The 63,032-nt window shown below is 55.4% G+C and overlaps 7 protein-coding genes across 11 annotated transcripts; 2 read left to right on the top strand and 5 right to left on the bottom strand.

The window, feature by feature from the left end:
- Positions 1-13,533: 13,533 nt before the first annotated feature.
- PSCA (prostate stem cell antigen) lies at positions 13,534-15,255 on the top strand. The gene is made up of 3 exons (XM_003803270.2): positions 13,534-13,648; positions 14,573-14,680; positions 15,008-15,255. Exons 1-3 carry the CDS (start codon positions 13,597-13,599, stop codon positions 15,220-15,222), a joined length of 375 nt encoding a protein of 124 aa, XP_003803318.1. The 5' UTR covers positions 13,534-13,596; the 3' UTR covers positions 15,223-15,255.
- A 6,292-nt stretch (positions 15,256-21,547) lies between these two features.
- Positions 21,548-25,480, top strand: THEM6 (thioesterase superfamily member 6). Its single transcript, XM_003803269.3, has 2 exons — positions 21,548-22,127; positions 24,098-25,480. Exons 1-2 carry the CDS (start codon positions 21,612-21,614, stop codon positions 24,209-24,211), a joined length of 630 nt encoding a protein of 209 aa, XP_003803317.1. The 5' UTR covers positions 21,548-21,611; the 3' UTR covers positions 24,212-25,480.
- A 2,160-nt stretch (positions 25,481-27,640) lies between these two features.
- On the bottom strand, positions 27,641-28,739 carry SLURP1 (secreted LY6/PLAUR domain containing 1). The gene is made up of 3 exons (XM_003803268.1): positions 28,682-28,739; positions 28,250-28,369; positions 27,641-27,768 (listed from the first exon to the last, which is right to left on the bottom strand). Exons 1-3 carry the CDS (start codon positions 28,737-28,739, stop codon positions 27,641-27,643), a joined length of 306 nt encoding a protein of 101 aa, XP_003803316.1.
- A 6,388-nt stretch (positions 28,740-35,127) lies between these two features.
- Positions 35,128-36,817, bottom strand: LYPD2 (LY6/PLAUR domain containing 2). Its single transcript, XM_003803277.2, has 3 exons — positions 36,748-36,817; positions 35,719-35,838; positions 35,128-35,333 (listed from the first exon to the last, which is right to left on the bottom strand). Exons 1-3 carry the CDS (start codon positions 36,803-36,805, stop codon positions 35,128-35,130), a joined length of 384 nt encoding a protein of 127 aa, XP_003803325.1. The 5' UTR covers positions 36,806-36,817.
- An 8,386-nt stretch (positions 36,818-45,203) lies between these two features.
- On the bottom strand, positions 45,204-49,258 carry LOC100950282 (secreted Ly-6/uPAR domain-containing protein 2). The gene is made up of 3 exons (XM_012813700.2): positions 49,207-49,258; positions 45,791-45,895; positions 45,204-45,529 (listed from the first exon to the last, which is right to left on the bottom strand). The coding sequence occupies exons 1-3, from the start codon at positions 49,256-49,258 to the stop codon at positions 45,393-45,395; spliced, it is 294 nt and encodes a 97-aa protein (XP_012669154.1). The 3' UTR covers positions 45,204-45,392.
- A 4,294-nt stretch (positions 49,259-53,552) lies between these two features.
- On the bottom strand, positions 53,553-55,513 carry LYNX1 (Ly6/neurotoxin 1). Of its 5 annotated transcripts, none has more exons than XM_023508920.1 (5): positions 55,411-55,500; positions 54,910-55,080; positions 54,309-54,485; positions 53,991-54,092; positions 53,553-53,797 (listed from the first exon to the last, which is right to left on the bottom strand). In XM_023508920.1, exons 3-5 carry the CDS (start codon positions 54,358-54,360, stop codon positions 53,601-53,603), a joined length of 351 nt encoding a protein of 116 aa, XP_023364688.1. In that variant the 5' UTR covers positions 54,361-54,485; positions 54,910-55,080; positions 55,411-55,500; the 3' UTR covers positions 53,553-53,600. The 5 variants fall into 5 exon arrangements, with proteins under 5 accessions (XP_023364688.1, XP_023364689.1, XP_023364690.1 ...); XM_023508921.1 differs by having other exon boundaries at positions 55,363-55,427; XM_023508922.1 differs by lacking the exon at positions 55,411-55,500 and adding an exon at positions 55,231-55,244.
- A 5,653-nt stretch (positions 55,514-61,166) lies between these two features.
- Positions 61,167-62,617, bottom strand: LY6D (lymphocyte antigen 6 family member D). Its single transcript, XM_003803275.1, has 3 exons — positions 62,566-62,617; positions 61,589-61,687; positions 61,167-61,399 (listed from the first exon to the last, which is right to left on the bottom strand). Exons 1-3 carry the CDS (start codon positions 62,615-62,617, stop codon positions 61,167-61,169), a joined length of 384 nt encoding a protein of 127 aa, XP_003803323.1.
- Positions 62,618-63,032: the final 415 nt, after the last annotated feature.

The following is a 63,032-nucleotide window of genomic DNA, read 5'->3' as shown; positions in this document are numbered from 1 at the left end:
AAGTACACAGATGCCCAGACGCTACCCGGACACGTGGAGGGAGTGACACGAAGTACACAGATGCCCAGACGCTACCCGGACACGTGAAGGGAGTGACACGAAGTACACAGATGCCCAGACGCTACCTGGACACGTGGAGGGAGCTGTGTGAGCAACATAGCACAAAGCCACAGGACCCAAAGTATCAGCAACAGAACCTGTGAAGACCAAACTTGTAAAATCTTCACACGTACGTGTAAAAGCAAGAAACACACTCCCCCAACACAGAGCTTTCAGCAACAACCATCCCCTCTGTCTGAAGAGGCTAAAACTTAGAGAAGCTGCTCTCCCTTGGGAACAATGGTGGGGGGGGGGAACAGCAGGACTGAAAACCACGTGCTGATTCAGGTCCCTTGATGTGAATTCAAGGAGGGATGAAGTTCAAGGGCAAAGCCATGAAGAGATCACAGAAAAATAGACCTATTTCATGCATTCAAAGAGGCCGTCGCTGTGGACAGGGGCCTTTGGGACCACAATGCACGCAGCATGCAGTGGGGGCATGGGGGTGGAGAAGCCAGAGATCCCCAGACACAGACCACCCTGTCCCCTCCCACCAGCCTCCATGAAACCACCCACACAGATACCCCTTCCCAAATTATTACAAATCTGCTCACAAATACTGATGAAATCTAAGCAGCCTGTTTTACCATTTTCAGTGACTTACATGCAAACCTAAGACTTATGCATGTTAAGGTCTAAGAAACTCTGGAGAACACGGTCCACTGGGCTCTGAGGTAAAACATTACCATCACCACCACGCAGGACCCGTGCCCTCCACTGAGGCTGAGTGGGCCTGGCCAAACGTCACACCTTCTTTTCAGGAAGGAACTCCGCCAAGTCAACTCAACACAGGGCCCACTCACACCTTGAAGTCAGAGCCCAAGACAGAATGTGCTGGAAACAGGGGAATGTTCGGGAGTCATGCTACTGACCAGGGTTATGACTGAAGGAAAGCAGCGTATAGGGGATGACATGCAGCTTGTATAGCAGCTGTGACCTGTGACCATCCTCAGCCACACGCTCTCAGGCATAGTGCTGCAGGCCGAGCAGACCGAGCTCTCCAAGGGGCAGGCGGTGGGCCCTGGAACTAAGAATATGTGGCAGCCAGTCTGGCTATGGGGGGTACTGCACCCAATGGCCTGAAGGGCAGCTTTTCCCTAGACAGACCTACATCTGTGCCCTCTCTGACACAGCAAAACTCAGCTGGCCAACGTGAGATCAGAATCAGTCCAGCCTGATTCCAGCTCCCACAAGGGTGAGACTCTAGTCTGTTTTAGGTTAGGCTGGACCTTTCCAGAATATTTCCTCACGTTCAGTAAAACCTCAATTACTAGGGGCATGCAGGGGACAGGTGTCCTGAGCAACTTGCAGGTGCCCATGATTCTGTCTCAGCATGCTGTCCCACCTCGGGCAGACACCTTGAGCCACACAGCCACACTACCAGGCAGCACAGAGCTTCAGACACTGGCGGCCAGGGGCAAGTACTGAAGAAAGCAGTCAGTCATCTGCTGTGGACGAACAGGGCAAAGGAGGACACACTGAGGCCACAGGCCCACCAGAGCACTCCTGGAGAGCTTCAATTTTGACCACAGCCCTGAGGGCCATATGCCTCCGCCGCACCTGCCTCTGCCGCCTGAACACAGAGCGCAGTGCACGCAGCTGCCCGACCTCCTGCTCAGAGAAGCACGGCCGCCCCTCAGCAAAGCGGATGACCGCATCAAAGGACATGGCTGCCTGCTCCCAGGCCGCCTCCTCATCCTCACCAGAGTCTCTTGCACTGTCCTGGCTGGCTTTCATAGCCTGTTCTGGATTCCAAACAGCTCTTGCTGGAGGCACAGCAGCAGGGGGCCGCACCACCTCCACCTCCCTTCCTGCCACACCCCACTCTTTTGCTTTGCTTTTACTAAGTCTGTTGCTTGGGCAGGAGGGACCCTCCTTCACAAGCTCCAGGATGTGAGCAAAAGTCTTGTTGTGAGGCTTAACTCCGAAGCAGTCTGTCTCTTCCTCCTCTTCTTCTTCCTCTGACCAGCCTTCAGCAAACATGACCGCAGGCCACAGCTTCCTCCAGGCTCGTCTGAAGATGTGGCCAGGCACGGAGCTCCAGGCGCAGGCCACGTTGAATATTGCATCATTCACGCTGCAGCGCGTGTGGAAGCCCTGGAGAGTGACAGGAGGGTTGATGAAATTCCTCATGAAGTCCCTCCGGATGCCCTGCTCCATGGGGTGCACTAATGAGGTGACGCTGGCAGGCAGGAAGATGGTGAAAATGTTATCAGAAACCAACTCAGATTCCTGCGGGTGGGCCCGGGAGTTGTCCAGCAGGAGAAGGGCCTTGCTGTCTTCAGGCAGACCTATGGCTCTGAAGTGCTCTCTCACCGAAGGAACGAAGATATGATGGAACCAATCAGAAAAAATCTCCTTGTCCACCCAGGCATTCCCTTGGGCTTTATAAGCAACAGGCAGGTGCTGGATGCCTCTGAAAGCCCTAGGGCCACTACACTTCCCAATGGCCAAGGGCTTGATTCTGTGGGAGCCCGCAGCATTGGCACACATCAGGACAGCCAGCCTGTCCTTGCTGTGTCTGAGACTGGGCACTGCCCCACCTTCGGGGCTGGGCTTGGGCAGGCAGCGCCAGAACAGGCCGGTCTCATCAGCACTGTACACCTGCTCAGGGGACAGGCCATGCTCAGCCATCAAGCTCCTGAAAAACCTACAGAACTGCTCGGCGGCCTGGTGGTCAACCACCTGCTTCTCACTGGACGCATCCAGCTTCTTAATCCCATGTCTGGCCTTGAAGCGCCAAAGCCACCCTCCAGAGAAGACACAGGGCTCAGTGAGCTGCATCTGCTCATAGAAGTCCTTGGCCTTCTCAATGAGCATGGGGCCTGACACGGGAACACCCTCGGAGCGCTTGCCCAGGAACCACTCATATAGCACACGGTCCAGATGCTCCAGCTTGGGCGTGTGCAGTGTGCGCCGCTGCTCCAGCGTTTTGTTGGAGTCCGAGTTGGCAAAGAACCTGAGCAGCTGGGCCTTATGGGCCTTGATGTCGTAAAGCGTGGACATGCCCACGTTGTATTCCTGCATCAACGCCTTTCGGCTCTCCCCCTTCTCCAGGCGCGTGCAGATATCGATCTTCTCCTTCAAGGTTAGAACCACCCTCTTCCGCTTCTCACCCCTGCTCTTCCCAGCAGCCTGAGTGGAGGCCATGAGGAGTGGCTAGTCCTGGGGTCCGCAGGCCCCTTCCCTCTCCAGCTCCTCTCTGGTGCCTCTGAGCCTGGCTGTGTGTCCCAATCCCTCCCAGGCTCCCCTCTCCACTTGCAGCAACACCAGCCTCAGCTTTCCAGCATCTTCCAGGCCTCAGCACACTCAGGCCTTGGCTCTGAGGTTGGCTGCTGGTCCTCTCTGCAGCGAAAGTGACCATCAACCTGCCCTGGACTGCTCTACATGGCTGGACCTCCAGTCTTCTCCACGGGCACTGTGGCAGCAGCTCCCTCACACTGGCCAGGCTTCGTGTTAATCGAGGACTTGGTGCAATAAGCTACGGGAGCCCTTCTCCAGGGTCCACAACCGTGCCTCCCAGGCACAGCACTTCAGGAACTGAAAAGCAAAGGGGGAGAGAAAAGAACGTGACAGAGAGCGCCCATGACATCCCTGAGTGCTTCTATGTCACTCCAGACACACCAACACAGGCGTTCGGGAGAAGAGGCTGTCCCAAGGGAGCTGCCAGGCCAGCATGCTGACGTGCTACTCATACTAGCTCTTCCCAGCTTCTACCTGGCAAGCCTGGAGTCACTCACTATGGCTAAAAACTAAAAGTCTCTCTTAAGAGGCACCTGGCCTTTCCTGGGGGACAATGCTAAGGAGAGGCTATTGAGTGAAGCCAGGAAGCCAGCAACACCAGGCTGGCCCAGAGCAAACCTCCCAGCTGCCCAGACTGAGTTTTTTGTGACAACCACTCCTTCTAAAAACAGCTGAGGTAAAGGGCAGAAGGGTGCAGGGAGCAGGAGTTGCTCAAGACCATTCGGACCTCTTTGGAAACAATGCCCCTCAACCCCACAGAAGCAGGAGCCCTACATCCTCTCTCCAAAAGGCCACAAACTGCCTCCAGAAAACTCGGCCTTACAACTTTCTCTGGAACCTCAAACTTCTCCAAGAGCTGGGAAGTGCTGCCAAAGTTGGCAACTACCACATGACCCCCATGCCCGCATGTGCTTAGGGGTCTCTGGGAGCTGCAGTAAGTGGACAGCACATGACTGTTCGAAGGCATCTCGCACCTCAAGCTCAGAGCTTGCTGGTCTTGAAACCCTAGGCCCTACTGTCCACCTGGTCTCTCCAACCAAGGCAAGAGCACAGACACTGCTGGACACATGCACGCTCTCATACCACGTGTGTGTCACTCAGACACATCGAAGTCACAGGAAAGGGCCAGTCCAGCAAGGGCCTTCCAAGTATTTGCTAATTCAGGATGCTTTATGACATTACTAGTTCATGCCGGAAGCCAAGGACCAGAACCATCTTACAGCCCACCAGGAGCTAACTATTTTTCCTGAATCAGTATCTATTTTTTTCAGTAATAAACTTTGCTTTTATGTTTATACACATATCATTGATCAAAGTTAGTGAGATGATACAAAGAAAGTGCTTATACATCAGATCCATGGCTCTAATTAAATGCATCTTTCTGCTCGAGTTTTTAATCCTTTATCCACATCAAAAGAATCTGGGTCATCAGAGTCCCTGCCAGCAGAACAACCCTATGCTTTTATGACAGTTTCATCAAACACGCCACATCTCTCTCTGCACTGGCAGCCTGACACCCTCACTAGTCCAGGGCAGCCTGTGGAATCTCAGGCCACATGTATCACCTGGTAAGACCCTGACGCCCTCTAAACTGTGAGAACTAGAGAGGATACTGAGCAGCCTACAGCTCTGCTACAGACAATCCTGCACTTCCCACGAGCTCCCTTCATGACCTTACCTCATGCTTTCTCCACTGTTCTCATCTGGAGGGACACAGACCACCAGGCACGGCACCAGCACACTCCATGCCCTCAGTCACAGCCCAGGGAAGAACAAGCAGGCGGTACTCACAGCCTCCAAGCTCCCATCCACGGCCCTCCCTCCTGAACCCTTCTCTTGGCTGTTTCTTTCAACTTCACGCAGTCAGTGAGGCCAGAGGGCTACTTACCTGTGGGACATAAAAACATGGCTCTTTCAGATCACAACTCAAGAGAAACAAGAAGCTTATTCAAAAATCAGAGTGCTCCAAAGTCAAATTCTAAGCTTATTACCAGCCAGCTCTGAGCGGGTCCTTCCCCCTTTCTGAATCAGTTTCATCTGCAAAATGTAGGTGCTGGTCCCCTAAGATCTTACTTTCTATTTACCAATAGTGACTGTGTGGTACATGAATCACTATGAGAGTTTTTAGATATACTGTGTTATGGTCCATTGTTTTGCTTGCCCTAGAAATAGTCAACAGCTTCCTTTCTAAGTTACTTGTGCAAATTTCAACTTGCTTGTCTTATTGGTGTTGCTGGGAGGGCTTCATTTATTGCCATCCATGAGGATTTTACATTTCTTGATCTCTGAGTATCTCAAAACTTTCACAATGACCCACGTATGTGAGCTGCCTGGCACAGCATGTACATAGTGTGATATACACATCTCACTCCGAGGACCAGGTAGGAAATCAAGGCCAGAATCCATCCTCAAGAGTTTTAATATAAAACCACAGCAAAAAAAAAAACAAAAACAAAAACAAAAAACAGACAAAAAAAAAAAAAACACTAGGGAAATATGGAATCCCACAGTAACTTGTGAGGGGCTGTCTCAGGACTGGATGCCTAGAAAACTTCCTGAGGGGAGCTCCGCACCAGAAATGGAGTTACTACAGTTATTTCTTGGTGTGTGACACGGAAGTGTGGCATGAAGACTAACGGTAGCTAAACCCACTGTTGTCCTGCTTGCAAACCCAAAAAACTTCCCTCAAAAATAAAACTCAGGTATGCTTTTTTTCTGAAAAAAATTTCTTAAACAAAAGGTAAACATGGAGAAATTAAGGGGGTTCTGGCCTGTGCCTTTAAAAGAAGCACTGATACCCTGGGACCACCTAAACACGGAACGAAATTATTGTGCTGTGCCAAAGGCTCAGACAAAAACAGGGCGAACTAAGGGGACAGAATTGGGGCAGAAGAGGAGGAGGCCCTCGCCCAGTCAGACCTGTTCTCATGCCTTAGAACAGGCTGAGAGAAACAGATAAGACTGGAAGCAACCACCTTTTCAGCGCAATTAAAAATAATTAGGCGGACAATTAAAAATACTCAAAGCAAGAAGGATCCTGGAGAGTGGGGCAAGAGATAGATTGAGTCTTCGGGGAGAGAAGGATGGAGGCGGCAGCATCGGGGTGCGCATTCCTCGAGAAGAGCGCAGGAGCGTTTATGGAGGGGACAGCGGGACCCACAGTCTCAAGTCCTTTCTCCGTGGAGGGCAACTCCAGCACGCAGCCCTTTCAGGGATACAGTGGACACCCTTGTTTTTAAAGTTACTATCCCAGGGACCATGTTTGCGGGGTAGAAACTTGAGTTTGGGGCAAGAACAAAAACGGACCTCAAAAAACACGCCAAGTCTCCGTCTAGTTTCTTCCAGGGGCAAGGGTGCCTTAGGACCAACCCTCCCAGAAAATGGAAGCCCGAGACGGGTCTGGGCTGGGGAGTCAAAGCCAGGCACTGCAGTGGGGAAGGTCCAGAGAGGGGCGTGGGGCTGGACCCACCCGGGTCCTCGGCGGGGCTTGGGCCTGCAGCTCGGAGCAGAGGGGGCACTGCTGCCCAGGACCTGCCCCGTCCGCGGCCCCCACGAGCGCCCGCATCCGCGTCCGCCCGGCTCGATTACCGCGGGCCCCACTCACCCTTCGGACCCCGAGCGCCGCCGCCGGCCGGAAGTGCCGGCCGCTCTGGTCAGCGCCTCTCCCGCTCGCTTCCGGGACGCTCTAGGCGGGCTGGAGGACTCGGCGTCTCGGTGGCGTTTGGGGGCTGGAGCCGGCTGGCTGGAGACCCTGTGGGGATCGAGTGCAGGAGGACCGGGAGGAGGCATATGGCCTCTATCCGGGGCGTTCAGAGCTCTGCTCTCTCCATCTGTAGAATGGGGATAAGGCGATAGAGTCTCGGTTTGACTAGTAAAAAGCCGGTGCAGGAGGCGTTGGAGGTCTGTGGCCTCAGGGGAGCGCCAGTGTGGAGGGCAACCTTGGGTTTAGGGCCCCCAGCCCGGGACGGCCTCTGCCGGGGGTAGTACCTAAGGGGGAAGGGAGAGACCGCCAAGGGTCAGTGTTCACCCCCCTGAGCCCGCTTAGCTAAAGCCGGTGTATACCCCACTCGGGTGATTGACAGGTGTGTACCTCTTTCGGGTGATTGACAGGATGCAATTCACAACTTTCGAGCCCGCGGGACTGGGGCTCCCCGGGAATTGCGGCGGGTCGGAGACCGGCTGAATAGGGGCCCCCAGGATGTCGGCAGCCTAATCCTAATCCCCGGAACCGAGAATGTTAAGAGGGAAAAGGGACTTTGCCGTTGGGAGTAAGGTTTGTGAGATAGGAGAAGATTCTGTTTATTTGGGTGGGCCGAACCTCCTTGGTATCCATTAGATTGGGCTCCAGGACCTCTAAGACACCAATTTGAGAATCCGGGAGTCCCTGATGTAAAATCGTGTGGCATTTTCCTATCACTCCCGCAAGCCCTACCCGAGCAATGGGCACACTGCATGAACAGTGGCAGTGCCCCTATAAGGACCAGAGGAAAGTCTGTGCACGTTCCCTACAGATGCAATTTATTTTTAACATTTTTCCATCTGTGGTTGGTTGACCCATGGATGCAGAGCCCATGGGTATAGAGGGTGGGCTGCACTCACCAGGGGCCTTAAATGGTCAAGTGTAAGAAGCCAATGCCATGGTGAAAGCAGGGTACAAGGAAACACCGCAAAGAGACTCTGAAGACAGTAATGGCCACAGACCGCACAGGTGGCTTGGAGAAGCTGGAAAGGCAGGGAAGCAGGTTACCCATCTCCTGGGGCAACAGGAACTAGCCCCACAGGCACCTGGATTTGAGTCCCTTTAGATTAATTGCAGACTTGTGACCCCCAGAACTATGAGGTAAGAAGTCTATTGCTTTAGGCCACCAGGTTTACGGTACAACAGCCATGAGAGACCAACACAGAGTTTGCTAGCTCTCACCTCCTTATTCCAGTCTTCTCTTGGTGCCTGGACCCCTCACCCTTGGTCCCCCTCCTCTCTTGCTGATTCTTTCCCGGCCAGGTTCACTCCAGCCCTCTTTTCTGTCACCACTCCCTGGGTGATCCTCCAGCATTGTGCCTTTAGATACTACTTCCAAAGTCAAATCTGTCAGGATCCCTGCCCTGAAATCCAGACGCTACTCTGTGACACAGCATCCTTCCGTACCTGCACACTGGAGCTCCCACCCTGGTACCCTCCCACCCCCATTGCAGTAAATGGTGACTCAACGTCCATTCCCTCAGGCTGGTAACAACCAATCACCCTTAATGCCCTCAGCCCCTAATACCCACACCTACTCTCAAAACCCACAGAATATCTGACCTCTTTGCCTCCCTCCACCTGTCCTCCCCAGGCCACACTTCCGAGCTTGCAGCTGCCTCCTCCCTGCTCTTTGTTTTTGACCTCCTCCTGCTCCTCACCCCATCAGCTGTCAACTGCAACCTACTAAATCCCCCAAAACTTAATGGCTTGAAACAGCAACTATTTCATTGCACATGATTCTGGGGAGCAGAAATTTGGGCAGGACAGGTCAGATGTTTTTTCGAATGAGGAGGAAATGGAGTCATCATGCCAGGCACATGGTGAGACCTCTGGACTGACCGCCCTTCGTAGGTCTCCTGGGACCTGGAAGTTCCCTCCCCCCACCCAGCATGTCCCATTGGCTGGCTGCATTCCTGCAGCCACCCTGCCGCCGCCTCGTGGACACAGGATTACATGCACCTCCCAGGACTCTGACAGCCCTGGCAGAGGTGGGTCTTGGCAAGGAGCTGGAGCCCGACTCCCAAGGTGCGTGAGGCTCCCGCAAGTGTTTCTGTCACCCTGGCAGTGGGGGAGAGCACATAAAGGGGGGAAAGAAAGCCTGTGGCTCAAAGGAGTAGGGAGGTGGCGAGTTCAACCCAGCCCCAGCCAAAAACTGCAAAAAAAAAAGGGGGTGGGGTGGGGGGAAGGAAGAAGATGCACTGGTGTCTCACTAAGGGCTTCCTTCCCCTGGCAATCCCCTGAATTCACAGGGTGGAGCCCCCCAGGCCCTGACTGGATCACAGCAGCAGCCTCCTTCCTGACTGGCCTTACCATCTACACTCACAGCCAGAGGGCCTTCTAGAAGGTCATTCTGAAGGCCTCACTCCCACTCCCTGAATAAAGCCCAATCCTTGCAAGGCCACACCCACATTGCCCTCTCTGTCCTCTCATAAGCCCTGGACTGTACCCCATTCATGCTATCCTCTTCCTGCAGCCCTGTGCCTCGAGACAGGCCTGAACCCTGGCAGTGCCCCTCACTTGAGGTCTGGAAGCCTCAGGTGAGGGAAGTTACCTTACTCCAGCAGGTATTGAGGTAACAGGAGGCTTCAGCTCCCTGACAGAGGGTGCTTCTGCAACCCTTGCCCAGCTGGCAGAGAAGGAAGCTGTCCTGAGTGAGTCTGGGGGATCCTCCACAGATTCCAGGAGGAAGGAGTAAGCATGGGCAGAAAGGGCTGAGGGGCAGGGACAGCTCTGGGAGGGAGCCACTGGAGGCAAAGGGCAGGGACAGGGATGGTGCCCATTGCCACCTTGATGCTGAGACTGGAGGAAACAGGTGTGAGGCAGGGCCCATGGGGACACTTCTGTGAGAAGCAGGAAGAGACATCTTCTTGGTCATGTGGCGCCCTCGAGGAGTTAGAGATGGGGACTGGATCCTGGGATGGTGCTGGTATAGCTGCTCAGCTACGAGGCCTGGGGGAGCAGACTCTGAGTGCCCAGCCTGCCCTGCCAGTTGCCTAGAGGGTCCTTGAGGAACTTCGTGCCCCTCCCCATGACCCACACCCACCCACACATGTTCGCCCACATATAGCCCCCCATTCACACATCACCTAGATTGCACAAATGCACCCTCACACATGTCACATGCACACAGCTTGCAAGTCATGCCCTTAGTTTTTAGAACCCCAAATGAGGGCCTGGCACTCTGACCACCAAAGGGTCACCTTCCTGACCTGTGAGTGCATTTTTCCAAAGACAAAGAGGCATAGTGGTATAAACAGAAATCAGTTGTGTTTCGGCAACTAAGATGCTATCTTTACTTTCAAAGACTACATCTGCGTGAACCGTACCATTCACACGGGAGTGCTGTGTGTTCCAGCGTGGGAGCATGTGCCACCCCAGAAGGTGGCAGTGGGGCTCTCCACCAGGTGGGCCTGCTCCCAAGAGACCCCAGCTGGCATCCTGGCAAGGATCAGGGCAACACTCGCACTATGTGAAGGGGCAGGCTCCACAGAGGACCTGACTGGTTTGGGCATGGCAGTCTGGGGACAGACCAAGCAAAAACAGGAAAATCTGGAGCCCAGGAGGTGAGTAGCAGAGCACAGGAATGAGGCTAAGGGTGAGCCAGGTGAAGCCACACCTTGGCCAGCTCCACCGCATGGAGGAGACTGCAGGGAGTCATGCCCATTTGTGACAGATCTTTCTAGAAGGTGGGATGCCAGAGGATCCAGCTCAGTTTAGGCTCAGAGTCTGCATTCAGTGTATGCCTAAAGCATGAATGAGAGGGGACAGGGGTCAGAGTGTCACCAGGACCAGGGCTCAGTGAGTGGCCAGGGTATGAATCAGTGTGTGACCACAATCAGGGCTTGTTTGGTGATCGGGGTCAAAGTCCAGACTGACCATAGTGAGTGCTCAGTTTGGGGCTGAGGTCAGAGCTCAACCTGGGTTTGGGGGAGGTCACAGCCATGGTTTTCAGCATTTGAGCTGTGGCCATCAGGTCATCCTCAAGTGAGTCTCACACCTCAGCACAACTGACAGTTGAGGCTGATGTAGGGTGACCAGATTTTAACATTTGTTAAGCAGGACAACATGGCCAGGGCGGGGCAGGATGGTGGCGGGGCAGGGGATGGGGCAGGGCTGGGCCTGACAACAATGCAAACTTTGATAAGCAGTTCTCAATAATCACTTCTCAACAATTATTTGTTATTATTACAGTTTAACATTATAAAATTAACAAAAATAACATAAAACTCATATTCTGGTGAAATAGCCACATGGCAGCTGAAAACCATATATTCCCTTCCTGTTCTCCCGCCCGTTGGTGCATTCTTTCCATAAATTGGGACTTTTTTAAAACGTCATGGGACACAGGACAAATTGTTAAAAAGTGGGACATCTGGTCACCCTAGGCTGATGGCTCTGGTGGTGTCCCAAACACTTTAGGATGTTGACTGACCCTTGGCCTGACCTCCTGGAGGCTAGCAGCACCCCTGAGCTAGAACAAGAAAAAACATCTCCAGGCTTTGTCAAACCGCCTGTTTGAGAGCCACAACTTTAGAGCAATCACTTTATATCAAATCAGATCAACAAACATTTACACACCTATAAATATTTGAGGAATGAAAGTTCCATGCTGGTGCTGGGTACCAGGTGCCTTGACTACAGAGACAGATAAGAAAGCCTTCTATTCAGGGAGCTGGGACTGGGGGGGGGGGAGGATGGGCAGTGAGGTCCCACGCATTTTAATTATTATGACAGACACCTGAGTTTAGAGAACTGTAGGTGCAGGGGTTTTCAGAGAGAAAGTTCTATGTGGGCAGAGCAGAGAGGACAGCGTCCTAGGGAGGAGGCCACACTCAGACATTCCTGTCCCAGTCTGGGCAGGCCCTTCACCTGCCAAAGGCGGGACAATATTCTCAGGAAAGAACCCAAAGCAATGAGGGCAGGCAGTGCACAGGGGAGACCCCTAAGGGTCTAGGGCTGGCCTAAGGCCAGTGGGGAACCCAATATCTCTGACTCCCATCAGCTGTGTCATCCTGGTCCAGGATCAGGGTGAAAAGGCCAGAAGCACCTGATGCTCAGCTTTCCTGCAGGGTGCAGGTGTGCAAGGAGATAGGCTGGTCTCCGCATGCCCTTTCCTGTAGCAGCCTCACTGCCCCCCAGCATGCCCTGGACACTCCTCAGGGGGAGAATCTGAAGAAGATGTAATAATGAAGGGCCAACAAGCCTTAAGCAATGATGGCAGAGTGCCAGGGGTGGGGGAGGGGTATCCTGAGGGTGGGGCCTGCCCCCTCCAGGCCTCTCCAGACATGTATTCAAAAGACAGGCAGTGGCCATGGCCAACACATAGCCACCAGCATCCACCAAACAACATGCCCAAAGGAGCCAACAGGGAGAGTCTATGAAGAGGACGGTGGATGAAGGCAGGGTGAGGCTTCAGGAGATGACAGGGACCACAAGTCACCCCAAAACTGATAGCAGCAGGAAACCACTGCCCCCTGGGCTTGGAGGGATAAGGGGAAAGCACAGTTACCAAGCCTGGCCAGGCCCATGGGGCAGGAGAAGTCTGACCAGCAGGGTCTGGGGCTCCTATAGAGAGCTGCAGCTACTGCCACCACTGCCCAGTGATCAGGACGCTGGCAGGAGAGCTGGCCTGATCTGTGTCCCTTCCTGCCCTCCAGTCTCCTGGCACTGAAGCCCTGCCAGCCTCCCAGAACACCAAGCAAGGGGACAGTGGGTCTGGGCCAACAGGGAGTGTGCTGTGACTCCCCGCCTCCCAGGACACAGAGCAGGGGGAGAGTGGGTCTGGGCCAATAGGGAGTGTGCTGTGACTCCCACCATTGCAGGGGGACAGGGGGTCTGGGCCAACAGGGAGTGTGCTGTGACTCCCACCATTGCAGGAGCATCCCCAAGTGGCATTTCCATGATTCTCTTGCAGTTAAAATTCCACATGGTAGAGATCAAATGAGGCTAAAGCACTTAGGGGCCCAGCGCACACTCAATGCTCCGTAAATATGAGCCTGTGTAGCTGGGTTCCACCCCAGGAAAGGTGGCCCCCTAAACAGCCTCTGTCCTGAACACGGCCCTAGCTGCCTATCACTTGCTGCTGATGTGTCTGTGCTTCTTCGATCAAGGCCTGTCACCTGAGGACCGTAAGCCCAACGAGGGCAGTGCAGCTTCTGCCCAAGCAGAAGGACAAGGTGCTGGAAGGCTGGAGAGTGAATGAGTCTGAGGACGCGTCCTCCTCATCTAGGCTGCTCTGTGAGGTGGGGGAGCTATAGTCTGGGGCCTGAGGACCTTCCAACCTGTCCTGGGGGTGGCTAGAAAACAGCCTTGGCAGGCTCTGCCCTCTGGGGCAGAAAGAAGGACAAAGGGAGGGGAGGTGCTGGCTGGACCGAGATTGGAATCTGCCCAGCCCTGGGCCCTCACTGGCTCCAGGGAACCTATTGGTGTTGGCCGGGGCAGTGTGGCCTCCCCCACCCACTAGAGCCATATAAAGCTGCCGGAGCCCTCTCCGCCACTGCCCACCTACGACCATGAAGGCCATCCTCTTTGCCCTGCTGGCCATTGGCCTGGCCCTGCAGCCAGGTGAGGCTTTGACCAGCCCCCGGCAGGCGAGGTGGGAAAAGCGGGAGTGAAGGGGTCAGACGAAGGAAGGGAGGCTGAGGGCCTACAAGGGCAACTCTTGGCATAACCAAGATGCAGCCTCAAGCCAAGAGCTCCCCCTCATGCCTAGAGCTATTCTCCCTGCCATCCTGTGAAAGGCTGGCTCCAGGAGGGGCAGAGGATGGACAGATGGCTGGATAGAGGGAGGCAGAGATACTGACCAACAGTGGGAGGCATGGGGCAAAAAGCCTGCCACTAAGAAGTGTGCTGGAGGAAAGGGGCAGAATGGGGCGCAGGAGGGGTACTAGGGCATCCCATGAGAGGGTCTGGCTTGTGTGGCTCTGTTCTGGCAGGGTCCCTACAGGCTGAGGGTCCTAGGTAAGTCACTAAACCTCTCAGAGCCTCAGCTTCCTCTTCTGGAAAGTAGGATCACAAAACAGCCCCCCAAGGCCAATGGGAGACTGAAATGGGCAAACCTTGTGAGGTACTGAGGATGGGGGTGGCTGGACCCCAGCTTTACTGTTGTTGTAAAAGGAAGACACTTAATGGTCAGGGCAAACTGGCAGCTGGCCAACCCCCAATGCAGGGCTGGATACAACTCAGCACCCAAAAAGCACACTGGAGGCCTGGACAGGCTGTTGGGGGACAAGGACAGGTGGGCCTCAATGCCTGGTGGCCTGGGGAGGTCAAGGAAGGGTGTTGTCCAAGTTTTGTCAGCTCCACCTCCCCAGTGTCCAGCTGAGTCTAGTCTGTCCCTGCCGGGACTGCCCTCACAGCAGCATGGGCATTTCAACAAAGCTCCAAGACAGCCAAGTGTCAGGGAAGCGCTCCAGGTGCACCTGGAGAATCAGGGCCTTCCCATGGGGCACCCAGCTCTCTTCTCGCCTGTGCCCGCACCCCTCACAGGCCATGCTCTGCAGTGCTACTCCTGCAAGGCCCAGGTGAAAAACAGCAACTGCCTGAACGTGCAGAACTGCAGCCAGGCAGAGACCCAGTGCCGGACCGAGCGCATCCGTGAGTGGCCCTGCCGTCCCTGCACCAGCTCTTCCCTCCATGGGCACTGAAGGGCCTGGGTTTGGGTCTCTGCCCCTGAGTTTGTCATCCTTCTGGCCATGTGCCCATGCATAAGTGCTCAGCTTTCCAGCTGTCATCTGCCCACCTCACCCCTACTCTCTCCCTGAACATTTCAGTACCCAGCGGGGCTCAGCTTCCCTGGCCTATGGGTGCAGACAAGCCCGATCCCCATGCTGGGCTCCAATTGCAGGGGGCTAGAGAGGCCAGGTGCACAGCCAGTTGGTGAGTGCCAGGTGGCCTCAGCCCTAGGTCCTCATGTCCCCCCAGGTGCCGCTGGCTTCCTGACCATCATCAGCAAGGGCTGCAGCTCCGACTGTGTGGATGAAGCTCAGGACTACTACGTGGGGAAGAAGAACATCACGTGCTGCTCCACAGACCTGTGCAATGCCAACAGGGCCCATGCCCTGCAGCCCGTCTCCGCCACCCTGGCACTTCTCACTGCACTGGGCAGCCTGCTGTGCTGGGTCCCAGGCCAGCTATAGGCTCCAGCAGTGCCCTGCCACAGTCCCCACACCATCTGCCCAGCTAGGGTGGCCCTGGTCTGTGAGAGCGTGTCCTAACACCATCTTGGCTGTGCCCCTTTGCCCGTTGGCCCTCCTGTGGTTCCTTCCTGGACTCCTGCCTACCCACTGCATAAGCTGGGCTCTGGTGACACAGACCAGGCTCCAGACGCTCCCTCCAGCCCCCAGGCCCAACCTCCCCATCCTTAACCCTCTGCTCAGGTACCTCTTCCTCCAGGAAAACTTACTTGCCCACTTGCCTCTCCATGAGCTGAGCCAAGTCTGGTCTGTAGTGTCCCTGCACCAGCAGGGACAGGCATTCAGGAGGCCCAGCAGAGACCAAGATGAACTGGGCTGAGTAGAACTGGGGTATATGGGAGTGGTGTGAGGTTCTGGAAGCCTCGAGATGGAGCCTGGAGGCCTTGAGGGAGGGACCAGACCCCTATATCCATGTCAGTCCGTGAGCAGAAGTGCTGGCACACAGTAGGCACTTAATAAACTCCTGTTAGATAAGCTGGAGACCTTCTGTCCTTGTATGCCCCTGGGGTTGGGGTCGGCAGCCAGCACTGTGTCTGGACCTCCCAGGCCCAGGTCTGTGGCTGTGGCCCTGACCTCATGGCTACAGCTCCCACCTCGCAGGAGCAAATGCGAGGCACCTGCAAGGAGAGCTTCAAGGCAGGACGGCGTCTCTCAGGGCTCTTGCACCAGTTCATACGTGTCAAACCTCTCTGAGCCTTAGGTGCTCATCTGTGACCCCTCCCTGCTGTGAGGATGGACCCAGGAAATGCAAGGGAAACAGAGGCTGAGAGGGTGGGGCTGCTGCCACAAGCACCTTGCTGCCCTGCCTTTGGCTTGCTGTGAGCCTCTCTGATTTTCAAATTTGTTATTTGTAAGAGCCGCACTCCCACACTAAAGTGTTCAAACACTACAACAATGTCCCCAGGGATGGGCTGGCCTCCCCTACCCCAGCCCCCTTCCCCGCTCTAAAGTGCCCCATCATGCCTCTGGGGCCTCCTCTGGGTGGTTCTGTGCCATGCCAGCATCCACTGCCCTAGAGTCCAGGGCCTGCTAGGGGTCCCTGCCAACTCCTGAGAAAGCCTCTTTGAAAATAGCCAGCTTTACTATCTCAAGCCTTGGGGACAGCCTGTGCTCTGGGTGGGACCTGCTCAGAGTGCAGCCTCAGAAGCACTGAGGCCACAGGGGCTCTTTCAGAGAAGGGGACACAGAGGCTCAGAGAGGAAGGGGGTCTGTCACCCACGATGCATACTGAACAGGATTGGAACCCGGGGCCTGGAGTTCTGTGCTGGGGGTGGGGTCAGCTGAGGGCAGGGCCACACTGAGGAAGTGGCAACCTGGAGGCTTACCTGAATATGACCCCAGGTGGGAGCTTCCCTCTAGAGAAGCTGGGGGTCACCTGAATATGACCCCAGGGTGGCCTGGGGCAGTGGTGTCTGAAGGGTATGCCTTTCTCAGGCCAACACTGGAGTGACCCCAAATGATGATTCCCTCTGCCCCTAGTCACCAACCAAGCCTAGCCTGCCCAGCTCCACCTTCTGCCACACCCATTCAGCACACAGACCAACCTTGGCCTGGGGTAGGCCTTTGTTTTCTGAGAGGGTGCTGTAGACCTGGGGAGCCCAGGCAGAACTTTGTACCCATCGAGGCTCCAGTGCAAGACCTGGGGCTGGAACTTAGGCCAACAGCGGCCTACAGACTGTGCTTCTGGCCGCACAGATCTCCTAGCCATCAGCCCAGGCAGAGTGCAGAGAGCAAGAGCAGCTGCCTGGAAATCACCAATGACCCTGGTGTGGGATGCTGGTACCCTGCACTGTCCAACCTGCTGAGCAGTTACTGAGCACCTGCTGTTCCAGGTGCTATTGCAGGCCTTTCCCACACAGCAGTCCCCTGGTATGGCTAGGTTCTCTCACCTCCCAGACACTGGGAGCCATTCCAGGTCCCAGACCCTACAGGCAGTGAAATCAGATGAAGCACCTGACAGCAGCCAAACCAAGAGGGGGTCCTTCTCCCTGAGGTTGAGGTCCAGAAATATGAGGTGTGTCCCAGTGCTATAGCCCATTGGGGCCCTGCATGCTGGAGGTATGCAGGGCACAGCAGGCAAAGGGTTCCCACATCTTGTCCCAGAACTTCCTAACATTTGAATAATTCAGGCCAGGTGAGAGAGGACCCTGCGAGGCAGAGGCCTCACTGTCACCTGGGGCTGTCTCTGACCTCCTGAAATCACCAAGCATCTGAGCTGAGGATCTGTGGGAATAGCCACCCCTACCCCTTCCCTACACAAGGACCCTGCTCAGGTCACACAGCACATTAGGGACACAGGGCTGACAGAGAATCACATGTCCAAGGCATGGACCAGCCTGTAAGGGCCACCTGTAGGAGCAGCCCAGGCCCTCGCCCTGGTTCACAGGGCCTCTCGTGTCCTCCACCTGCTCTGGGTCCATCAGCCAACCCGAGGCAGGATCTGCCTGTCCACACCTGCCTCTCCTCCTGCATTGCCTCACTGGTACAAACTATAGAAAGAAAAAGAAAGCCCAGAACCTACACCCCCAAACCCTACAGTGGTATCTGTCAACATTTTAATGTCCTTTGTGTCCTTCCTATGCAAACATACACAGGTAAACAGTTTCAACCTGTGTGTCTGGAACACAATACATTTGGGTAAACTGCTTTTTTTCTTTCTTTCTTTTTTTTTTTTTTTAAGAGATAGAGCCTCACTCTGTCACTCAGACTGGAGTGCAGTGGCATAGCCACAGCTCATTGCAACCTTGAGCTCCTGGGCTCAAGAGATCCAAGTAGCTGGGGCTACAGGTGCACCACACACCCAGCTAATGTTGAATTTTATTTTAACATAAAGGTGGTATCTCACTTCATTTTCCAGGCTGGTCTCAAACTCCTGGGCTCAAGCAATCCTCTTGGCTTGGCCTCCCAAGTGCTGGGACTATAGGCATGGCGACCATGCCTGGTGGGCAAACTGTTCTTTTAGTTGCTGTATTTTCAGATAGAGAGCCTCCTCCTCGTGTCTGATGGCTGGCACTCCCTTGAATGGGTGGAGATTTTTAGTTTTTAAGATGCCATTTCCTGAGTATTTGCTATGTGAGACACTGAACTGATCCTTTCACATCTATAGTAATGACAGGTGACAATAATAGACCCTCACCATATTCCAGGCATGATTCTGTGGGCTTTCCATACCTCACTCATTTGCCCTTCACAGAGCAGGAACTGAGAAGCTGAGTGGCAAGGTAACTCTCCCATGTTCATACCGTGAGTTAGTGGGGAGGCTCAAGATTGTCCCCCAGGTAGAAACAGGCTCAGAGAGGTGAAGGGACTGACCTCAGGTGACACAGCTGCTCCTAGCAACCCTTCCCTGTGTGCCTGTTTACCCTAAACCAGGCCTCCAGGGATATCCCCAAGTAGACACCTGTGGCCTGGGGCTGGGTTTATCTAACGTTCTCCTACCCCTGGAGACACTGGCACAGCTGTGATTGCTCCCAAACCTGTTTAGGTGCTCAAGGGCTGGGATGGGGGCTTCCCCTAAGTCAGTGATGGTCCAGCTCCCTGAGGAGGGTGGGCATCTTCACCCTTGAGCATGTGGGCATCTGTAGATCCTGCCCACCCTCCCCAAATGTGGAGTGGACAGCCACAGTGGGATGCCTCCATGCACCGCCCCTCACTTGCCTAGGGTCCCCATTCTATAAGTTCTTCTCCTCCCCTGGCTAGACCAGGGTTGCAGTGAACAAGGGCAGCTGGAATGGGCAGATCAGCTCACAGCTCACAGCTCACAGCTGGAGGGGCGACGTTTGAGGGTGGGCATGTGTGGGCACAGTAGCCATCTACAGGGTCTCGTATCCTCCTCCCCCACTTTCCCACCTTTCTCCCTCCTTCCCCACTCTGTATCTTCCTGGCTGCCCTCCTCCTTGCATCCAGACTATTTCCTGAGGTGGGTTCCCCTCCTCTCTTTCCTCAGCCAAGCCAGTGGACCCAGCCGCAGGAGTCCAGACAGACAGGAAGGGGTTCTAAAGCTCTGGGTGGAAGTTGTCCTAGAGATACCTCAAAGAGTCCCTCTGTGGGCCAAGAAATCCTCAGCACTGTCCTGGGAGAGCCTTAAAGTATAAGGTTTTACCCAAGTCCCCACAACCCAGACTCCCAATCACCTACCCTGCAAAGGCTATGGGGGTGGGGTGACCCAGGCGAGGGTCCTCCCTGTGCCCAGCCCTGGCTCTGTGCTGCTACCTGTGCTCCTGACCCAGAGACAAGGCCACTGCCTGAATGATGGGGCACTCAGCAGACTTCAGAAAAGACATGTGCCCCTAGGCCCAGCCCTACTCCCAGCTCCAGCCCAGGCAGACGTGTACTCAGAAAAAGCCCTGCAGTCGGCTGCAGAGCCACTACCCCTAGGAGCACCACCTCCTTTTTATGCACCCAAGTCTCCTGGGTTGAGTGGGAGACAAGTATCCCCTGATTATGTAGTGGTGAGGTCAGTGGACCCAGAGGCTCAGTGGGAGAGACAGGAATTGGGAGCATGTGTGTTCATGTGGGGGTTGGTAAGGCTTAGAGACCAGGACGGATGTTAAACAACTCTTAGGCAGAAGCTAACAGGAGGGGTTGATAACTTCAGGCAGGAACAATTTCTCTGCCACCTTACATGAACTTTGGCTAATCACAGTATCATTTGCATTGAGGTTTTACAGTTTCTCTGCCCTTGAAATCACTGTGATGGTTCCAAAACAACCATCTAAAGTATGAAAACGGGAGGGAACTCAACTCCAGGAATTACTATCCAAATTCTCAGAAAAAGCCTTGAATACTCCTCCCCTCAATTAGTAAGACTAAAAAGATTTCAGACCACCTCCTCCTAGTGTAGCTAAAGGGCCTGCCGGCTCTCCCTCCAAGAGTGTATGAGGGTTTTCCACAAAAGCTTTACCTTGCTTGGTTTACATGGTGTGTCCTGAAATTCTTTTCCTGAGGAACCCCAAGAACGTGAACAAATGTGGTAACAGGAGGTGGTAACAGCAGGACTAGAGGAAGCAGGAAGAGGGAGGAAGTCTTTTAGGCTCTGGTCTCTCAGCTGCCAGCCTGCACTGACATCTCCAGGGCTAGGCTTCCAGCTGTGGGTCCCTCCGCAGCAGGAGGGGACACAGTGGGCAAAGTGGGTGACTAGGAGGCTGTATTCTTTGAGCAACAGCCTTTGGATACATCAAAGGATACATCCCCACTGTCTTCATCTTGAGGGGCTGCCCCTCCCAGGGGACAGAGGCTCAGAGTCAGGACAGGGGTGCTCCATGGTCCAGTGTCAGCAGGACGGTGTAAGGCCCTTCTTAGGTCAGGACAGTGAGCACTCAGCTCCTATCCAGCAGATGAGCAGATCCGGGAACCCAAGAAAGCCAGCTCCCCCTCTGCCACAGGTGCTGGCCCCAGAAACAAAGCTAGAGAAAGAAAGAATTCGGCCTCTGCCCTTGACAATGACCAACGCACGCTCAGCTGCGGAAGAGCTGTGGGTGGCGCAGCCCCAGGGAGCGCCTCTTTGGAGGGCCGGCAGGAGCCCTGTCACCCATCTCGGGCCCCGCGTGTGGCCGGCTACCCAAAGCAGCTCAGCCTCTCAGGCAAAAGGGACAGGAGGCCGCCAGAGTCCCAAGTGCCCTGCTGCTGAGTCTCTTTCATCTACCTGGCTCCTCCCCTTGGATTTCCTGAGGGACATAGGCTAGGAATGCTTGAGAACGAGAATGGCGACAGTGGTGTTAGCGTATATTTAGGGGGTTGGATGAGGTTACAGGCTGGGACTGAAAATACACTTCGGGGCCAGATCGCGATTCGTACAGAACCGCTGCAAACGCCCGGGCCGTGCTCCGCTGGGTGGGAAGGCCTGAGAGGTGAGCAGCGGAGCTGCTGGGGACCAGAGTGTGTCACATTGTCTTTGCAAAGTCTTGCCGGTTAGGCTGGAGAAGTGCTGGTCCCCTTCACTTCGCTGAGACCTCCGCGGTGGGACCGCGTTTCCAACCACAGCGAGGGACGCGGGAGCGATCAGGTCCGGAGGAGGCGGAGACGCTGCACACAGCCTGGTTCCGCCTGCAGCGCCAGGAGCGGCCGCCAGATGCCGCTGTGGTGCTAAACACGCCCCACCCCGCCTGAGGAAAGCAATAGTGGCGCAGGCCCGGGAGGCGGGCCGGACCATTGAGGGCTCAGAGACGGGGAAAGAGACGGGGAAGGGTGCCTCCCCCTCAGCCGGCTCTGTCAGATGGTTTGCTCCGCCTCGCTGCGCCTGCGGGTTCCCAGGCCAGCCTGCGGGGCGGCGAACGGCGGTGCAGCGGGAACCGGCTGGCACTGGAGCAAGTAGCCTGCGCGCCGCCGCGGCGATGCTGGGGCTGCTGGTGGTGTTGTTGGCCCTGGCGCTCGCCTTCTTCGCGCTGCTAGATGTTTGGTACCTGGTGCGCGTGCCGTGGGCCGTGCTGCGCGCGCGCCTGCTGCAGCCGCGCGTCCGCGACCTGCTGGCGGAGCAGCGCTTCCCGGGCCGCGTGTTACCCTCGGACTTGGACCTGATGCTGCACATGAACAATGCGCGCTACCTGCGCGAGGCCGACGTGGCGCGCGCCGCGCACCTGACGCGCTGCGGTGTGCTTGGAGCGCTGCGAGAGTTGGGTGCATACTCGGTGCAGGCCGCCTCGTGCGCGCGCTACCGCCGCTCTCTGCGCCTCCTGGAGCCCTTTGAGGTGCGCACCCGACTGCTGGGCTGGGACGACCGCGCCTTCTACCTAGAGGCCTGCTTTATCAGCCTGCGCGACGACGACTTCGTGTGCGCGCAGCTGCGCTTCAGGCAGCATGTAGTGGGCACCTCGCCCGAGCGCGTTGTGCAACACCTTTGCAAGCGCACGGTGAGCAGCCCCGACCCCGTGCACATTCCTGCAGGGTACCCAGTGCTTACTGGTCCCTGGCCCCTCCCTAGAAGACGGTCTACTGCTTGCACCTCTTTGGGATGTCCTGTCCCACCCCAAAAGCCCCTGCCCTTTTCTCTGGACTGAGGGCCTTTCTGATGCCCTGGGGATTCCCTGGGTCCCTGAATCAACACTTCGTAGTCGGACTCAGCGTGCTCCTCCCTTGCCGTTTCTTAACCCGGTTCTTCACGGTTTCATGTTCCTCCTTCCCCTCTTCAGCACTGCAGACCACGCTGTACCACCAGGACTTGCACCCTAGGACAGACCAGACCTCTCCTAGGGTGCAAATCCTGGTGGTACTGCGTGGCCTGGCATGCTGAACCGCTCTCTCCTTGGTTCTGACCGGAGGCTGGAGAGGAGTGGTTAGTCAGGAGGTTGGTGAGCATTTCTTGGGACCTGACACTTTCCAGCTTCTAACTGAGGGCCTACGTTTCAGTCACCTGGTTTGAGGTTAAAGGACTAGGTCCTGGAGAGCTGCAAGCTTCCTTGCCTTTCTCCAGTTGGAGACAGGGCAAGGCTCTTCCCCAGGGCCTGCTTCTCCTTGCATGACAAAGCTTGTTACAGCCTGGCAGCTGGGACCCTGGGGATGGCCAGGATGGCCACGGTTGCCAGTGGCAGGTTTTTGAAAAGTTGCCTGGAGCCTCCAGGGGAAAGCCAGGGCCTGCCTGCCCCTGGTGCACCCCCAGGTGGGATGCTGCCCTCTCTTTGGCCTCGCACAGGCATCTCCCAAGTAGAACAGGAAGAGAGTCTCACCTTAGTCATAGAGGTGGGGACACTAAGGGTCCAAGACAGGGTGACAACCTGCCTAGGCCGGGTCCTGGTCTTTTGTCTTTGTGGAGTCAGGAAAACCCCAAAGAACCTAGATCACTCTCTGTCCCTGCAGGGCAAGGCAGATGCTGGGCTCTGTGTCCCTTCATGTCAGGAGTCCAGGAAGGGATGGCCATCACAGTCATGCATAGGCTGGTTGGTGAGGGGGCCAAGACCACTGCACAGCAAGGATAGTTGAAGAGGTGGAGCTTATAGCTTGCTGACTCCCAGGAATGCTGCAGGCCAAGGGTTTCTAGCCTGAGCCCAGGTGGGTGAGGGTCCCATGCCAAGTGGCGGGTATGGTTTGGGTCCAGGCCAGGGTTCTATGTGCTGAGAGGCTGGCCTGGGGTGCTGAGGCCAGGGAAGGAAAGTGGGGGTAGAGCCAGACACTGGTGCTGGGACTTCCTGTGAGGACCAGGCAGTTCCTCCTCCCTGACCGCAATTGTTCTGCACAGACCCAGGCTCCATCTCTAAGCACCTCTGTGTGGCCACTGACCCTGTGGTTGGGTGGACATTTGCCTGGCCACTCTCCTCCTATTAGAGTCCCTGGCACCCATCTGCAAAGCCTCTGACTCCTCAGGCCTGGCCCAGAGTCATGCTGCCATCACCATATGGTGGCTGTGTGTACAGGAGGAGGCAGCTGGTACAGCCAAGCAGGAGGGCTGGGAATGGCATGGTTGGGCCCAGAGCTGCCCTGGAGATCAAGTCCAAGGCCCTTGGTGCACTCTCCGCCAGCCCTAGCCTGCACTGTCAGGGGAGAGTGGCTCTTGTGCCATTCCACCTCCACCCCTTCACCCTGCCACTGGCTCCTCTGGGTTTTCTGTCATCTTCCAACCTGACAGCCTCAAGGCTTTTGCTTGGGCTCTGGGGACAGAGAGGGCTCACATGGCCTCCCTGGGGAGATGGGCCTGACAAAGGCAGGGTCATGTGGAGAGAGTTCTCATGGTGGAATAACAAGCACGGGGTGGAGAGGGGGCTCCTGGAAGGTCACAGGCTGAGGAGTGGCATGGGCAGAGGTCCAGAAGAGGAAGGCAGCAACCTAGACCCTGCTTGCCCACAGCAGTGCATGACCCATCGGAGCCTCACCCTCTTATCCTCTGCAGGTGGAGCCGCCTGAGCTGCCAGAAGACCTGCAGCACTGGGTCAACTACAACAAGGCCAGCAGCCAGCTGCTTGGCACGGAGCGTGGGCTCAGCAGTGCCGGCAAGGACCAGTGACCACTGCCCCTACATCCAGCCCACCCTGCCTGCAAAATGAGCAGGCCCAGCTGGGCTCTCTGGGAGCTAGAGTGGCCCCTACCCAGTCCCCTTCATCCACTGGGCTCCCTAGTTATTGACACCCTTCCGTGCTGGGCAGGGGATGGGGGAGCATTGGTGCCCTCACCCACGGTGGGGATGGAGGGGCAGGAGGCCCAGCCCAGCCCTACAGTGACATAGGCATAGGTGGGGAGGACAGGCCAAAAGCACAGTGTCCTGAGTACATCCTGTTAGCTGCTTGGAGGGGCAGGGCCAGGCCAGCGCAGCACTTGCCAGACTATTCCCTCTGGTGTTCACTGAGGTAGGGCAGACCCAGGATGGAGTCTGGGTGGTCAGATGCCTGGCTAGAGACAGACCAAAGGCAGGAAGGAGGGTCAGCTGGCATGTGCCAGCAGCATTCAGCCTTCCACGAGCTCCCCTGGTGTGGTAGCCTCTGCCATCTTTCCAGGTGGCTGAGAGGGGTCATTTGGCACAGGGCTCCCTGCTGGGGTGTCCTGGTCAGAATGGGAACAGAGCAGGGGCTGAACTCTGGTAGGTGCTCATCAAGGCTGTGCTCTATAACCTTGGGCTGGGCCCTTCCCTCTGGACTACAGCATCTCAGGCATCTGTCTTCCCATGATTGCTGTTCCTGCTCTGAGAGCTGTTTCGCTAGAAGGCTGGTGGGGGTATCTTCTTGGCCTCTCTACCTTCTGTTTTATAGGCTTCTTGTCAGCTGCCAGGCCAGGCTGTACCTTGCTCTAGTGGCCTGTCCTGGCAGCTGATGGGGATACCAGGCTGCTGGGATGCTGGCCCGGGCTGCCTGCTCCTGCCTATTCCCTGACCTTAATAGCTGGGGAAACTGAGGACAGAGTGGGGGCTGGTCCCCAGCCAGACTCTGGCCAATGCCTTCAGCTCCCAGAGAGGGGATGACCTGTCTAGCTGGGCTGCTGAGTCCCAGGACCCTGGGTATGGGGATCACTGCTTGCCCACTCAGGCCCTGTGCCACCCACACTGGCCCCCACCAGCCTAGGGCAAATCAGCAGCTGGACCCAGGACTGCCTTGCTGCCCCCTTAGGAGCCCTGCTTAAGCCAGAGCCAGGAGTTGAGGGGATGCCCCTGACATCTCCTTTGCACCACCCCCTCCCTCACTGTTCTTGCTGCTGCTGTTCTTGCCTTAAAGCCACTTGGGAATGGCAATCTTTTTGTCTTATTTAAAGAGGAAAGCTTAAGATTAAAGGGTTTCAAATGCAAGCATGCCTGGAAGGCCTCCTTTCTGACTGTCCCTTCCCCTGGGGCCATTCTCAGGATGTGTTTCTGATGTGGGGGCTGTGCAGGCTTGTCAGGCTCCTTGAGCTCAGGGGTCAGGCTGACAGGGCAGGACTTGTCTGCATCCCATAGAGCCTGAGGCTGGGAAGGGGTTGCCCAGGAGCCCCTGCTGGCACTTCTTGGCCCTCTCCTGGACCCCAGCCCTTGAGCCTTTCAACTCCCATCCACAGATGCCCAATCTGGGCTCCAGGAGCCTGAGGGCAGGGTGGGGGTAGCAGCTGGGGGCTGAGATCAATGGACCTTGGTGGGAGGTCTGGGCAGTGAGTTGAGGGGCTCTTCCTTAGGGTCTTTGAAGAGAGCAGGGAGAAGTGGGATTCCGGGACGTAACTGCAGGTGAGGGGGACAAGGGCCACATCTGTTCAAGCCTCCTGCCCAAAGAACAGGGCAGGGAAGAAACAGGCAATTGGAAAGAGCTGGATTTGAATCAGGCATTTTGTGATGGGGGAAGTAGGACTGAAGATGGAGCTGCAGCCAAGAGGGTGGGGCAGAGCCTCTGCTCCCCTGGGGTTCCAGAGGACAAGTTTCCAGGGGATTCCAGACAGGAAGTGGTGGGCATACATGTTGTTCAGGTATAGACTGGTCCAGCCAGTGTCCCTGGAACCTCAGGTGGGGTGCCTCAGCCATGTTTGGCATCATATGACGGTGTCCCCATGGATCCCTGGCTCAGCAGCTATCCCCAGGCTATGAAGGGCACTTCTGCCTGGACACAGAGTCCCAGGCTCAGTGGTTGGACTAAGGAAGAGTGTGCCCTTGTGAGCGTGTTGAGGGGTTGTGCACAGTGGCTGGACCTTGAAGATGGTTGAAGGCTGTACCCTGAAAGCCTCTTGGGCTTTTCTGTTAGTGTAGGAGCTAAAAAAACATGGCAGGGGCCCAGGGGCCAGCTTGGCAGAGGGTTTAAGGCCAGCGGTCTCTCTTGGCTTTTATGTTTGTAGGACAGGCTGACCACTCAGCAGAAGAGGGACCCCGCTGAGTTTGGAGCATTGTTCCAGGGTGATGGGTCTGGCCTGGGTCAGGGAATGGGCAGCTGGGACTTAGAAATGAGGCAGTACCTTGTTTTTCCAGCAGGACCCAGTCCGATCCCGTAGGCCTGCCGCTCCTAGGAAGTTAGGGGAAAGTGACTGCTCCCACCCATGCATGGGCTGGGCCCTGCTATCCCTCCTGTGCCTCCCATGGGCTGACAGCTGCAGGACAAATGTCAGCTCCAGGAGCCCCACCCACTGTGGTGTCTGAGGTCTGCACTGTGTCTGGGTGCTAGGCCCAGGACCTCTGTGGTAGGTGCTGATGAAGCAGTCCCTAGAGACTCTTGCCCTGGGGTAGGGGGCAGTGTGTGCCCTGTGGGCCAGGTGGACAGAGCCTGGGCTGCTTTGGTGAGGTGTCCTTGGGCCTATGCTGGGGCAGCTGCCTGTTGCATTGCTGGCTGGAGCACCTGCCTCCTAGGCCCACTCAGCTGGCCGGTCACTGCTGTGTCCCCTTCCATCCAGACCCAGAGATGCAGACCCTCTGCACAAGGCTTTGATGAGTGGGGTGCAGCTCTACCTGGCACCCACCTCTAGAGCTCCTTTGGATCTTGGGACAACAGGATGTTGCCCACCTCCTGGACAGGGAAACAGAGGCCAGGACAGAGTGTTCCCAGCATGGCCAGGTGTCTCAGTGAGGCCAACCAAAAGGGCTGACGTGTCCTGGGCTAAGATGGCCCCTCCTGTCTGACTTCTCTGCCCAATACCAGGGGACCTAAGGGAGAAGGAGACTTTTCTTGGGCTTAGGTCCTGGTCCGGGAGGTGGTGGGGCTAGTTAGCAGGAAGTTTGCAGACTTTCCCTATCTGTAAAATGAGCCCAAAAGGTCCTGGATGAGACATGGCCAGCTCTGTGCTTCTTGGTACCCAGGAAGGACAGAAGTCATCTCGACTCTTGCCTTATTTATTTTCTATGAGTTTTGGAGACGGAGGGCAAAAAGTGCCCCTGGCATGCTTCTCTCCCCTTGGGGCCCTTGAGTGGCATGAGGACACTTGGCACAGCTGGCCGCCGGCAGAGCCAGGCCCCATCAGGAGAGGAGGTGCCGAGGAGAGCCTTCCCAGCCTGCTGCCCTCACGAGTTGCAGAGGTCACGGAAGCAGCAGTAGACTGGGTGGGCATCCCCAATGCCGTCAGGGTCAGTGGCAATGCAGGAGCTGGAGCAGGAGCGGGTCACCATGGGGCTGTGGTTGAAGGGGTACTCTGCAGGGTAGGCCAGTGTCAGAGCCACCGCCCTGCCCAGCCCTGCACTCGCCTGTGCCCTTGGCTTTGCCCTTTCTGCCGCTTACAACCCTTCCCTGCCATCCCCATTCCTCAGGTTGGGTCTGGAGAGTCCTCCATGCCTATCTCCCAGACCAATGGGGACGTGTTCATGGATAAAGCCCCAGCCCCTCACACATCTGCAGCACCAGCCATAGGCAACCCAGGCCAGAGGCTGAGGCAACAGCACCTACCAGTGTGTGGCAGAGCTGGGACCTGAGTCCCACCCCACCCCCTGTGCCTGGTGCCCCAGAGTAGGTCCCTAAGGGGCAGTAACCCCCTAAGCTGCATGGGCCTCCTCTAAGGTGGGGAAGTCCACCTTGCCCTTCCCACCCACCACCTCTCAGGCCCAGAGGAGCAACAGCAGGATGAGGGAGGCATTTGGGGGTGTGCATCCCAGGACTGCTAGAGGCCCCTGCCTCACCTGACTCCACCGTCACCAGCGTGGTCTTGCAGGCTGTGTCCTCTGGCTTGCATTGGGTGATGTTCTTGCACAAAGCAATGGCTGTGGGCTGCTCACAGTTGTAGCACCTGAAGGCCTCACCTGGGCAAGGGGTGGGGACAGAACCTCATCACCTGGCCTTGAGGCCCATCCTGGCACCTGGAGGAAGAGGCTGAAGGAGACTCATTGGTCCCTTTGAGGCCCTCTGGCTGACTGACAGACTTGTACTCCACATCCCTCCACCAAGCCTCGGTCTCCCTTGCTAGAGAATAGGGCCATGATCCCTAGCTCTAGGACCCAGAAAACTCATTGAGAATGAGGACAAGGAGCTCAAAGGGGGTCCTGAGGAGGCCTTCAGTCCTCTAGGAGGTGGGCAGACAGGTGCAGAGGCAGGGCCATGTGCGGCCTACTCACCACAGCCCACGCTGCAGGCTGCCATGAGCAGCAGCCGCACAGCCCAGCAAGGGCCCATCCTTTGTGCTCCGGAGATGGAGGCGGCTGGCCTCACATCGAGATTTATACCTACCCAGCCCCTAAGACAGCTGCTCCTGGGCGGTGGCAGGAGCCAGTCTGTGAGTCAGTGGAGTGTCATAGGGAGGCAGCCACCTGAACTATTGTCACTCACCAGCTAGGGGGGAGGGTGGGACCTAGAAGCCCCGTCTGAGGACCATGGCCCTGCCTTCTGCTTGCACACCTCCAGCTCTGGAGAACTTATCCCTCCCCAGACATGCCCTGTCTCTTAGCTCTGATCGAGGAGGCACATCCTGCTGAGCTCAGACTGACCCTCTGATGGGCCCCCATGTCCTGGCTGGGCCCCTGAGGTTCACATAGGTAACTATGTCTGCCACATAGGTGCACTTTAAATGGGGGAACTGTATGATATGTGAATTATATCTTGACGAAGCTACTATAAAAAAAGAAATAACAGTATTTTGAGTACTATGTTAAAATACCATTTTTTGGCTCGGCGCCTATAGCTCAACCGGCTAAGGCGCCAGCCACGTACACCTAAGGTGGTGGGTTCGAATCCCCAGCCCGGACCCGCCAAACAACAATGACGGCTGCAACCAGAAAATAGCTGGGCGTTGTGGCGGGCGCCTGTGGTCCCAGCTACTTGGGAGGCGGAGGCAGGAGACTCGCTTGAGCCCAGGAGTTGGAGGTTGCTGTGAGCTGTAATGCCACAGCACTCTACCCAGGGGGATAGCTTGAGGCTCTGTCTCAAAAAAAAAAAAATACCATTTTTTGATTAACAAGTTAACCTATTAATAGAAATCACATCTGAGCATCTTGGAGTGTTTATAATGTACTCCACCTCTAGTCTTGGGGACATTTAAGGTCCAGGATGGCCTTGGCCCTTGCTGCCCAGACCCTGCCTCTTGTTCTTTCCCTATAGCCCGCCTGACCTCAGCAGGAAGCCCACAAAAGAATTGCATCTGGCCAAGGCCACTGCCCTCCACACCCAGACCCCTCTGCCTGGCGTACCCCTGATACACATGCCACAAAGTAGAGACCAGTGTGGAAAACTGAGGGCCTGATGAGGTGTTGGTTGGGTGTGGTGTTGGCTGGCGAGGCCTCTCATCACTGATGGCCTCTTCCCAGCTAATAGCCTGTAGGCCAAGCCTGAGTTTCTCAGTTTTAGGCCCCTGACAACAGGGCTCTACCACTCTCCTGGCCTGACAGTTTTGTCTGACCTTCACGGCCCTCCTCCCACTGAACATTTTGTGTCCATGCCTTTTCTGCCTGGGCCTTCCAGAGAGCACACTATATGGTCCCTTCCCCAATGCCTCACTCTCCCTGTGCTGCAAGGCCTGTCTAGTTTCTCCTGCTCCACAGCCCTATCTCGTATGCCAGCCTCTCAGGTTTCCCTGTCCTCCAAGGTCCTAATGAGGGCTATGTGGATGGATGGATGGATAGATGGATGGAGTGATGGTTGAGTGGATAGATGGATGGTTGGAGGAATGAATAGCTGGATAGGTGGGTGGAGGGGTGGATGGACTGGTGTATAGGTGGGTGGGTAGATGGATGATATTTGAGAGTGAATTGTGGAGAGAGGAATGTGGGGATGGGAGAATTCCAGGACAGAGGGATAGGTGGCTGGAGAAGTAGGGGTAGACAGATGGATGGTGAATGGGGCCTGATGAGGCAGAATGGGATGCTGGACAGGGCTTTAGGCTAGTGTCCATGTCGGAGGCCTGAATTTTGGGCTTGGCCTTGATGCTGTCTCCATATATGGCCTTGGGTGGCCCCTTTGTTTCTCTAGACCTGTGTTTTTCAACCTTTTTTTTTTATCTCACGGCACACTTGAACCTGTAGTTAAACTTACATGGAACACTTAAATTATGTTGATCAAAAAAAAATATATGCTTACTATGCTTTGAACTTCTTTTGAAAATTATTTATTGGCTCGGAGCCTATAGTTCAACCGGCTAAGGCGCCAGCCACGTACACCTAAGGTGGCAGGTTCGAATCCCCAGCCCGGACCCGCCAAAAACAACAATGACGGCTGCAACCAAAAAATAGCCGGGCGTTGTGGCGGGCGCCTGTGGTCCCAGCTACTTGGGAGGTGGAGGCAGGAGACTCGCTTGAGCCCAGGAGTTGGAGGTTGCTGTGAGTTGTAATGCCACGGCACTCTACCCAGGGGGACAGCTTGAGGCTCTGTCTCAAAAAAAAGAAAATTATTTATTTACTTTTATTTCTTTTTTAAAGAACATGTTGCTTTCTCTTTTCTTTTCTTTTCTTCTTTTTTTTTTTTTGAGACAGAGCCTCAGAGCCTCAAGCTGTCACCCTGGGTATAGTGCTATGGCATCACAGCTCACAGCAACCCCCAACTCCTGGGCTCAAGCGATTCTCCTGCCTCTACCTCCCAAGTAGCTGGGATTACAGGTGCCTGCCACAATGCCCAGCTATTTTTTTTGTGGGAGGTTGTATCCGTCATTATTGTTTGATGGGTCCTGGCTGAGCCTCGGGTATATGTGGCTGGCACCTTAGCCGCTTGAGCCACAGGCACCGAGCCTTAATTAATGATCTTTAAAAATTTTTCACAGCACACCTAAGATTCTCTCACACCACACCAATTTGCCATGACACCTCAGTTGAAAATCACTGCTCTACACTTTAGTTTCCTGTTTGTAGATTGCAAAAGTGGGCTGAGGCTAGTTTTACAAGGCTAAGGGATGGTTGCAAGAAATCAAGGGGAGGGCATAGTTTGCAGAGGGAGAGACCATGGTTACAGCAAATCAAACACTGGGGCTGCACCTGCGCAGGCAGCAGGAGCAGCTCCTCCCCAGGGCTTGCTCCGCAGATACATCCAGATATTGTGAGGTGCCAGGGACTGTTTGGTTCTGGACCCTGGTCTTGACTCTGCCCAACATCCTGTGTATTCCACGCTTGCTTACTCTTGTCCCCCTTTTGTGGGGTGGTGGTGGAGGGAAACAGCTGCCCCACAGGATGGCCATGAGAACTAGCAAGGCTGAGCTAAGGGTGGGTCTCCGCCAGTTTCACAGCTCCATGCAGGTTGCAGTGTGGGTGGATGGGTGGCTGTGCCAGCGAGCCTCAGGTCTGGGTGCTGAATATGGAGGTGCCGGTGTGTCGTCGGTTGCAAACACCTGGGCTGCTGCTTGCCCGACTTTGAAAGGAGGGAAAACCTGGGAGGATGTCCCAGGTGGGAGTGGCAGCAAGAAGAGGGGCACACACGGCCCTACTTCAGGCAAAGTGGGTGCCACCCTGGTCCATCCCTGAGCCCAGCACCCCATTAGCTGGTGGGAAAGCAGCACCAAGCAGACACAACCTGGGCAGGGCTGAATTTGTGACCCAATTGGCCTGCCCTCCTAGCCTCCTGCCTCTTGGGGAAGCCATGCCCTTCCTGCTGGCCCTACATGTGGAACCAAAGACCAGTTCGGAGACTGGTCACAGGTAGTGTGTGACATGGGGGATAGCCCAGCTTCCTGAGCCTGGAAGTACTCATCTGGGGTCAGCCTGCATCCCTGTCCCAAATGCTGATTGCCCCTAGCCCTTGGGGTTGCTAGATAGTTGAAGTGAGGGGCTGTGTGTAAAAACTGAGCTTTGCCAAACCATCAGCAGCAGCTGGCAGAGGCTCCAGTGGGGTATCCCTACATCCTCCCTCCTGTGGTCTGCCCACCTCAGGAGGACAGAGAGGAACCTCCAGGGCTGCTCTCCAGGCCCTCACCCATTATTCAAGATGGATCCATGGCCCCTGGCTGTACCTGTCCACCCAGCTGGCCATAGCTGCCAGGTCAGCCATCCATGTCCTGGGAGCTGGCTCCTCCTCCTTGGGCACACCCCTTCACCCTCCACTCAGAGGAACTGAGTTTAAAATGCACACTGCACTGGTCCACTGCCCTTTCCAGAACCCTCCAGGGCTGTCTACTGCCTTTGGGATGCAGGCAGAGCCCTGCCCCACCTTTGGTGGCTAAGGCCTGCCCTTCCTGGCCCAGCCTGAGAGGCTGCTAAACTGTTGGCTCCTTTCCTGGGGGAACATGTCTCCATTCCTATAAGAATCCTCCCTAGCCCAGCCCTGGCCATGCTGTTGAGCAGGGTTGGCTGGATGGAGGGACAGGCGGATGGGTGGGTAGGTGGAAGGACAGATGGCCTGAGGGGAGGGGGACGGTGCATGGGTAGCTGTATGAATGATGGATGGATAAAAGGATGGATGGGTAATAAATGTTTCTTCCAAGGAAATCCAGAACAGGTGTTGTTTGTGGCCCTACCTAGACCTTGTCCTGGCACTTGGATTGACCTCTCCAAGGGTAAAAATGCCCATGTAGCCTCTCTGATGGGGTTGAGTTAGCACAGGCTTGGACACTCCTGCAGATGGGAAGCTCACTCCCTCTCAGAGCAGCTTCACATCTACTCTCCCTGTTGCCACAGACCCCCACAGAGAGGAGCATCCAGCTAGGGGAAGGTGGCCTATGCCACCAGATGTGGGATTCAGCTCCTTTCCTTCCCTACCTGATCCTGTCTCCTCAGCCCCAACCTGGGGCCCCTGGCTCCTCCTTTCCCCACCATGCCATACCTGGTACTGTCCAGCCCCTACAGGATCTAGAGCTGCCAGGCTGCTGTACTGGTGAAGCCCTAGCTTGGCTGGGTCCCTGCAAACCTGCTTCTCCCAGCTGATGAGTTGAGGAGGGGGCCTGGCTGAAGGACTCAGGCCATATGGAGTCTCAGAATAGAGACAGTTACTAAAAGGTGGCCTCATAGCCAATGAGGTCAAGGTCAAAGGTAGGGTTTAAAGGCCTCACTTATAACCTATGACTGGGCATGAACTGAACACTTTTCCTGCCATTGACTGAACACATTCTCCCATCAAATAATGAGCCTTGACCCTGTTCACAGATTGAACCCTGAGCCTTGGTTTCAGAGTGAGCCTTGATCCCTGGCTACGTATAAACCCTGACATCAGTCATAGATCAAGGCCTATCATTGGTTACAGACTGAGCCCTGACTGTGGTCACAGGTGAGCCTGGTTCCCAGACTCTGTGATGGTTTGTGGAGAGTGTACGTGTATTTATAGGGTTTGTGGAGTACTGGTGTGTTTGCAGGGTGTGTGTATGTGTGTGCTGAGTCTCTACCCAGGCTTAGAAGCTGTGACCCCATGCCTCACCTTTGTTGGAGACGTAAGAAAATCCATGTGAGAAGTGTGACATGATGGGTGAGAATCATGTCTCCCTCTTGACAAAGTCACAGCTCAAGGTCACAAGTGGAACCAGCTAGAACCAGAACATTCCTAGGCTTCCAATCACCCTCAGTCCAGGAGGCTGCCCTCGTTCTGCCCCCAGGGCCTCTCTGATAGATGGCAGCTGTGTTGTGTGAGCTGCATTCCGGAGCTAGTGGGGTTCACTGTGGGGGGGGTCCTCCCTCCAGTGGCTAGCAGCTCACCCAAGGCCCCAGGAGCAGCTGCCCAAGCCACAAGGGCAAGGCAGGGGCAGCGCTGGGGGCAGGGCTTAGGGTGAATGAGGGGCCGTGCCCCATCCTCTGGTCAGACCAGGCCCAAAGTCCTACCCCTACCTCCCTTGAGCAGCCCTGGGGAGGGGCTGGTGTTGGTGGAAGGTCTGGGTCCCTGGTTTGGTGTTTTTAGGGCCGCAAGCCTGTGTATTCATACTTGCCATTGTGCTGTGTCTGCCTGGAAACCTGTGGGGTGGAGGAGCCCTACAGGGGAGGGGGAGATGGGCTGGAGGACTCCAGTTGCTGATTCCAGGCCAAGGTGAAATGAAAGACCCTCTCGGCCGGAGCTTGAGGCTGCCCTGGGCAGCTAACAGCCCTCACCCCAGGATGGGGATTCGAGAAAGTGAGAACAGAAGCTGGACATGTAGGTGAGCCTGGACTCCTGCCATGGCCTCCACCTCAAAGCAGCCTCTGCCATCAGCCTCGAGGTTTGGCCTTGCTCAGGGTCTGGAGAGAGCCATCCAGCTCCTGGGCCACTCTGGTGACTTTCTTCCACCTGTCATGCCCCTGCCCAGATCTCTCTGCTGTTCAAGGCCAAGCCCTAATGCTCCCTCCTCCAAGGAACCATTTCTAACTCTACTTCAGGGATACAGTCCTCCCTGCCCATGGGGGTGTCACTTCATGCACCTTCCGGCCAGACCCCTGAAGCCTCGAGGGCCTGAGGGCAGCAATCTGCCTGGTCTGTGTGGGAGTCCCAGTCCTAGTGACTGTCCTTGCTGCAGAGCTTAGAGCACATGACAGGGAGACAGGAAGAGAAACAGACATACAGGGACAGAGTCAGAGATGTAGCCCTGCCCAGAAAGGAGACTCAGGAGGCCTGGTGCAGGAATCACTTCTTCAGGGCATTTGGGGCTGGGCCACACAGGATAGGGGGCAGGAGCAGTAGAGGTGAGAGGGGTCTAGAACTGGAGGCTCAAGATGGGGATAAGCGTGATGACCAAGGCCAGGCCACAGGGGCTGTCCAGGGCAGGTGCCCCGTCCACGTTGCACAGCTCCGTGTTGCAGCAGGACACAGGCCGCGTCTGGCCGATGCCATCCACATCTGAGGGCTCACACTTGCTGGCACATGACTTGGTCACCGTGGAGTCCCCAAGGAAGGGGTACACTGCGGGTCCAGGAGGAGTCAGTTGTCAGGGGTCCTTTATGGCCCACAGCCCCTCTGCAGTCTCCCTTTTCTCAGTCCCTTCTGGCTCAGTGACTGAGTGACTGCTGTGTGCCTGGGACACACCTGGTGTCCTGCCCTCCCAGTGTGGACAATGGGACCAAACCAGAGATACCCAAATGAAGTTGTGGATATATTCCGCTAAAGGAAGGGATTGGTGGGGGGGAAAGGAAGGAGGGGTCCTCACTGCTGGGACAGAAAGCCTATGTCAGGAGTGAGGCAGAGGGTGGCTGTCCATTGTGCCCAGAGACCAAGCTCGCTAGTGGTGCCTGGGCTGAAGGTGGCTCTGACCTGGGACCCCAGCCCTGCCCCATGGGCAGCTACTGACCTATCTCCAGGGAGTAGAGTGTGGTCTTGCACATGGTCTCGTTGGCATGACAGGTGGTGATGGTGATGCAGCTGGCCACGCTCATGGGCTCCTGACAGGTGTAGCATTGCAGAGCGGCCACTGGAAGCAGATCAGGGCCAGTCAGCTCAGCCCTGCTCTGGAGGCCTAGCTCTCAGAGATTTAGCCGATGCCCACCTGCTAAAACTCAGGGAAGTCATCATAAACTGGACACTGGTGTGGGGAGGTAAGGTGACTGAGTCACTGGTGTCTCTATAGTGAGAGGCGGGCCTGGGTGGGTCTTGGGGCAAGGGTAGGGGCAGGTCACCACTTGGTTCCCTCCTGGGGAAGGGTTTTGTGAGGATTCAGGGATTAGGCCAGGAGGGCTATGGGTGTAGGGTGGGCTGGCATGTCTGGTGTGCCTACAGGTGCCTGTGTAACAAAAGGTGTCCACCCCCTGTGGGGTGCCGGCTACTGGGCCTGGAGGCCTGTCTACCCCCTCTTCCCCAGTTTCCCTAGCTCCAGTCCCAGGAGCCAGGTCTCTGGCAGGCTCCTCCATCCCCCCTGCATGAGCTGCCAGAACCTCTCCCCCTCTCTGGTTAAGCTCAGCTTCTCCCTCTGGGAAATGGGCATAACGGTCTGGCTCAGGCCCACTGGGCCAAGCTTCTTTGCTGGTTGAACATGGGGGGCACATAGGTCTGGGTCCTTGCTCCTTACTGTCCTCATCTCACTCTGGGCGTACAGTTTCCTTCCCTCCTCCCATCAACAGCTGCCCCAGCCCATGGTCTCCATGAAGTGCAGTCCCCAGCAGGCACCCAGGGCCTTGGCTCCTACCCACCTGGGAGGCCACATTCTGCTCACCCCACTGTAGCCCAGCCCTCTCCTAGACCACCAGGAGGGTGGACAACACCCTCCTGGGACCCCCACTCCCTCTGTCTTCCCTCCTGAGGGGCCCTCCCGGGAGATAGTTTGGGAATGTCTGTGGGTATGGGGTCCCCTCTACCCATGCTGCCCCTTGGGCCCACACCTCACCAAGCTCCCCGCAGGCGGCCAATACCAGCACCAGCAGTGCCAGCTGCATCCCCAGCATGGTCCCGGCAGCTGGGTCTGTGCTCACCCTGGGCCTGCCCAGAGGGGGCCAGCAGATACCAAGTGTGGTGCCCAGACCGGTTGGTTGAGCAGATTAACGGGCTCCAGTTACCAGGGTGGAGGTGTGGAGACCCCGCCCCAAGCCAAACGGGGCCCCTCCTCACTCTCCCTCCCTGCTCCAGGCTGGTCCACTTCCTCCCTGCCCCTGCCCCTGCCCAACCCCTCCCGCTCTCCCCAGGTCCCTCCAGGATCCCCTTCCCACTTGGAGTCCTCTGCCACCTCCCCTCTGAAACTTTCTGCCTGGGTGTTTCTTCCTCCTCTCTCCATCCAGACAGGGATGGAGGGGCCCTACTCCTGTCTCCCATGTCCCTCTCATGTCCTAGTGGTTCCAGGCTAGAATCTTCCTGGATGGCCTCGGCTCCACTTCCCAGCTCCTTCAAGAGGTCAGGCTGGTGCTTTGCCGGGCTGGGGCCTGAACTGCCACTAGACAACGAGCTGAAAAGTTTGCTCAGAAGCTTAAGGAGACAAACACCAAAAACTGCTGGGTCAGCAGACAAGGTCCTGGAAGGAGGGCAGGGGTGGGTGGGGAGGGGTTGGGGGTCGGGGGGTGGTGGTGGTTAATCTTGTGTCCCCTGGCTTTACTGTTTGGGGACCTTGATTTCTGATAGTCGCCCTCAGCCAGGGCTTGGCTTAGCTAGCTTCCTGGAAGATAAGGAAATTGAGGTGGCATTCTTTGCCTAAGGCTCAGATGGGAGATGGGTGAATTTGGGTCTGGGGGGCTCAGGGCAGGTCTAGCCACAACTCCCCATGCCCATGAACATCCTTCTGAAGTACCTGCTCCAGCCTCCCCAAGGTAGGCCTGGTCTGTGTAGGCCCTTGTCCAAGTCCCACACTACCTGACATTGACAGGGGCCTGGTGTTCCAGGCTGTGGTCTCACTGATGGTGCCCAGACTCACACTGCAGCCCTGGCCATCTTTCCTGAGTCTGCAAATCTCACTTCACTCTCGGACTTTCCTCCTTCTGTCTCCACTGCCAGGGATGCCATTCTCTCTCCCACCGCTCAGTGGTTGGAATTTTGACTCTGAGGTCACCCTCACATGGCCTTTGCATGGTCCTTCGGGTTTGCTGCTGGGTCAGGTCCATTTGGGATCTGGTCTTTGCCCAGTGTGACTGTGATACCCTGTGTTTGCTGGAGCTCTAGGTGAGAGCTGAGGGTGCATGAGTGGGGGTCTTGGAAGCCACCCAGGATCCTCTAGCACCCAGTATGTGTTAGAGACTTAGCCTAATGGTCTTATTTTCCTGACTGCAGCTGTGGAGACACATAGTACTAATCGACTGTAGTTCCAAGAAGCTAATTGACTTAGGCAAGGTTGCCTAGCAAGTGCCAGGTAGGACAACTAGCAGCCCAAGCCTGTCTGATTTTGTATGTCACCACACAGCCACGCTGCCACTAACAGCATGATGGGTGCAGCTAACTGGATTAGACGCCACACCACACACACCCTAGGTTCCTCCTGAGGCCTCACCCAATTCCTCTGCAATGCCCTGGCCCAGATCCTTCTTGTTCTCAAACCCAGGAGTTTCACCTGCACCTTCCACCCGGAAAACATCTGCCTGGCCCCCAGGCCTTCAGCTCCTCCTAGAGTTTCTGCCTGATCCCACCAGGGAAACCCAGAAGGAGCCTATCTTCAAAGTTGCAGCCAATTCCTTGTGTGGGGAGGAATGTACCCAAGCCAGGGTCTGGCTGGCTTTGTCTGGGAGAGCTTTGTTCTGAGAGGCCCACACCCTTCCCTTCTCAGTTCTTCCAGAAACCTCTGGGTCAGGGCTCAGTGTGTGACCAAAGTCAGGGCTCAGTGTCATCAATGTCAGGGCCCAGCATATGACCAGAATCAGGGCTCAGTATGCGATCAGGATTAGGGATAACCTGTGACCAAGATGGACTCAGTGTATGACCAGGATCAGGGCTAAGTGTATGACCATGATCAGGCCTCAGTGTGTGACCAGGATGAGGCAGGGCTTACCTGTAACTAGGGAAGACCTCTGCCACAATACTGCTGCTAAACTGGGGAAGTGTGGGGCTGCCCCTGGAGCTGCTGATCTCAAGAACTTACCCATGAACTGCTGGGAGTCAGAGGTTACCCTACTGCCTCTTTTCTGGGCAAAATGGAACTTTGCTGTGCAACCCCTTCTCCAGGACCTTGCCCAGATCTCTCTCTACAGGTTGGGGTGAACATTTAACTGTGCCACACAGCTGGGAAGAGAGTCCATGTCCTGCTCCCATAGCAGTTTCAGCTGACAACTCAGTAGGTCAGATAGCACCCACCAGGGGATGGGCAGCTCAGGCTCCTGGTCCATGCTGTCCTGTGTCACCCATATCTATTGTCTCATTGCTTCTGTGTGTTAGAACCTGGGTGGCTCCTGGGCAGTGATAGAGTGTGGCTGGGCCATACTCACATCAAGGCCCACCTAGGGAGGATGAGCTGCAAACTGGTGTGGTGCTGGCCAGGTGCTGTGCCTGATGTGTGTTGGAGGGGGCCGTCCTCAGTCTCTTGCTGCGTGGGCCTCTTCAGTGAGGCAGCTGGCTTCCTCAGACCCACAGTGCGTGACATCCTGTTGCTGTGTAACATACCCCCTGACACTCAGTGGCTTAGCTCACGTTCAACACGGCTTAGCACACGTTCAACACAACTCAGTTCTTACCCCGGAGCGGCTGGGCTCTCTGCTCAGGGTCCCACAGGAGGAGGTTAAGGTATGGGCAGGGTCAAGACCCTCGTGGTTGTAGGACTGACGCCACTGCTGGTGCCAGCAGAGGCTGTTCTCTGCTTCAGGGCCACGCCCCTCCCTGTGTGGCCCTCTGCCTGCACATCAGCAGGAGTGCTGGGTCCTTCTCAGGCTTCCGTCTCTGTTCCCTCTTCCCAACATCAGCAGAAACCCCATCCCTGACTGCATCTTGAAGCAGAATTACAGAGGAGCGAGGCCCAAATAGGAGCCCAGGGTGGCAAAGGCCCTGTCACTGTCTCAGCACACAGCCCTGGGGGCACAAACTGGCACTGTCTACAGAACTCTAGACTATCCCCAGAGTTTTGTTGAATGCTCCCTGAACTATCACCCAAAAACCATGGACAGGTCACCTATGCTCCTGGCACTGCTAGGGTCTGAGTCTGACCTGAAGACTCTCCGGGGGGAGCCTCTGAGGGCTGGGCGAGGACCCTGATGTAATAGTGTATAGAATTGAGCCGGGGCTCTGCGTGGCGCTACTGAATGATGACTGCTAAAGACCCCTTAGGAATTCCAGGAGGGTCCTGCAATAATGACAATGATTTGCCACTTTTATCTTCCTAGACGGTCCAGGTAGGTGCAACGTCGTGGCTGTGTGGATGGTGAACCCCATGGGTGGGGGATGGTGCCAGCGCATGGCCCAAGGGTGCAAAGAACACAGACACTCACTGCAGCTTTTCTTCTCATGAAACCGTAGGCAACCTAAATACATGGGAGCACAGAGGTTGGCACCTTAAGGCACGTCCCAGCTGATCCTTCTGGAAGGACACAGGAGGACAGGATGCAGTCACCCCTTTCGAAGGTACAGCTCTGTTGATGTAGGAAGGTTGGACTAAAAGTCATTGGTCTGCTCTGCTTGCAGCCCCTCCGAGTGGACGGGGAAGGTAGGATTCCAGAATGGGACACCCCTCAGCCTTCCTGGGAGTCAGCAGAACCTACCCAGAGGAGGCAGGCTGAGGGTGTGGAAGGGCACAGCAGGCCATGCACAGCCTGAGGTCTCCTGCCCCAAAGCAGAGATACTCACAGCAGAGAATGTGGATGGGCCAGAAGACCAGGGAAAAGCCACAGAGAGTAGGGCTGACAGAGTGCTGCAAACAGGAGAGTGCCCCCGGCTCAGGCAGAGGCACCAGTCTGGGCCCCTCATGGCATCTCACAGAGGTCGGCCAGGGAGGCTCACACATCCATCCCCACTTCCCTCTGGGGCTGCAGGGGCTAGAAAGGGGGAGCTCTGGCTCCCAGGCCCTCTGCAGGCAGGGTGACTTTTGTTTCCTAAAGGGGGAAGGCAGGAATCTGGGTGTTTGGGGACAGCACACAGAGGCGGTCCCTTGCCCCTCTCATGGTGGCCTTGTTGCTCCTGTGCTCCTAGAGGTCAAGTTCGGGTTAGCTGATCTCTGATTCTGAGCATGGTTGAATTCCTGCCCTTCTTCAGGTGCCGCCCCGAGTTTTCTGTGAACAGATTGCTCATTCCTTCGGCTTTGTTAATGGGGTGTTGCCCTTGCCCTTTCCTCAACTAACTGGAAGGATTTTTTTTTTTTAAACAAGGTCTCGCTGTTTCCCAGGCTTGCTTTCTTTATGATAAGGTTTCTCATTTTTTTTTAGATTTGTAAGTACTAATTTATGAATCTTTCTCAATCTGAATTTTGTGCCTTGTTTTTCTTATTTCTTTTAATTTTGAACAGCTTTATTGAATGTACTTTGCATACTACACAATCCACCATTAAAGTTTATAATTCAATGGTTTTTAGTTTATTCACAGACACGTGCAACCATCGCCAATCAGCTTTAGAACATTTTATTATTTCAGGCCAAACCTAGTGGCTCTTGCCTATAATCCTAGCACTCTAGGAGACCAAGGCCAGTGGATTGCTTGAGCTCAGGAGTTCAAGACCAGCCTGAGAAAAAAGCAAGACCCTGTCTCTACTAAAAATAGAAAAACTGAGACAAGAGGATTGCTTTAGCCCAAGAGTTGGTGGTTGCTGTGAGCTTTGATACCACAACACTCTACCCAGGGCTATAGCTTGAGACTGTCTCAGAAAAAAAAAGAAGAAGAAGAAGATTTTATCATTTCAAAAAGGAACCTTGAGCCCTTACACCCCCATCCCTACACCCCTGTGATTCTGAGAGGTGGACGTTTGTTATCCCTTCAGCACAGGCCACATCCAGGGCTTGACTCCACATCTGAAGCACAAACAGTGCTCTGGGACTGAGCCCTGACCTGTGGGGTCTGATGATTCCTCCAGGTCGATACCGTTGGACTTGAGGTGAATTAGGGGACACCCAGCTGAGGTCACTGCAGAGCTGCTGGGTTGCTGGTGGCCAATAGTGCACATGCTTTTGGGTGACCAGTGGTGAAGTGCCTTGAGTGGTGTGAGAGAAGGAAACAACCTCTAGTTTCCTGGTCTCTTGATAATCCCCCTCCACTCCCTGGCTACCAATCCTTCTACTTCCTGTCTCTGCAGAGCTCTCTATTCCCACCATTTCACATAAATACAAGGTCTGACAATTAAGTTCTTGAACTTGCCACCCTGCGCTTGCATTGGCAGCACTGTACAAACAGCTCAGTAAGGTTTCAAGCCTTGGCGTATCGGTGTCTTACAGTTGTGTTTGTGTCCACATGTGGCAATGTCTTGCTAAGCGGCCTTTGCTATTGTTGTGTGTTTTTCTGTGCTGTCCAGGAATGTCAGAGCTTGAATTAGAGCAACAAACATACATTAAATTTCTTGTTAAACTTGGCAAGAGTGGGAGTGAAATCAGGCACATGTTAGTCCAACTTCAAAGGGATAATGCCATGAAGAAAATAGCAGTGTACAAATGGATTAAATGTTTTTCTGTGGGGAGAGAAAGCCTCACTGATGAAGAGAGGTCAGGGTGGCCAGTAATGAACAGAACTGATGAACACATTGCAAAAATTAGAATTGTGTATCAAAATCATCAGCTGACTGTGAGAAGCATAGCAGACCAAGTAACATTGATAGAGAAATGGGAAAATCTTAACTGAAAATCTTGGCATGAGAACGATGTGTGAAAAAATGGTCCCAAGGTCCTCACTGATGAGCAAAAGGAAAGGAGAGTTGAAGTTTGCCAAGACCTTTGGAGAGGGAAGACGACGCTTTAGGCCATGTTATCACTGGTGATGAAACATAGCTGTACCAATACAAACCTGAAACAAAGAGTCAAAGTGCAAATGGAAGTCAGCCAATTCTGCATGCCCCCAAAGTTCTGTCAGTCCAGATCTAGAGTCACAATGTCACTAACCTTTTTTGATATCAGAGGAATTATTCATTATGAGTTTGTAATAGCTGGACAGTTAACTTAGTTCGTTATTTAAATTGCCCAAAAATCTGACTGAAAAAGACAAAAACAACTTGAACTTTTTGCCAACAACTCAAGGCTCTTGCATCACGACCATGCACCAGCTTACATGGCACTGTCCATGAGGGAGATTTTAGCCAGTAAACAAATAACTGCATTGGAGCACCCTCCCTACTCATCTGGTCTGGTCTCCAATGACTTTTTTTCTTTACTCACAGATAAAGGAAATGTTGAAAGGAAGACATTTTGACGACATTAAGGACATCAAGGGTAATATGACAATAGGTCTGATGGTCATTCCAGAAAACGAGTTCCAAAATTGCTTTCAAGGGTGGAGTAGGTGCTGGTGTTTGTACATGGCTTCCCAAGGGAAATTCTTTGAAGGTGACTATAATAATACTTATCCAGGAGCTGTGCAGCACTTTTTCTAGGATGAGTTTGCTAACTTAATTGTCAGACCTCATAGAATCATAGAATTTGTGGTTTTTAGTGACTGGCTTCTTTCACATAGTATGATGTTTTCAAGGTTCATCTGTGTTTTGGCATGGATCAGTACTTTATTCCTTTATATAATGGAACAACAGTTCGTGGCATAGATACATCACATATTGTTTATCCATCCACTGGTTGATGGGCATTTGGATTTTTTTCTGCTTTGGGGTTCTGTGAATAATGCTGGATGAACATTCATGAACCAGGGTTTCTGTGGACACGTTTCTGCTTCTCTTGGGAGCGGTAATTCTGTTTCTAATTCTCTGAGGAATGTGTCTGGCTTTTCTATTCTGAATTGTCTAACATTTTAAAAATCTCTCTTTTATTTTTTTACTTTTTGACACAGTCTCTGTTGCCCAGGCTTGAGTGCAGTGACATGATCATAGCTCATGGAGCCTCAAACTCAAGCCTTCCTCTCACCTCAACCTCCTCCTCAGTAGTGGGGACTACAGGTACCTGCCACTGTGCCCGGCTAATTTTTCTTTTCTTTCTTTCTTTTTTTTTTTTTTTTCCCTGCAGAAATGGGATCTTTCTGTGTTGCTGGTCTGAAACAAACTTCTAGCCTCAAGTGATCCTCCTGCCTCAACCCTCCCAAAATGCTAGAATTACAGGTGTGAACCCTTTTCTTTTAACATTTAATCCTTGGATTCCACTGGACAGCCTTTTGATATAACCAGAGAGTCAGGACCCAACCAGGCAGCTACGTGTCGTCCTGTGCTCCACCCTTCCCTGCATGATCTGAAAACCCACTGCTAGCACATTCTAAATTTTCTCTTGTGTGTGAGAGTATGTATGTATAAATTCTCTCTCTCTCCAACATGTCCTTCCCATCTCTCTTGCTCTGCCTGGGACCACCCTGATGGGATCCTTGTTGGTTCACTTTATGTTAGGTCACTCTCCTCTGGGACATTCCCCCTGCCTGGCCATGCAGCTTTACAATTGCTTTGGTTTTTTCATGTGTTTATTTTTCATGATAACACTGCCAAGGGGAGAACAGAAAGGCTAAGGAGAGGGCCTGGTGGTGCATTTCTTGATAGGTGTTAATTTGGGAAGGAATTGTACACCCTAGTTGTTGACTTGCCTCAATGTCTCTGAAACTTTGGGACGGGGTCCATCAGCTCACTTTACTCCTGTGGGCCCCCCCCGCCATGAATGATCACAGCTGTCAATCCTATTCACCCAACTCTCAGATACACACTCCCCAGCACCACACCTGGCACCCTCAGGAGCTGGAGGGAGTGTCCCCTGCCAGGGTGGGGGCTTCTTAGAGAGGGGCACGTAGGGCTTGGGTGGGCATACAAGGATCCCAGGGAAATAAGTAAGTTGAGCCAAACAAAGGTGGTGGGGCTAGCATGGGAGGAACGGACAGGGGGCTTCCAGGAGAGACCCCAGGCCAAGGGGTGGCAGGTCTTCCCATGGGCAACCGACCAAGGGCTGGATATGTGTGTGCACGTGCACCTGTGAGTGAGGGGAGACAGTCCATGCCTTCCACCCTTTACTCTCCCCGGGCAGGGAAGGCCTCTGCAACTCCAGTGCTGCAGGACAACCTTCCTCCTCCACCCCTGCACACCCTCCATGTTTCAGCCTGGATGGCCTTTCTCTGAGGCTTCTTGACTCCCATTCTAGGTGGGGAGGGGCCTCCTCATGTGCCCCTGCTGCTCCCTGCTTCCGCTCCCAGAGGCAGGAAGGCCTTCAATGGATGAGTCAATGGATGAGAGTAGGTGGGGGAAGCTGCAGAGGCCACCTGGGGTAAGAGGCCAGTCCCCCCTCCCTCCTATAGGGGCCCAGGACAAATGCTCCACTCTCACCAGACAGCTCCGCCAGTGACCTGGCCTTGTTTTATTAAGGGGCAGGACTTGGGAGTGCACACAGGGAGGCCCCCAAGTGCATTTAGGCAACTGGTCATGCAGGGCTTCCTGAGGAAGAATGGTGCTGAGGTGGCATGGAAGCTGCCAGGCTGGGCTGGAGGCAGGAGGGGCAGCCTGGGGCAGGAGAGGGAGGGTGGTCAATCCTGGTTGCAGAGGCTGGCCTGGCAGCAGACGATGGACACGTTGGGGCCCAGACCCAGGCTTTCGATGGTAGGGCAGCCTCTCTGGCACCTCTTGGTGACTAGAGGCAGGTTATTGAAGCTGATGAGGTCCCCTGGGGTGGGCAGAGAGAAGCCTTGGAGCTCCTCACAACTCCAGACCACCCAGGCCCCTCAACCCACCCTCTACCCAAGTACATCAGGTTGTGTGGCCCCTCCCTATGGCCCTCCCTGGGCTGGCACATGTGGATACCCCCCTGCTCTGCTCCTGACTCATAGGCTGCTCCCTACTTGCAGGATGCCTGCATGAGATGGTGTCCCCTCTGAGCCCAGATCTTCTAACCTGGGCAAGAATGGTGGCCCTCTCCCCCACTCACGGGTGGCGACAGTAACGCAGTGGGTGGAATCCCCCCGGCATCTGGACTTGTGGGAGCATCCCCCGAAGCCCTTGCAATGGTGGCACCACATGGCTTGGGCTGAAGCTGCAGGCAGAGAGACAGATGGCCACAAACCGGGGAAGGTGATGGCACCCATCCAGTCCCTACCCCATTCCCACTTCTGTGATCAGGTCCCCCAGGAGCTGCAGCTCCCATCCTTCCTCTGGGGGTACCTGGCCCTTCCAGACCCAAGAGCAGGAGTAGGGAAAGGTCACCAAGCCTCATCCAAGGCCAGGCTGTCATGGGGGGAGCCATTTACTGCAGAGCACAGGTGGCCACGCAGAGGCTAGAGGGCTACAGTCCCACAGATGGGGGCTAGCACTGTGGCAGCGGTCAGCTCTTTGCTTCCTCTGCTCAGCCAGGAGCCTTGGGTAGGGTGTGGGTTGGGGTAGGGGAAGCCCTGGCTGTGGTGTGACCTTCTAGGGTACAGGAACCTGAGCTTTGAGGTAAGCTTGGGGCAGAGCTGGGGCGACTCCGAGCTGTGCTCTTTGGCCATGCACACTTTTGCTTCCAGGGATCAAAGCAGGACCCATTAGACCCACCAGGGCCTCCGCTTGCTCTTGTGGCGGAAATGTGGAGACCTTGCCCACCTCTGTAGGGGGCCCAGTGCAAAGACAACCGGACACAGAACTGTCAAACAGACAGGAAGCTCTGTTTTGCGTTTTCCTATGAGGACAGCCTCCTTGCTTTTGAGACACTAAGTTCATGCCCCTAATGCCTTTGCTGGGTCTGTCCATCCATTGGTCTTGGCCTCTCCTGGCCAGCTGCCCTCCCAACTTTGTCTCCATCTCACGGCCTCCCAAAGTCCTCTTCCCTTGCTCTATTCACACACTCAGGGCTCAACACTGGGGCTCAAGGCCGGCCCTCTGCCCACGCAAGGCTGCTGATCAGCAGGGATGGTGGCATGAGCTGTCACGACTGTGCTGACTCGCCTCCCTGGCAGGCCCTTGCTATGACGGGGGACTGGATTTTTCCCTGATCAGTGCCAGTTCCAAAGCCAGGTGCTTGTGGACAACACAATTCATGCCAGAGCTGAGCTGACCTCAGGTCTTTCCATCCCTCCTGAGCCTCTTGGTGGACCCTTGGGCCTGTGGCAGAATCCACCACGGAGCAGGTGACAGAGGCAGAAAGTCCTGACCATGGTGATTCCCCCACCATCAACCCCTTCTCCTCTACCAGCTGCACAGATCTGGCTGAGACCCTCACCTGTGAACAAGAAAGGTACAATGGCTGCCACCAAGCCACAAAGCCCATATGCCTTTCTCCACCATAAGGGACAGACAGTGGTGTCTGTGCCCTGAGGATGCCACTGGGAGAGAGTTCCTGCCTCTCACCCACTTCTCAGGCTCATCCTCCTGAGGGTCTCCCTGGCTTTGCACATGCTGCCCCTTCTGCTGTCCAGGCAAAAAAGCCCCAGCTTAAGGGCAGCACCTGTGGCTCAAAGGGGTAGGGCACCAGACCCACATGCCAGAGGTGGCAGGTTCAAACCCAGCCCCAGTCAAAAACTGCGGGGGGGGGGGAGGTGCAGGGGGAGGGTAAAGCCCCAGCTCAAATGCCACCTCTTCCCAGATGTCCTCCTGGGTTTCTAGGGCAGAGTTAATGGCTCCTCCTGGGAGCTGCCTCATTCTGCCCCCATCTGGGATCAGTGTCTCTACCCCAGGTGACTGTGCTCAGTGGTCCCTCTCCAGCCCCGCAACCTGGACATGAAGGCCTCCACTGACTCCTTGGCAGCCTCCCAAGACTTGGCATGGCACTGCCTGCTCCCCTATGCCCCCAGGCAATGAGGCCAAGGAGGGGCTGGTAGAATGAATGAATGAACAAAAGAGTGAATGAATTTCAGGAGGGGGGCCGGGTTATCAAGGAAAAGAATTATTCTGCTCCTTACTAAGGGTTTTGCATTTTCAGCCAGGCTGGGGAGAAAGGCAGAGAAAGTTTTAGCCCCAAGCAAGAAACTGCTGTGAGAGTTTGGGGACACTAGTTGGGCCTTGTGTTCAGAGCTCTGGAGAAAGAGGGGAAGGATGAGGGAAGGGGTGGACAAATGGGTGGGTGTGGGCTCTGCGTGCAGCAGACCAGGTTGGGGTCCAGACGAGGCTTGCTCTCTCTGCAGCCAGTGGGCATGGTGGTTGGTGGCGTGAGGCCAGCCTGGGGATGGAAGATGGTAATGCCTGAGGGTGGCAGATAGCAGGCACTCAGCCACGAGGTGAATGCCCTGAAGGAGGCTCTCAGGATGTGACCCCCCTGCTATAACTACAAGGGCAATGGCCAAGTGTGGGCAGGCTGGCATTCAGCACAGAGAGGGGCTCAAGTACCCTCTTGTGTGGAGAAGGGTCTCTGGGTCAGGCAGGAGTCAGTGGGCCCCCTCTAGCACCCAGGCTACCCTGTGACGCACAAGTTACATGGGGGGGGGGATGACTGATGGCCAGCCACTCCCTCTGGAACTCCCAAACCCCTTGTGCCCCAGCCCTGACAAAGGGTCTCCCCACATTGAGCTGAGTCACCTAAGTACCTCTAAAACTCTCAGCCCTTCAGGATGGGGGAGAAGGGGACAGTCCTCAGGGTTGGGCAGGGGTTCAGCCTCTTGAAGGACAGAGCCTGACAGGGCCCAGGTAGCAGTGTCCTTGGAATGGAGACTGGACAGATCCAAGAGACTCCTGACAAAGGGAGCCCGGCTCCTGGAGTCAGAGGCTGAACCAGGTTGTCACACACACAGATACCAGGGGAGGGCCTGAGAGCTGGGGAGGGGAGCTGCCAGGCCAAGGAAACGTCAGGCGTGTGTGTGTGGGGGCGGGGGGGCGGCGGTTGCAATCCTGAGATGAGCTAGAAGGTAGGCAGGACCTGGGCCAAAGTGCCCCAGCCAGGGACATGGGCCCAGCGACAGCCAAATGGTTGCTGTGAGATGAGGCTGCAGGGATGGAGTGGATGAGATTGCCAAGGAAGCAGGTAGCAGGAAGAGAAGAGGGCCCAGGCAGGGGCAGAGGGTGGCCAGGAGATGAGCAGCTAGCAGTGGGCATCAGACCAAAGAAGGCCAGAGGAGGGCAGGGTGGTCAAATGCAGTGTGTGTATATGGGAGAACACATGTGCATGTGTGTGCTCACGCCTGTTTGTGGCTTGAGGGGGTCACTGTGGAGCTAGAGAGGCCTAGGGGAGGGGGAGGAAAAAGAGAGGGGGCAGAGCCCTGAGAAGTGTAGGGCTGAGCTGGGTGGGCCACTGTGCACATGTGTGGTTTAGGAGGAGGGTTGTGACTGGCAGCTGAGGGACAAAGTGGACAGTCTCAGCCAGGGCTGGTGTGACCCAGACAGAGAGTGGCAGAGGGCATGGGAAGACCAGGCCAGTAGTGCCCCAACCCCTGCACTCACCCAGCTGCAGGCTCAAGAGGATGGCCAACAGGAACCCAGCATGGAACTGCATGTTCTCTGGTGAGGACGGGCTCTTTGGTGCCCAGGCTGGCCGCCTTATACTCGCCTGCACCACACCCTGGCTCTCGCCCACTCCTGGAGTCTGTAAGTCTGAGTCACCAGGCAGCCCGCCTCAGCAAAGTGCTGGGCAATTCTGGGACCAACCTGGTCCCAAAGCTGGCTAGTTGGGTGCCCTGGGGTAAGCCCTAATTCTGGGAAACTTTTCTTGTCCACAATTAGGGATAATCCTAGTTATTGGATTGAGGATCCCATAAAACCATCTAGCAATGAGTAGTCACTCAAGAGTATGGGCTGCTCTCCTTTGGTGGCCTGGAATGAGATGCTGGCACAGGCCTCCAGATAAGTCTTTCCCTTTATAATGAAGACAGAGCTTCCGGCTGAGTGGAAACAAGGGGTCTTCATCAACACTCAAGCCCTGGAGGGGATCTAGATGCCCAAGTCTCCAGAGAGACCAGAATGTCCTGCCTGGCCATTGCACCTCAAGTCTCATCCTGTCCCAGGACTGGGACTGTAAAGCATGGCTGGGAGCAGCCTCTCATGGAAGTCCCAAGGGCCCCATGATTGTCACCAAGGGTCTCAGGGTCTGTGTGGGAGGCAGGTGACAGGCCAGAGAAACACCAGGAACTACCCGCTATTCTGTTGAAAGCTTGTAGGGCCAGGTTGGAGTGGTGGGCAGAGCACAGTCCTACCTCCCTCACCTAGGACAAGACCCTTGGCCACGCAGGTCCCAAGATTGTCACCAAGGGTCTCAGGGTCTGTGTGGGAGGCAGGTGACAGGCCAGAGAAACACCCTGGAGAGCAGGAACCACCTGCTATTCTGTTGAAAGCTGGTAGGGCCAGGTTGGAGTGGTGGGCAGAGCACGGTCCTGCCTCCCTCACCTAGGCCAAGACCCTTGACCATGCAGGGGCTGGTGTGCCCTAGCTCTGCCTCTCCCCTGTCCCCGAGAATCCTACCAGCCTCCTTCCCTACACCTGGGCTGGCTCTGTGGTCAAGCCAGGCCCAGAGGAGATGGGAAGCACCCAAGACCTGGATGTGGTAGAGTAGACAGGAGTATAGGACCCACAGAGCCAGGAAAGCTCTGCAGAGAAGGGCAGACACACGTTTCCATCCCTTTATTCTCTGAGTGGGAAACTGACGGGGCCACTCCTGTTGCTAGACAGTGAGCATGGTGGGAATCAGAGACTGAAGGTGGAATTCCAAGTCTTGCTCAGGATTAGGGCTCAGGTGAGCACTAGCACAGGAGCAGGGCCCTGGGAAACACCCAGATCCCAGAAAGCTGGATAGGAAGTAAAGGATATCAACCATCAGGGGCCTCCCCCTGTCCAGAACCTGAGCTGGCCCCTTACATCCACAACAAGCTGGGCGGGGGACTATTGTTCCCATCTCCTCCATGAGGCTACTGAGGCCTGGAGACATGGTGCATGAGCTCTGGGACCAGACAAAGTGCACCCAGGCATGTTGGAGGGTGGAGAGTGCTTGGTTTTCTTTTACCTTTTCCAAGGATTGAGAATTATAAATAGAAGAATGTTCTCTGCAACAAATCAGACACTAGGAAGGGGTGGGGGATAAAGCAGCAGCTGGCCTCCTGGGCCCTCTCCACGTCCAGCCCTGAGGTTGGCACCAGCGCCCCGCACTCGCACCTCTCTTGGGCCTGCTCTGCCCGAGGTGACAGACCTGCTGCTCTGGAGCCTTTTGCTGTAGATGGCAACCTGGCTGTGTCTCCAGGTCCCTGCTGTAGTCTGGCTTCTTCTTAGGCACACATCACATTCCATGGGGAACACGTGACACTCCAGTGTGCCATGGTTTGTTACAGCAGCCACTTCTGAGATGCCTAGGCTGCTGGCAGCCAGTGGGCTCCAGAGAGAGCAGGAGCAAACAGCCCAAGCACCTGTCCATGTGGCCAGGTCCTCAAAGCAGGACACTGGTGGGGTAGAGGCCTCACACCTCTCCAGCCTGTCAACCCTCCACACGCCCAAAGCTGGATGGACACCCTGACTCTGCCCTCAGAGGTCCCAGCTCTTCTCTCAGCTTCCCAGATCTAAGCTCCCACAGTCTCTTACCACCTGCCCTTCTCTAGGCCCTGACAATAGTCACAACAAGTGTACTGGTTTGGTTTCTGCTGGCACTGCCATTCCAGTACCCTGACTATAAAGCCACGTACCTCCCCTTTCTCAGCCTGGCCAAGCATTAGTTGTGTACGTTTTGTGTGCTCTGGGCTGGGCACCCAGGGCAGGCCAGACAGGCAGAACCCTGTCTGAGGGAGGAGGGAGTATGGGCAGTGGCTTTGTCCAGGGGGATAAGGACAGTGATGTTAGCACTGGGTTAGGACCCAGTTGGGATTGGGGAGAGGTAGGCTGACAGATGCAGGAGGCAGGTGTGAGAAGCACCCCCAGCTCCCGTAGGGCCTTATTTTCAGCCATCCTTGAGCCCACAGGTAACCAGCCTTCCTCCCATCACCCTATAGATGAGAGGGATGGAGGGAGGACCCAATCCTAGGGCCCCTCCCAGCTCTGGCTGAGGGCACCACCTGAGTCAGGACCATGGCCTTGCACAAGCCTTGTAATGACCGAATTCTGGGCCTCTCCCTCTTAGTCAGGAGCCATCTGGGGCTGGAGGGCCCCAGCAGCCCTCCCTCCCAGCCAGCACTGAGGCCTGTGTGGGCTGTGGCTGAAATGGCCTCATCTGGTGACTGCCCTCAGGTTGATCACTTGCTGCTGGGGAGGGGGGGGACCTGTGGGAACTCTGAGGTGGCACCTGACTCCCTCCTAACCTTCCCCAGGAAGGGGTTCACACCTGACTGCCCAGGGCAAGGGCCCAGCCTACTCTCTGGGCTCAACCCTAGACCCACAGTCACTGGAGTCGAGGACCCCCTGCACTCCTTCCCACCCAAGTCCACTCTGCCAGAGACCCATACTGTCCTTGCTGGTAAGGAGTGAGTGGGCTGTCCCCTTCTCCTTCAGCATCCTGTGCCCCAGGAGGAAACTGAGGCCATAAAATTGCCCCAGCCCAGGAGCAGACCCAGGCTTATGTGAGGACCCCTGCCACCTGTCCCCAGTCCCTCCAAGAGGAGCCCCTGGGGCTGGAAACCCTCATCAACCAAGTGGGCCCTGGAGCAGAGCTCTCCAGATGCAGTTGCAGCACGGGCTGCCTGACAGGGCTATACCTGGGACAGGAACAAACCCAGCACTTGGGCACTTGCCACCCAGGCTGGGCTAGCTAAGGAGACTCCTCTGTGGACATAAGGGGAGGGGGACCCAGGTGCTGCAATGACAACTCAAGCCCATCCTGCCTCTCTTGAAGTAGGGTGGGTGCTTCCTGGGCAACCCCATGCAGGATGGTGGACAGCAGCATACCTGTGCCTCCCAGACCTGGGGTGGGGTACCAGAGTCCCAACAGCCAGAGCCCATGGTAGAGCTCCAGCTCTCCTGGTGGACAGACTTAGTCCTGGGTAGAGTGGAAGGGCTGAGCAGGGTCTCATCCCAAACAGCCCAAAGGACACCACACTCTGACCTCTTCGAGCCTGCATGTGAGCTGCCCAAACCACTGAGGCTAAGGACCAGGCCCTGGAGGCCCACTGCCCTGCCCAGCTCCTCCCTGCCTGGAATAGTCCTGGCCCTGGGCAGCACTCAGGACCCACCAAATATAGCACGGCTACAACTCCTGCATCCCTGCCAGCCTCAGGCCTTGTGCCCAGTAGGGGTGGGAAGGAGGACAGAAAGGTCAGGGGTGTGAGTGAGCTAGAGGGTGCTGACCCCTTCCTTTGCCAAAGGCTGCTCCCACACTGAGCCTGGCACAAGTTCCTAGGACAGAGAATGGGGGCAAAGGCCTTCCTCACCTGGCCCTGCATCTCACACCTGTTCTGGGCAGCTGCTGGCCTCAGCAGGAAGCAGACAGACTTTCCTAGGCCTAGCAGAACCCTTCCTCCTAGGACTGCCCCCAGAGGGCTGCCCAGAGGAAGGGGTTTGGCCATAACTTCGATAGAATCAGCATTCCTGGGCTGGCTGACCACCCTTCCTATACACAGAAGTGTTCCAGAGACTTCTAGCCTTGGATGGAGGGGGGGCTGAGTTCACTCACCAGTGCCTGACACCTCTTGGGGGGTCTGGTCCCACTTATCAGCATTTTGAAAATGAAAGTTGAGGTTGCCAACTGAGGTCCTCTGGGTGGTCAGGGGAGGTCAGAGTCTTCCTGCTGACAGTCCTGGGCCCTGAGGGGGGAGGCTGAGGGGGTCTCAGGGAAAGCAGGAAGTTGGGTGGGGTGTGCAGGGTGAGAGGGTACAGTCATGTCTCTCAAAAGCTTTGTTATTGAGAGGGTCTGCCTGGGGGTCCAGGGCTTAGAGCAAATCCCAGAGAGTGGCCAGGAGTATGGGGCCCAAGGCCAGGCCCCCTAGGGTGGCGAAGCTGGCCCCATTACAGAGGTAATACTGGCAGCAGGCGGTGGTGGACGCATGCTTGGAGTAGCCATCGTACACAGTCTCGAAGCATCTGGGCACGCACGACTTGCTCACCTTCATCTTGGTAGGGGTGTAGTCTGCAGGGGGTGGGCAGACCAGCCAGTACCTCTGAGAGGGGTGGGACCTCCCAGTCGGCCCAACCCCAGTGTGTAGGCCCATCAGGACAGGTCCTCCGCAGCTAGGAGCTTCTTCCCCAGGCCCTCCACATACTTAGGGACCAGCAGGGCCTCCCTCCTGATCCCAAGCAGGACTGGGGTGCCCCAGACTCACAAGTTCGCGTGGTCATGCAGTAGGTGGCCATAGCTGGGCAACGCATGGGGTTGAAGCAGTTGTCTCCATTGTAGGCACACACATGGCACTCCAGGGCCTGGGCTGGGACCAAGAGGTGGGCAGCAGGGGTGTGGTGGGTCACAGAACATAGCAGAGCCCCTCTCTATCCCTCCAGCCCTCCAGCCCATCATAGTTCTTCCTAGGGCAGAATGGCTAGAAGGAGAAGTGGCCAGAGGGAATTCTGGCCTCCTTCCCCACTGCCGGCCTGCCTGCTCCAAATGTAGGTCTGTCTAGCCCTCTGTCCTGGGTCCATCTTACCCAGAGGTAGGCCCACCAGGGCCACCAGGAACAGAGTGAGCAGGAGCGCCATGGCTGTAGGTGAGAGAGCAGTGTGGGAGCCAGGTGGAGGCAGCAGCTGGTCCCAGGTCACAGAGGAGGTTGGACAGGCCCTGTCCTCCTACACAGAGCTGCTTGTCTGCTGTGGGTGCTACAGCCCTGCATAGAAGGCGACAGAGACAAGCGGTCTGTGCTGGGCCACAGGAGGCCGGGGACAGGAGGCCAGGTGGGCTGAGAAGCCACCTAACTCAGTGTCAGGGAAGGCTTCCTGGAGGAGGGGAGACTTCAGAGGGGTCACGGGTATTTCAACCTCCCTTCTCAGAAGGGAGCCTGACAGGGTCCCAGAGAGCCCCTACCGGGAAGAGGATGAGGAGCAGGGCTAGAGAAAGGCAGGAGCTGGCAGCCTCAAGGGGACACATGGGTGACCTTGAATGCCAGCCCAGGGGATGGCTGGTGGGGGGGAGGGCTGTAGGAGCCTGACAGACAGCCCCCTCCCCAGGCAGGCTCCTGGGTGCTGGGTGTCTGGCCAGGGCAGGATTGGCCCAAGACCTGGGTCTCTTCTCACTGCTCGTCTTCCCCTCACCTCTCAGGTGGTTCCTGTCTGGAGCTCTTGGGTCTGAGTCCCGACCACTGCGGGAGTTCCCCCAGCAGCAAGGAGCTGAGTCCAGCGGGTGGGGAAAGGCTTTGAACGCTGCCGGGTAAGACCGGAGGAACTGCCCAGTCTGGGTCTCCTCTAGGACGCAGGTGCCACTCTCTGGGAAGGGCCTGGGCGGTCAGGGATCTGGACTACGACGCCTCTCCCCCAGCAGGAAACTCGGGTCCCGACTCCCACCCTAGGGGACTAATTAGACTTCCCTTTCCCGAGAACAACAGATCCTCTGTGACCCTGTTCCTGAGCACCAACCTCAAGATGTTGAAGGCCTGGGTCAGGCCGGCCTGCGACTCCGGAGCCTCCCGCCCTCCCTCTGGGAGCCCCGCCCCAAAGACTGCGGTCCTGGGCGAAGGGCTCTCGACGCAAGCCCAGAGTCGCGGTTACCTCGCCAGTGACCTTCACCACCCTGAGGCCCCTACGCCTGGAGCTCACCGGTGGCCGCTCTCCGGTCCCTCCCTCTGTCTAACTTCGCGTGGGTCGGTGAACCCGGCAGCGCCGTCTCAGCCAGCTCCCTGCAGACCCTCTGGGCAGGCCCCGGCCCGCGGCCCCGCGCGCTCCCCGCAGGCCCCGCCCCGGCCCGCCCACCCGCCTAGGATCGTGGGCAGCGCTCGGGTGAGGAGTCTGGACCCCGCGCGCAGGCAGCCCCACGGTGATACTCTTGAGACCCTCAGACACACATGCTCCTCCTGAACGAGTAACGGGCAATCTCCATCAGGTCGTGCTGCAAAATCCTCTGGTCCCCAATGGCAGCACTTGGCCCGCCCCGCCCTGTCACGTGGTTTAGCCACCCCGCCCCCAGGCCCCGGCGCGGCCACTGGTTCCTCTGGGGGTCCGGGGGGGCACTGAGCATCCCCGGACGGAGCTGGGCACCCTTTGCGTCCCACCTGGCAAAGCAAACCCTGACAGCCTCCCTCTGTTTCGGGCCCCTCTCCCACCATCGTAGTGGCAATATGAAATAATTACATTTATATAACTTTAAACACCTCAGTTTTTGCTCTGTTTTAGACAAAATTTAATAGAATCTCATGGACTCTAAAATGTTCCTTTTTTTTAATGTGGAAAAAAAACCCCAAACATTTTCTTCAACCTTAAAAGCTATTCTTTTTCTTTTTTTAAAGCTATTCTTTTTTTAAAGACATGAAACTTCTAGGGGTCCAATGGCCTATGGCTTACTGACACGTCTCTTCTAAGATGAAGGATAAGTTGTTGCATCTGGACCCTCTTACAGTCAAGAAAAGGTACAACGTAAGTGGGCCAATCTACATTTTGGAGGTAACACATTCCTTTTTGGGGTGTGCTTCTCCAGCTCATTTACCAAGGGACCCAAACAACTCAGAACTAATAAATTAATTTACTAAAGTTGAAATTAAAAAAAAAGACATGAAACATTTTTGTGGGCCCAAGACCCAAAGTCCTTGCACCTACTGAGTGGGCTGTGGTTCAGGAACCCCTCTGTCTGGACAGGAGGTTACTCTCTCTGCCAGGTGGTACACATGTGGGTGTGTCAGGGGCTGGAGTACAGCATCAGGCAGAGCTGACAGAGGTCCCCAAGTATTCCCAACCCTTGGAGCTCACAATCTATTGCTGGGTGGGAGTGGGGCATAAAATAAACACCTAGGTCAAAACTTGGAGTTGACGGTGTCCTAATCCTCAGTTTCCACTTGGGTTCCCCATAGCTGGTCCAAGCAAGAGATTGGGGAGGAGAAAATTCTTTTACGTAATTTTGAGTTTTGTTCCAGGATGCACCAAACAATACAAAATTCATTCAATTAAGTACCTCCTATAATTACACACCACCCTGCATGCAAAGAAGCAGAAAAATGTGACCCACAAACTGTTCTTAGAAACAAACCAGAAATGACACAGATCAAGTGTTAATAAGCAAGTATTAAATTATTAAAATGAATATTGTGAGTATATTTGTGTGTTCAAGAAGGTAGAATAGAGCATGAAAATGTGGGGGGCATAAGAGACTTTTAAAAACACAAATCAGACTTTTTTTTTTGAGACAGAGTTTTACTCTGTCACTCTAGGTAGAGAGCCATGGTGTCATAGCTCACAGCAATCTCAAACTCTTGGACTTGTGCAATCCTCTTGCCTCAGCTTCCTGAGTAGCTGGGACTACAGGCTTGTGCCACTATTCCAAGATAGTTTTTTTCTATTTTTAGTAGATAGTTTTTTTCTATTTTTAGTAGAGATGGGGTCTTACTCTTGCTCAGGCTGGTCTTGAACTCCTGAGCTCAGGCAATCCATTCTCCTTGGCCTCCCAGATGTCAGGATTCCAGGCATGACCCACTGCACACGATCAAATCAGACTTCTGAAAATGAAAAGTAGGGGCCAACTGTGCTGTCTCATGCCTTTTTAATACCTAGCACTCTGGGAGACTGAGGAGGATGGATTGCCTGAGCTCAGGAGTTCAAAACCAGCCTGAGCAAGAGTAAGACACTATCTCTACTAAAAAAAAAAAAAAAAAAAAAAAAGAAAGTAGAAAAACTAGCCAGTCATGATGGGGGCACCTGTAGCCCTGGCTATTCCAGAGGCAGAGGCAAGAGGATCACTTATAGCCCAGAGAGAACCACATGCCTGTTCCTCAGGTTGCTGTAAGCTAGGATGATGCCACAGCACTCTACCCAGGATGATAGTAAGATTCTGTCTAAAAAAATTTTTTTTAAAAAGATGAAAAATGGATTTGAGAGGGAAAATGTACTGGGTGTGATTAACAATATAGAGTAGGGAAGACAGATTAGTGAACTTGAGGACACAGCATTAGAAATTACTAAAACATATCACAGAAGAAGAAAGATTGAATGAAAGAGCATCAAGGGGCTATGGGACCACTTGAAGTGGCCTGCTAGGTGTCATTTTTGTTTCAGAAGGGGAGGAGAGGATGAAAGGAAAAAAAAATATGCAGAGAAATAATGGCCAAAATGTTTCCATTTTGATGCAAATTGCAAGCCCATGGGACCCAGAAACTCAATGAACCCCTAAGCACTAGAAATATGAAAAATGCCACATCAAAACACATCATAAGTAAATTGCATTAAACCAGTGACAGAGAAATTTCAAAACAGACTTTACATACAGAACATAAAAGACAACGATGGCAACAGAGCTCTTATCAGAAACAATGCATGCAAACACAAGGAAGCAGTATTTGAAATATGAAACACCAAAAACAACAACAACAAAACACACCTTTCAAGTTGGAATTATATGCCCAGAAAAAATAAAGGTGAAATAGAGAATTTTCAGATATGCAAAGGCAGAAATGGTACAGCAGCAGCAGCAAACTGGCTCTGGAGGATCCCTCTGACCAGTCAAATAATGCTCTTTCCCTCTGGTGGCCGTGAAGAGAACACATTTGAAGTTTGGAGAGGGCGGAGGAGGACCTGGCCTCCCTTCTCAGAAGGCACCATCTGTGGCTTTTGCAGAATCTCCCTGAAAAGCAGCCATTTGTCCGGAAACTGTGCAGTGACTGATTTTAGCGTTTTTTTTTAGGGCATAGAGAAAACTTTGTCTCAGGGTGCTGGATGGGCCAGAGAGGCAGCTGTGCACCATGACTAGGGCGACCAGACGTCCTGCTTTTGGCGGAACAGTTCTGAGTTTTAACGATTTGTCCCACACCCTGTGGTGTTTTAAAAAAGTCCTGATTTTTGGAAAGAATGCACTAATGGGTGGGAGAACAGTAAGGGAATATATGGTTTTTGGCTGCCATGTGGCTATTTTGCCAGGATATGAGTTTTATATTATTTTTGTTAATTTTATAATGTTAAACTGTAATAATAACAAACAATTGTTGAGACGTGATTATGGAGAACTGCTTATCAGAGTTTGCATTGTTGTCAGCACCCCTCCCCTCACCGGTCAATGGTGTCCTGCTTTACCAATGTTAAAATCTGGTCACCTTAACCATGATGGGTTAGAGCCCCAGCCCTGGGGCCCTACCCTACACTGTTACTTGTGGCAGTGCAAGGTAAGGCTCTGGGTTTGGCCTCCAGCAGGGGGAGCCCTTCCTCCAGGGGCCAGCCTCACTCACTCTGATGAGGGTAGCCAGAGAGAACCACACACCTGTTCCTCATAGACTCTGGCCTGGGGCTATTGCCTGAGGCAGTCTTGGCTAGGGTTGGGGTGGGGACAGGGTGGGGATAGGGCAGTTGATGGGGCTATTCGGCTGGGTCTCAGAGTCAGCAAGCAGCTGGGAGTCTAGGATGGGGACCTTCGGAGGCTGAGAGCTGGAACTGTCCTGCTGGGTCCTGCCGCATCACAGGCCCTGCTGTGGCCATGCAGAAGCCTGGCTGTCCCTGGAATATGTCCCATGTACAGGTGTCTCCAGGATGGATTTGGCACAGAACACCCTCCCCTCCCCTAAGGTAGATGTTCCTGTCCTCAGAACTCAGGCTCCTGGCCAGCCTGCTGTGGGAAGACAGCAGTCACCCCTTTCTCCCAGCCTTGGTTTCCACATGTGCAAAGGGGGATGGCCTGGACACCTCTGTCCCTCTGCTCTCCACCCTGCTCCCAGGTTTAGGTGTCTTTCCACTGTGGTCTGGGCACCTGTCCAGAGTAGGGCACATAAGGGCACAGATGGGGCCACCAGCAAGGGGTGGCCTCCTCAGGGAAAACAGGCTTCCTTTCTAGGGGCCCAATGTTCATCTCTCCGTGGCCACCAGGGGGCACACCAGCCCCTACTTGGAAGAGTTCATGGGGTGGAGGGATGGGGCATAGCCAGGGGCCATCTGCAGCCCTGTAGTGGCCAGAGGCAGGATGGAGGCTCTGCAGGAGGCCAGGGTCCCCAGTTACAGCCACAGGTGGCATTGATGGGGTGCTCGCTGCACTGGGGGGTAGGAGGAATCTGAGGTATGTAGGAATCTGAGTGGCCTAGTTAGGATAAGGAGCACCCCACCCAGCCACCTTGGGAGGTGGGACCTGGGTGTAGAGATGGGGCCTCACAGGTAGGGAGGGGAACAACAACTTACTCCAGACCAAGTCCTGAGTGTCTCAGTGGCAGTACTCCAGAGAGGGGTTCTTCTGTGGCCACGTGGTCATGACCAATGGCCTCACCAAATCACACTTCACCTCTTAAGACTGCCCAGCACCCCAGGACCCTCCACTGGAACTGATGCTGTCTTGTGGTGTTTGAGAGTGAAAGGGTGACCTGGGATTGGAAGCACCACTGGCCCCTCGCCCACCGGCAGCCACCCTCCACTGTCTGTTGGTGGAGGTGGGATGGGGTGAGGAGCTGGGCCACCACAGGGTCATTCCAGGCCAGACCTGTGCTGACCTGCCCCAAAGGGAGGTGCTGCTTGCTAGTGTGGGCAGGTTCCTCCTCACAGCCTCAAACCCTCGAAGTTGCCAGAACCTAGGCAGCGGGGCTGGGACCCTCCCTGCCTCTGGGCGACCTCACCTAGCCCATGTGCACCGAGTCACACTCCCCACCTCCAGTTCTGTGCTGGTTGGTCTAGCCATGGGGCTGCTGGCACCTGTGGATAGGTCGTCCCAGGTGGTGGGACTGGCTTTGGCTAAGGCTACGGGCACTCAGTTTCTGCAGAGCTTCTAGGCTGGGTTTGGGTCTGGGGCATCTTGAGTTGGCCCTCTGGAGGGTCTTGGACCACGGTCTCAAGGATGTGGCCTGGGACAGGGTGGGGGATCCCTTCTCCCCTGAACACTGTGTGTGTAGGGTTTCCAGGCACTATGCCCTGGGCCACTCAGACCTCACTTAGAAGCACCCTCCACCTGCAGGGCTGTGGGGGAGGTGCCAGGGAAGGACCCTGTCCCCTCCCAGGTGGGGCTGACGGTATCGTTTCACATGCTATTACACTGCCATACATGGGCATGATGAGGCCAAGATGGTAAGGCCCAGAGGCTCAGGGGACCTGAGTGGCCTGATCCCCTCACTGTCTCTTGTACTCCCAGAATAGCATAGACATAGACACTCTTAAAACATTTATTCCCATGCAGAGATTTAAGTAGAAAAATAAATGGAAACCAAACCAAATACAGAATCAGAAGGGAGCAGAATGACTTCTGTCTTCTCCCCTCACACTGCTGGGGGGCTGCCTTCTTTCACCCTGAGGGCTACCCCAAGTTACCAGCACTCAAGGACCCAGCCCCAGGCCTTTAGGGGGCCGAGGGTATCTTCACCCCCGTCATGCTCAGGTAGGGAAAGGAGTTAGAGTCCTTTCCTTGGGCTTCAAAGATTGGGGGCCAAGAGGAGGGCGAGCAGGCCCCAGGCCAGCCCCAGGCTGAGGATGGTGTGGGACAGCGGGGCGCGGGCGGGTGCAGCGCTGGTCTGCCTCTCATTGCACAGGTCACCCTGGCAGCACTGGATGGCAGTGCTGCTGCTGAGCTGGCCTTGCTGGGTTTGGATGGGCACACATTTTTCTGTGCATTCCTTCTTCACCAGGTTCCCGGACAGAGACTCCACTGAGCAGGGGGCAGTGCAGTCAGGCCTGGGGCCATCTCTTACCCACTCACACCACCCAGTTTGTGCCCACAGTGGTCCCTCGTATGGCCCCCGGCTGACATCCTCTGCCTCTATGCCACTATCACAACTGTGACCCAGCTGCCACCCACATCATCCCGTGCTGACCGCCACCCTGGGATGCGGCTCACCTGTGGTTATGGTCTTGCAGAAGTTCGAGCTGGGCGAGCACTCCTGTGGGTGCTTGCAGTCAGTGGAGCTGACGCACACATGACAGCGGAGGGCCCGGGCTGGCAGTGAGGGTGGCAGGGGCTCAGTAGGCCTTGCCCACTGCCCCCAAAGACCCCTCTTGAACAGAGCCCCTGCCACCCTGCCCTAGGCCCATCCGTCCTGAGCCAGGTCCTGCCAGGCTCCTACCTTGAATACAGGCTCAGATGTCAGTTCTGGCACTGCCACCTGAAGCCAGTCCTACCCTGGGCCCTGTCTGGAACCCTGAGGAAGCAAACAGTCTGGAACAGTCACACCCTTCCTCCAGGAACCTGGGGATCTGGGACATGGCTGCTGTCCCCTACCCCAGAGACTGTCCCTAGGGTGGACAGTGATGGTTCTGAGGGTCTGACTGAGCTGAGGCTCTTGGGGCTGTCTGCTTGACTGCTCTAACCCTGTAGGGACAAAGAAGGGGTTATCTCATAAGCTGTCCCGAGAGGGACCTGGGAATCAGGAGGGACTGGCAGTAGGGACTGGATAAGCCCTGGGGAAGGCATCTCAAGACAACCCCTGGCTCTGTTGCCCCTCGGGCATTTGTGACTCCATGGGCTCCTTCTAAGATTCTCAGATTCTGAAATACTGAAAATCTGATCCCATAAGTTAAGAAGTAGATTTGTTTTGTTTTTTGCAGTTTTTGTATAGGGCAGGGTTTGAACTCACCACCTCCAGCATATGGGACCAGCACCCTACTCCTTTGAGCCACAGGCACTGCCCTAGATTTGTTTTGTTTTAAATTCTGAGTCTAGCATTCTACATCAGGATTCCCTGAGTCTAAAAGCCTAGAACTCCAGGCTCCTAGTGCTGTGATTGCCAGTTGGCCTCAGCCCAGCTGACACTAGGGTCTGGCACACAGGCCAGAGCACCCTCCACCCACACCCAGTCTCCTTGCCTAGCCCCTTACCTGGCCCCACGGCCACAGCCAGGGCAGCAAAGAGCAGCAAGATGGCCTTCATCTCTGGCACTGTAGGGAGTAGTGGGGGGTCCTTCTCTCTGGAAGCCTTATAGCTGGGATGTGCCAGGGGTGGGGACTGGGCAGCCAGCCAGCAAGTGGCAGTCCTCCAAGACCTGCACAGACATCAGCCTGGTATAGGGACCAGCCCCACCCTGCCTGGGCCATACCTACCAGCCCAGTTCTTGCCTGGACCCTCCCCCAGGCAGGGGTGTGCCCATTGCCAAGCTGGTGAGTGGAAGAGACAGAGACTCTCTGTGTCCACCCTTCTAGGTCCCAGCTCTGAAGCTTGCTGTGTCTCTGTCTCTCCCTGCCTGTGTCTGTGTGTCTCCGTTCTCTCACTGTCCATCCATTCCTGGGTCACTTTGCTCTGACCTGCTGCCCATTCTGTCTCCATCTTTGCATCTTCGTCTCTGCAC

Source organism: Otolemur garnettii, unplaced genomic scaffold (genome assembly GCF_000181295.1).
Source record: "Otolemur garnettii isolate 467f Iridium unplaced genomic scaffold, OtoGar3 scaffold00291, whole genome shotgun sequence".
Lineage (NCBI taxonomy): Eukaryota > Metazoa > Chordata > Mammalia > Primates > Galagidae > Otolemur > Otolemur garnettii.
This window is presented reverse-complemented; position numbering and strand designations above follow the sequence as displayed.

What these genes read in the sequence shown, in the direction of transcription:
- PSCA (XM_003803270.2), top strand. Translation starts at nt 13,597, where the DNA reads ATGAAGGCCATCCTCTTTGCCCTGCTGGCCATTGGCCTGGCCCTGCAG. An exon ending in TGGCCTGGCCCTGCAGCCAG is followed by an intron (nt 13,649 to 14,572) that starts GTGAGGCTTTGA and finishes CACCCCTCACAG; the next exon opens with GCCATGCTCTGCAGTGCTAC. An exon ending in GTGCCGGACCGAGCGCATCC is followed by an intron (nt 14,681 to 15,007) that starts GTGAGTGGCCCT and finishes ATGTCCCCCCAG; the next exon opens with GTGCCGCTGGCTTCCTGACC.
- THEM6 (XM_003803269.3), top strand. Translation starts at nt 21,612, where the DNA reads ATGCTGGGGCTGCTGGTGGTGTTGTTGGCCCTGGCGCTCGCCTTCTTC. An exon ending in AACACCTTTGCAAGCGCACG is followed by an intron (nt 22,128 to 24,097) that starts GTGAGCAGCCCC and finishes TATCCTCTGCAG; the next exon opens with GTGGAGCCGCCTGAGCTGCC.
- SLURP1 (XM_003803268.1), bottom strand. Translation starts at nt 28,739, where the DNA reads ATGGGCCCTTGCTGGGCTGTGCGGCTGCTGCTCATGGCAGCCTGCAGC. An exon ending in AGCCTGCAGCGTGGGCTGTG is followed by an intron (nt 28,370 to 28,681) that starts GTGAGTAGGCCG and finishes CCCCTTGCCCAG; the next exon opens with GTGAGGCCTTCAGGTGCTAC. An exon ending in GCTGGTGACGGTGGAGTCAG is followed by an intron (nt 27,769 to 28,249) that starts GTGAGGCAGGGG and finishes CCTACCCTGCAG; the next exon opens with AGTACCCCTTCAACCACAGC.
- LYPD2 (XM_003803277.2), bottom strand. Translation starts at nt 36,805, where the DNA reads ATGCTGGGGATGCAGCTGGCACTGCTGGTGCTGGTATTGGCCGCCTGC. An exon ending in GGCCGCCTGCGGGGAGCTTG is followed by an intron (nt 35,839 to 36,747) that starts GTGAGGTGTGGG and finishes ATCTGCTTCCAG; the next exon opens with TGGCCGCTCTGCAATGCTAC. An exon ending in ACTCTACTCCCTGGAGATAG is followed by an intron (nt 35,334 to 35,718) that starts GTCAGTAGCTGC and finishes CTGGACCCGCAG; the next exon opens with TGTACCCCTTCCTTGGGGAC.
- LOC100950282 (XM_012813700.2), bottom strand. Translation starts at nt 49,258, where the DNA reads ATGCAGTTCCATGCTGGGTTCCTGTTGGCCATCCTCTTGAGCCTGCAG. An exon ending in CCTCTTGAGCCTGCAGCTGG is followed by an intron (nt 45,896 to 49,206) that starts GTGAGTGCAGGG and finishes CTCTGCCTGCAG; the next exon opens with CTTCAGCCCAAGCCATGTGG. An exon ending in CTGCGTTACTGTCGCCACCC is followed by an intron (nt 45,530 to 45,790) that starts GTGAGTGGGGGA and finishes TGCCCACCCCAG; the next exon opens with GGGACCTCATCAGCTTCAAT.
- LYNX1 (XM_012813701.2), bottom strand. Translation starts at nt 54,360, where the DNA reads ATGGCGCTCCTGCTCACTCTGTTCCTGGTGGCCCTGGTGGGCCTACCT. An exon ending in CCTGGTGGGCCTACCTCTGG is followed by an intron (nt 54,093 to 54,308) that starts GTAAGATGGACC and finishes TCTTGGTCCCAG; the next exon opens with CCCAGGCCCTGGAGTGCCAT. An exon ending in CTGCATGACCACGCGAACTT is followed by an intron (nt 53,798 to 53,990) that starts GTGAGTCTGGGG and finishes CACCCCCTGCAG; the next exon opens with ACTACACCCCTACCAAGATG.
- LY6D (XM_003803275.1), bottom strand. Translation starts at nt 62,617, where the DNA reads ATGAAGGCCATCTTGCTGCTCTTTGCTGCCCTGGCTGTGGCCGTGGGG. An exon ending in GGCTGTGGCCGTGGGGCCAG is followed by an intron (nt 61,688 to 62,565) that starts GTAAGGGGCTAG and finishes CCTCACTGCCAG; the next exon opens with CCCGGGCCCTCCGCTGTCAT. An exon ending in CTGCAAGACCATAACCACAG is followed by an intron (nt 61,400 to 61,588) that starts GTGAGCCGCATC and finishes CCCCCTGCTCAG; the next exon opens with TGGAGTCTCTGTCCGGGAAC.